The sequence below is a fragment of the Salvelinus alpinus genome, chromosome 1 (genome assembly GCF_045679555.1).
Source record: "Salvelinus alpinus chromosome 1, SLU_Salpinus.1, whole genome shotgun sequence".
Taxonomy (NCBI): Eukaryota; Metazoa; Chordata; class Actinopteri; order Salmoniformes; family Salmonidae; genus Salvelinus; species Salvelinus alpinus.
Genome location: NC_092086.1, coordinates 26,365,714 through 26,431,608, shown reverse-complemented (window position 1 = coordinate 26,431,608; position 65,895 = coordinate 26,365,714). Strand labels below are relative to the sequence as shown.

Here is a 65,895-nt window from a genome sequence, read left to right as displayed (position 1 = left end):
TCCATAGGAGACAGCCAGGAGCTCTAATGACAGAGTGCTGTCTGCTGCCACACAGAGGTTACTAGACAGGAAGAAGAGGTGAGGGGGTGGAGTCCTGTGGGACTGGTTAGATGATGGTTCTGTAATCAAACCAGATGCCTTAGTTGAATTTGTACCAGGAGATCAGACTATGATAAAATATCGAACATATAGTATATTTCTTTCAGAACTCATATACTCATGTTCGGCTGACATTACTGAGCTAAAATCATAATTATTCTGATGTGTATCGTTCTGTTCTCTCAGGGGGGGTGAGTCTCCAGGACAAGCCAGGAAAGTACAGCACAAGCCAAAGAGCATTCCCACTAACAAGTACAGAACAGTGCTGCCCCCTATTGACTCTTTAACTCACCAACAGGCTATGCACACAACAGTGTTCCTTCGTTGTCCCTTACTGCCTACCCTATAGGCCCTAAAATACTGTTGATTCAGTGATTACTGTAGACATCTACATATAGGCATAGACATCTGCATATGAGTGTAGTTGATGTCAGTACAGGTCAGTGGTTCTCTCTGTCTCACTATCGTTCTCTCTCTCTCACTCTCTTTCTCTCTCTCTCGCTCTCTCTCTCTCTCTCTCTCTGCTTAACGTCTCTGCTTGCTGTCAGGAGCTGATACAGAAAGACCCCTGAGGACAGAGTGAGGTGCTCAGACAGACTGAAGAAGCAGAACTCCCTGGGATAACAGGTTCCTTCCTGACCCCTGACCCTTCTATCAGCCCCATGTTCCAATATGGTTCCACCACAACAACATTTACATTACATTTAAGTCATTTAGCAGACGCTCTTATCCAGAGCGACTTACAAATTGGTGCATTCACCTAATGACATCCAGTGGAACAGCCACTTTACAATAGTGCATCTAAATCTTTTAAGGGGGGGGGCAGAAGGATTGCTTTATCCTAGGTATTCCTTGAAGAGGTGGGGTTTCAGGTGTCTCCGGAAGGTGGTGATTGACTCCGCTGTCCTGGCGTCGTGAGGGAGTTTGTTCCACCATTGGGGTGCCAGAGCAGCGAACAGTTTTGACTGGGCTGAGCGGGAACTGTACTTCCCCAGAGGTAGGGAGGCGAGCAGGCCAGAGGTGGATGAACGCAGTGCCCTTGTTTGGGTGTAGGGCCTGATCAGAGCCTGAAGGTACGGAGGTGCCGTTCCCCTCACAGCTCCGTAGGCAAGCACCATGGTCTTGTAGCGGATGCGAGCTTCAACTGGAAGCCAGTGGAGAGAGCGGAGGAGCGGGGTGACGTGAGAGAACTTGGGAAGGTTGAACACCAGACGGGCTGCGGCGTTCTGGATGAGTTGTAGGGGTTTGATGGCACAGGCAGGGAGCCCAGCCAACAGCGAGTTGCAGTAATCCAGACGGGAGATGACAAGTGCCTGGATTAGGACCTGCGCCGCTTCCTGTGTGAGGCAGGGTCGTACTCTGCGGATGTTGTAGAGCATGAACCTACAGGAACGGGCCACCGCCTTGATGTTAGTTGAGAACGACAGGGTGTTGTCCAGGATCACGCCAAGGTTCTTAGCGCTCTGGGAGGAGGACACAATGGAGTTGTCAACCGTGATGGCGAGATCATGGAACGGGCAGTCCTTCCCCGGGAGGAAGAGCAGCTCCGTCTTGCCGAGGTTCAGCTTGAGGTGGTGATCCGTCATCCACACTGATATGTCTGCCAGACATGCAGAGATGCGATTCGCCACCTGGTCATCAGAAGGGGGAAAGGAGAAGATTAATTGTGTGTCGTCTGCATAGCAGTGATAGGAGAGACCATGTGAGGTTATGACAGAGCCAAGTGACTTGGTGTATAGCGAGAATAGGAGAGGGCCTAGAACAGAGCCCTGGGGGACACCAGTGGTGAGAGCGCGTGGTGAGGAGACAGATTCTCGCCACGCCACCTGGTAGGAGCGACCTGTCAGGTAGGACGCAATCCAAGCGTGGGCCGCGCCGGAGATGCCCAACTCGGAGAGGGTGGAGAGGAGGATCTGATGGTTCACAGTATCGAAGGCAGCCGATAGGTCTAGAAGGATGAGAGCAGAGGAGAGAGAGTTAGCTTTAGCAGTGCGGAGCGCCTCCGTGATACAGAGAAGAGCAGTCTCAGTTGAGTGACTAGTCTTGAAACCTGACTGATTTGGATCAAGAAGGTCATTCTGAGAGAGATAGCAGGAGAGCTGGCCAAGGACGGCACGTTCAAGAGTTTTGGAGAGAAAAGAAAGAAGGGATACTGGTCTGTAGTTGTTGACATCGGAGGGGGACGCGAGATTTCATCTGGAGAGAGAGGGGAGAAAGAGGTCAAAGCACAGGGTAGGGCAGTGTGAGCAGAACCAGCGGTGTCGTTTGACTTAGCAAACGAGGATCGGATGTCGTCGACCTTCTTTTCAAAATGGTTGACGAAGTCGTCTGCAGAGAGGGAGGAGGGGGGGGGGAGGGGGAGGAGGATTCAGGAGGGAGGAGAAGGTGGCAAAGAGCTTCCTAGGGTTAGAGGCAGATGCTTGGAATTTAGAGTGGTAGAAAGTGGCTTTAGCAGCAGAGACAGAAGAGGAAAATGTAGAGAGGAGGGAGTGAAAGGATGCCAGGTCCGCAGGGAGGCGAGTTTTCCTCCATTTCCGCTCGGCTGCCCGGAGCCCTGTTCTGTGAGCTCGCAATGAGTCGTCGAGCCACGGAGCGGGAGGGGAGGACCGAGCCGGCCTGGAGGATAGGGGACATAGAGAGTCAAAGGATGCAGAAAGGGAGGAGAGGAGGGTTGAGGAGGCAGAATCAGGAGATAGGTTGGAGAAGGTTTGGGCAGAGGGAAGAGATGATAGGATGGAAGAGGAGAGAGTAGCGGGGGAGAGAGAGCGAAGGTTGGGACGGCGCGATACCATCCGAGTAGGGGCAGTGTGGGAAGTGTTGGATGAGAGCGAGAGGGAAAAGGATACAAGGTAGTGGTCGGAGACTTGGAGGGGAGTTGCAATGAGGTTAGTGGAAGAACAGCATCTAGTAAAGATGAGGTCAAGCGTATTGCCTGCCTTGTGAGTAGGGGGGGAAGGTGAGAGGGTGAGGTCAAAAGAGGAGAGGAGTGGAAAGAAGGAGGCAGAGAGGAATGAGTCAAAGGTAGACATGGGGAGGTTAAAGTCACCCAGAACTGTGAGAGGTGAGCCGTCCTCAGGAAAGGAGCTTATCAAGGCATCAAGCTCATTGATGAACTCTCCAAGGGAACCTGGAGGGCGATAAATGATAAGGATGTTAAGCTTGAAAGGGCTGGTAACTGTGACAGCATGGAATTCAAAGGAGGCGATAGACAGATGGGTAAGGGGAGAAAGAGAGAATGACCACTTGGGAGAGATGAGGATCCCGGTGCCACCACCCCGCTGACCAGAAGCTCTCGGGGTGTGCGAGAACACGTGGGCAGACGAAGAGAGAGCAGTAGGAGTAGCAGTGTTATCTGTGGTGAGCCATGTTTCTGTCAGTGCCAAGAAGTCGAGGGACTGGAGGGACGCATAGGCTGAGATGAGCTCTGCCTTGTTGGCCGCGGATCGGCAGTTCCAGAGGCTACCGGAGACCTGGAACTCCACGTGGGTCGTGCGGGCTGGGACCACCAGGTTAGGGTGGGCGCGGCCACGCGGTGTGAAGCGTTTGTATGGTCTGTGCAGAGAGGAGAGAACAGGGATAGACAGACACATAGTTGACAGGCTACAGAAGAGGCTACGCTAAAGCAAAGGAGATTAGAATGACAAGTGGGCTACACGACTCGAATGTTCAGAAAGTTAAGCTTACGTTGCAAAAAAATAAATAAAATAAAAGATCTAATTGACTAAAATGATATAGTACTGCTGGCTGGTGAAGTAGCCTGGCTAGCAGTGGCTGCGTTGTTGAAAGTGAAGCTGGCTAGGTGACCTCGACAATTTCTCTAAATTTCTCTAAACTACACAATTATCATGGATACAAGGACAGCAAAGACAACTAGCTAACACTACGCTAATCAAGTCGTTCCGTTGTAATGTAAGTTTCTACAGTGCTGCTATTCGGTAGAAGTTGGCTAGCTAGCAGTGTTAGCTAGCAGTGTTGGCTAGGTAGGAGGACGGCAGCGCGGCAGGCGAAAATAGCTGGCTAGCTAACCGATAATTACTCAAAGCTACACAATTATCTTAGATACAAAGATAGCAAAGAAAACTATGTAGCTAGCTAACACTACACAAATCAAGTCGTTCCGTTGTAATGCAATCGTTTCTACAGTGCTGCTAATCGGTGGCTAGCTGGCTAGCTAGCAGGGTTGACTACGTTACGTTACGTTAGGACGAGAATACCTGGCTAGCGAACCTCAGCGAACCTCGATAACTACACAATTATCCTTGATACAAAGACGGCTACGTAGCCAGCTAAGTAGCTAGCTAAGATCAAACAAATCAAAGATAGCAAAGACAACTGTGTAGCCAGCCAACACTACACTAATCAAGTCGTTCCGTTGTAATGCACTCGTTTCTACAATGCTGCTATTCGGTGGCAAGCTGGCTAGCTAGCAGTGTTGGCTACGTTGCGTTACGTTAGGACGAAAATAGCTGGCTAGCGAACCTCAATAACAACCACCAACGCTGCTAGTCCCTCAAACCTCCCTCTGAAACCACTCTAATGGTGCAGTCCAGTGCTCTCCACCCAGGACCCAACGAATTGTTATTATAATTCCATAGATTTTTCTACTATTACAAACTTACGACAAGTTGATGTATTCCTTAGGTTTGAACACTGCTGTGCAGTCTTTTGCTAAGATAATTAGCTTTTAATCGCTGCTAGCTAGGTTTTTAGGCTGCTTAACTTGCAAATACTTTGTAGCTAGAGGCCTTGATTAGTGGAATATGTATTGGAGTGAGCTATTCGTGTTCATTGGGACGTCCCTACCCCCATTAAAGTTGAAATAAAAAATTGTTAGGGTTAAGGTAAGGTTAGTGTTAGGGTAGGGAAATCCCAAGGATCCAGGATAACACTGACCAATATGTAATAGGGAGATGGACTTCAAGGTTTTACATGAAAACTGACAAACATGACCAAATTAAAGGAAGTAAGCTCCATTAAGTTTCATTAGTCAGGGCTGTGGATTGTCTTCTGACAGGTGTTGTCACTCCTCCACTCAACTTACTGTTTCCCAATGGAGTTAACACTCTTCTTTTGGTCCTGAGAAATAGACATGACTTTGTAACTGCCCTCCTCCTTCAGTTTCTCTGTTACATGAGCACACAGTCACAACAGACAGGCACACACACACTAACAAACTGTGATGCCTAGATTTTGCCTTTGCTATAGTAGCTGTTACAATGTCAAATAACCCTGTACTCTTGTCTTCTCATTTATTTTGTACTGGAGACATGCTCTATGACAGAAACATGCTCTATGACAGAAACATGCTCTATGACAGAAACATGCTCTATGACAGAAACATGCTCTATGACAGAGACGTGCTCTATGACAGAGACGTGCTCTATGACAGAGACGTGCTCTATGACAGATACATGCTCTATGACAGAAACATGCTCTATGACAAAGGTGTGCTCTATGACAGAGACGTGCTCTATGACAGAGACGTGCTCTATGACAGATACATGCTCTATGACAGAGACGGGCTCTATGACAGAAACCTGCTCTATGACAGAGATGTGCTCTATGACAGATACATGCTCTATGACAGAAACCTGCTCTATGACAGAGACGTGCTCTATGACAGATACATGCTCTATGACAGATACATGCTCTATGACAGAACCTGCTCTATGACAGAGACGTGCTCTATGACAGATACATGCTCTATGACAGAAACGTGCTCTATGACAGAAACGTGCTCTATGACAGAAACGTGCTCTATGACAGAGACGTGCTGTATGACAGATATATGCTCTATGACAGAAACGTGCTCTATGACAGAAACGTGCTCTATGACAGAGATGGGCTCTATGACAGATACATGCTCTATGACAGATACATGCTCTATGACAGAAACCTGCTCTATGACAGAGGCGTGCTCTATGACAGATACATGCTCTATGACAGATACATGCTCTATGACAGAAACCTGCTCTATGACAGAGCCGTGCTCTATGACAGAAACGTGCTCTATGACAGAAACGTGCTCTATGACAGAAACGTGCTCTATGACAGAGACGGGCTCTATGACAGATACATGCTCTATGACAGGGACGGGCTCTATGACAGATACATGCTCTATAACAGATACATGCTCTATGACAGAAACCTGCTCTATGACAGAGACGTGCTCTATGACAGATACATGCTCTATGACAGAAACGTGCTCTATGACAGAAACGTGCTCTATGACAGAGACGTGCTCTATGACAGAGACGTGCTCTATGATAGAAACGTGCTCTATGACAGAGACGGGCTCTATGACAGAGACGTGCTCTATGACAGAGACGTGCTCTATGATAGAAACGTGCTCTATGACAGATACATGCTCTATGACAGAGACGTGCTCTATGACAGAAACGTGCTCTATGACAGAGACGTGCTCTATGACAGATACATGCTCTATGACAGAAACGTCCTCTATGACAGAGGCGTGCTCTATGACACTCTGTGTTTGAGATGTAGCTGATACACAAGCCTATTGTAGAGTCTTACAAAAACCCATTCATTATGTACAGCGATGTAGCAGCCTTTCAAAAAACTAGACATGGATTATCTATTGGTCGATGAGGGAAAACATGAAATGAAATGGAAACAACCAACACTAACCCCAAGGTCAACCATGTGAAAACCATGACTTTTCATTCATGCTCATATAAACCTGCTTTTAAAAGCTGTAGGTTACAGCAACATTATACATAAGGTCTCCTGCAGGTTAATTTTGTAGTTGTGGTATTTCTGCTTTCTCTTTGAAATGTGAGTTATTAGATGCAAAAAGTGTTTTGTTTTGTACATTGATATTATAAATGTACACCAATGAAAATGAATTAAAGTCATGTTGAACGTTGGTATTTATCATGTACAATCATTAACCCCCTGTCGTGTCTTTGAAATCATTAAAAGTGAAGAGTATTATTTTATCAAATAAATTCTGGCCACCAGCTGCATTAAGTACTGCAGTGCATCTCCTCCTCATGGACTGCACCAGATTTGACAGTTCTTGCTGTGAGATGTTACCCCACTCTTCCAACAAGGCACCTACAAGTTCCCGGATATTTCTGTGGGGAATGGCCCTAGCCCTCACCCTCCGAGCCAACAGGTCCCAGACGTGCTTAATGGGATTGAGATCCGGGCTCTTCGCTGGCCATGGCAGAACACTGACATTCCTGTCTTGCAGGAAATCACGCACAGAACGAGCAGTATGGCTGGTGGTATTCTCATGCTGGAGGGCCATGTCAGGATGAGCATGCAGGAAGGGTACCACATGAGGGAGGAGGATGTCACAGCGTTGAGATTGCCTGCAATGACAACAAGCTCAGTCCGATGATGCTGTGACACACCACCCCAGACCATGACGGACCCTCCACCTCCAAATCGATCCCGAAAATGGGACGTTTCTTTTTTTGCTGAGTTTATATTTACGCCAATGTGTCGTGATCTTTTCTGTTGGAATCTGGTCCGTCTGCTGGAGAGTCAGGTCATCCGCATATCTTTCTCTCTCTCTCTGCTTTCCTGAAGATCCAAGTCTTTTGTGGTTAGAATGGATACTTCAGAGTACCGTTCAGAAATATTCACATAGATAGATGTTTCTAGCTCCAGACTAGTAATTAGTATCTAAGAGTTGCTCTTATTCTGTCGGGATCGATCGACTGGATTGAGGAAACTGGATTTCCTCAGGAGGGGATTTTATTCGTAACAGTAGGACAGGCAGTTCTATGACACCTGATCATGTCTGTGCTCACGGGGGCGGGCCAATGACTTAGTTCAACTTTAAAGGGAATACAATTCTCTTTCATTAAAAGGTTTAACATCACCTTACATCATTTCACAAAAAGATTCATCTTTCCTCATTCATTTTATACAAGAATTAGATGCAAACCCCACAATTGAGAAATGTACACATTCAGAGATATAGTTATGTGTGTTTCCTGTCCTCTCTGAGGTCACCAAATGAAACACACTCGTCATACCCGTCCCTTAAGTGTCCAAGGACCATTCCCACCTTCTCACAAGTGGACATTTTGTATCAAATTCCCATTTTGGGGATTTAGGAGTTCGCCATGTGAAATCCTTTGTTCTCTCTGTGCCTCTCTTTCTGCGTGGCCAGGGGGAGAGAGTCTCTGCCAGGAATTTCCGACCTGAGATTACAGAACCTGGGTGTAGGAGAGTGGGAAGCCATGATCTATACCCAGAAAGGGCCACGTCATGACACCCCTCACTCCAAACACCACACCATGTTTTTATGTGAAGGGAATCACCACACCATAACTATTTATAGTCATTATTTATTGAGAAATAAACCCACAAGAGGACATGATTTTCAAACATCCCCTTTCCGCACAATGGACATGCCAGGGAATCATTTAACAATACTCAAAAATAGACTAAATAGAAAAGTATATTAAAAATATAACCTATGGTAGGTTATAACAACATCACATTAACACATGTTGGTTAAATGGTCATTTGGAAAGAAACACACCCAGATATTGTATTTCTGCATAAAAACATGTATACAACAATTAACCAACATTACACAAAAGTTTTAATAGTCAAACATAAAACAATAGACACATCAATCCTTTGAATTAATTCAAATAAACCATCAACACATGATTAGTATACTAAAATAAAAAGATCAGAATAACTGTAGTAGCTCAACTAATATGCATCCATTCAATAGCAGACATATTTAGTAAACATCTGTGTAATAAAGGACTTTGTGATAAGATATGAACATTTAGAACAATGAAATAGGAAAACAGGAAAAACACCCAACATTGCGTATATTGTTCTGACTACACCGTTTCAACAGAGGCTTGCTATTCTAAAAGTAGAGTAAGGCAACATTTCAGAGAAATAGAATGGCAACTTTGGTAAACAGCAACAATTGGACCATCACAAGGTTAAAGTTTTTCCTCTAGGATATGTATTTTCCTTCTATCTCTGTGGTGGCTGGGCCTGTGTAGGCTACAGTACCACCAGAGAACAGAGTAGCCAGTCAGAAACATACAATGTGACTATTAATAACATGACTCTGCACCCTTATAGTTCAACACATTTGTAGAAAATGAATGGTATTAAGTCAACATTTCAACATTAAAAAAGTAATTTATAATCACCACATTAATATAAGTAAATGAGAAAAATGTGAAAATGCACCACCCAATCTAACGACGAAGACACAAGACATTTAAAAATGAACATGGTTAAAAATATTTGTAAACAATAGGACACACTACTAGCATGAATACATCTGTTGTGTTTGTAATAACATTCCACTCATTGTGGGAACGGTGGAGCATTTATGTTCTTCCTCAGGCGGCTGAAAAACCTGGCATGGCCCCTCAGATCCTCACCAGCTTCTGCAGATGTACTGCACCATTGTGCTGCATACTGACTGGCTGCATCCCCGCCTGGAACGGCAGCTGCACCGCCCTCCACCACAAGGCTCTACAGAGGGTGGTGAAGGCTGCACAGTCCATCGCTGAGGGCAAGTTTCCATGCCTACAGGACATCCACATCAGGCGGTTCTTGTCATGCCATACAGCCAGACTGTTTGACATGACAAGGAGTGGTAAGGAGTGGAATGTTAGCACAAACACAATGGATTTCCAGTCTAACAAACTACATTAACAGACTATAGATTTCACAAGAAGCTTTCACTTTAAATCATCATGGACTTCCTGCTGTCAGTCATATCTCCCAACACTCCAATGCAGATTAGGATCATAGTGACTGTAGTATTGTGACATCCTGCTCTGGAAGAGGGACCGCTTGCTGCCCTTTGTCCAGCGGTCGAGGACCAACCCAGGCCATCACATTCATCAGAGGGAAGCTGCTGCTGCCATTGGTAGAAGAATGGGATTAGAAATGTTACTGTAAATGTACATACTTCCCATCAAAATACATAAGAATACACACTATGAGAACACTCCGCAAAACTGAGCTGAATTCTGCAGCAGTACCTTACAATATTGAAGCAGGAATTATCTGGTAACTGATCTTTGAATGTATTGTATGATGTCTATAAGAAGGCAGTGATTGTTTATGCAGCAAAATAATTAAGACATTTAAAGTAAAAAGAGGGGGAAATTCAATGCACACAATGCTGCCATATTGTTAACTTTAAATGGACAGACAAATACTTAATTTAATGTATTGTGCGGGCCGTCTATTTGAAATAAGTTGTTTTTTGGGGAACTGCAAGTTACAGAGGCTGTTCAAAAGTCCCTCTGTTTCTGGTACACAGAGGGAGAGCAATAATAATGAAATGTATAACATTTATCAGACACTTTTATCCAAAGGGACTATATATATTTATGCATATATTTTTACACATGGCTACTCCTGGGAATCAAACCCACTATCCTGTCATTGCAAGCACCATGTTCTACCAACTGAGCTACAGGGGACAGGAGGAGTTTGATATTACCCAGGTCCTGGACAAGATGAGGACCATGGTTAAGGAGAGCTTTGTAGAAGGCAGATTTCACTCTTGTTCCTCCTGATCGTACAGCATCCAACATCAGTCTCATTTGGTCCTGACTGGTTTTAGCACAGTAGATTGTTGTGTACATTTCCTGTTGGATCATTTTCTCCGCTAACAGGCGATCTGCTATACACATCGGCATCGTGACCCTCTGAATGAGATCAGCCATATGCTTATCCACAAACTCCTCACCCGAGAGCTGCTTCAGTTCAGCCTCAGCACCTGAGATTCATGACAGAAAATACATACACATCTATGTCATATTATTAGAGTCATAATGAACTAAAACCCTGAAGAACAACTGTGTTCTACATAACAAGCCACTAAATACAACAACACAAATTTATCTGAATGTGTTTCCTTTAACAAATCATATGTTATTGGTCACATACACATATTTAGCAGATGCTATTGTGGTTGTAGAGAAATGCTTGGGTTCCTAGCTCCAACTGCAGTAAAATCTCTACACAATAATACACAAATTAAAAAAGTAAAATAAGGAAATTAAGTAATATATAAATATTAGGAAGATTAACGTTGGAGTCCGGAGTATAAATATATACAGTGCCTTAGGAAAGTATTCAGACCCCTTCAGACCCCTTGACTTTATCCCCATTTTGTTATGCTACAGTCTTATTCGAAAATTGATTGAATCATTTTTTCCCCTCATCAATCTACACACAATACCCCATAATGACCAATTTTTTTTGAATTTTTTACATAAGTATTCAGACCCTTTACTCAGGACTTTGTTGAAGCACCTTTGGCAGCGATTACAGCATTGAGTCTTCTTGGGTATGACGCTTCAAGCTTGGCACATCTGTATTTGGAGAGTTTCTCCCATTCTTCTCTGCAGATCCTCTCAAGCTCTGTTAGGTTGTCCAATCAATTGTCTAATCAATTGAATTTACCACATGTGGACTCCAATGAAAATGCAGAAACATCTCAAGGATGATCAATGGAAACAGGATGCACCTGAGCTCAAAAGGTCTGAATACTTATGTAAATAAAGTATTTCATTTTTTTTATATTATAGATTTTTTATAAATTAGTCTAAAAACCTGTTTTCACTTTGTCTTTATAGGGTAATGTGTGTGGATTGATGAGAATTTTTATTCATTTAATCCATTTTAGAATAAGGCTGTAACGTAACAAAATGTGGAAAAAGTAAAGGGGTCTGAATACTTTCCAAAGGCACTATATGCACAAGACTGATCACTTGATGCTTTACTTACAAGATCTAAAATAAAAGTTAACAGAACAATAATTGTCATTCCATATCAGAGGTATAGCCATAGAAAAAGAAAACAAAACCCTACCTGGATTCGGGTTGATCGGGTTGACTTGAGGTGGTTCGAAACCTGAAGAAAATCGAATCACATTTATTTTATACAGTGTGTTGAATACAGTTTAAATAAGTAGGGGTGAGGGGTGCACAGTGTGTTGTATACAGTTTAAATAAGTAGGGGGTGAGGGGTGTACAGTGTGTTGAATACAGTTTAAATAAGAAGGGGGTGAGGGGTGTACAGTGTGTTGAATACAGTTTAAATAAGTAGGGGGTAGGGGTGTACAGTGTGTTGAATACAGTCTAAATAAGTAGGATGTGAGGGGTGTACAGTGTGTTGAATACAGTTTAAAGAAGTAGGGGGTGAGGGGTGTACAGTGTTGTATACAGTTTAAATAAGTAGGGGGTGAGGGGTGTACAGTGTGTTGAATACAGTTTAAAGAAGTAGGGGGTGAGAGGTGAGGTGTACAGTGTGTTGAATACAGTTTAAATAAGTAGGAGGTGAGGGGTGTACAGTGTGTTGAATACAGCTTAAATAAGTAGTGGGTGTACAGTGTGTTGAATACAGTTTAAATAAGTAGGAGGTGAGGGGTGTACAGTGTATTGAATACAGTTTAAATAAGTAGGGGGTGAGGGGTGTACAGTGTGTTGTATACAGTTTAAATAAGTAGGGGGTGAGGGGTGTACAGTGTTGTTGAATACAGTTTAAATAAGTAGGGGGTGAGGGGTGTACAGTGTGTTGAATACAGTTTAAATTAGTAGGGGGTGAAGGGTGTACAGTGTGTTGAATACAGTTTAAATAAGTAGGGGGTAGGCGTGTACAGTGTGTTGAATACAGTTTAAATAAGTAGGGGGTGAAGTGTGTACAGTGTGTTGAATACAGTTTAAATAAGTAGGAGGTGAGGGGTGTACAGTGTGTTGAATACAGTTTAAATAAGTAGGGGGTGTACAGTGTGTTGAATACAGTTTAAATAAGTAGGGGGTAGGGGTGTACAGTGTGTTGAATACAGTTTAAATAAGTAGGGGGTGAGGGGTGTACAGTGTGTTGTATAAAGTTTAAATAAGTAGGGGGTGTACAGTATGTTGAATACAGTTTAAATAAGTAGGAGGTGAGGGGTGTACAGTGTGTTGAATACAGTTTAAATAAGTAGGGGGTAGGGGTGTACAGTGTGTTGAATACAGTCTAAATAAGTAGGATGTGAGGGGTGTACAGTGTGTTGAATACAGTTTAAAGAAGTAGGGGGTGAGGGGTGTACAGTGTTGTATACAGTTTAAATAAGTAGGGGGTGAGGGGTGTACAGTGTGTTGAATACAGTTTAAAGAAGTAGGGGGTGAGAGGTGAGGTGTACAGTGTGTTGAATACAGTTTAAATAAGTAGGAGGTGAGGGGTGTACAGTGTGTTGAATACAGCTTAAATAAGTAGTGGGTGTACAGTGTGTTGAATACAGTTTAAATAAGTAGGAGGTGAGGGGTGTACAGTGTATTGAATACAGTTTAAATAAGTAGGGGGTGAGGGGTGTACAGTGTGTTGTATACAGTTTAAATAAGTAGGGGGTGAGGGGTGTACAGTGTGTTGAATACAGTTTAAATAAGTAGGGGGTGAGGGGTGTACAGTGTGTTGAATACAGTTTAAATAAGTAGGGGGTGAAGGGTGTACAGTGTGTTGAATACAGTTTAAATAAGTAGGGGGTAGGCGTGTACAGTGTGTTGAATACAGTTTAAATAAGTAGGGGGTGAGGCGTGTACAGTGTGTTGAATACAGTTTAAATAAGTAGGAGGTGAGGGGTGTACAGTGTGTTGAATACAGTTTAAATAAGTAGGGGGTGTACAGTGTGTTGAATACAGTTTAAATAAGTAGGGGGTAGGGGTGTACAGTGTGTTGAATACAGTTTAAATAAGTAGGGGGTGAGGGGTGTACAGTGTGTTGTATAAAGTTTAAATAAGTAGGGGGTGTACAGTATGTTGAATACAGTTTAAATAAGTAGGAGGTGAGGGGTGTACAGTGTGTTGTATAAAGTTTAAATAAGTAGGGGGTGAGGGGTGTACAGTGTGTTGTATACAGTTTAAATAAGTAGGGGGTGAGGGGTGTACAGTGTGTTGTATACAGTTTAAATAAGTAGGGGTGAGGGGTGTACAGTGTGTTGAATACAGTTTAAATAAGTAGGGGGTGAGGGGTGTACAGTGTGTTGTATACAGTTTAAATAAGTAGGGGCGAGGGGTGTACAGTGTGTTGAATACAGTTTAAATAAGTAGGGGGTGAGGGGTGTACAGTGTGTTGAATACAGTTTAAATAAGTAGGGGGTGAGGGGTGTACTGTGTGTTGAATACAGTTTAAATAAGTAGGGGTGAGGGGTGTACAGTGTGTTGTAAACAGTTTAAAGAAGTAGGGGGTGAGGGGTGTACAGTGTGTTGAATACAGTTTAAATAAGTAGGGGGTGAGGGGTGTACAGTGTGTTGAATACAGTTTAAATAAGTAGGGGGTGAGGGGTGTACAGTGTGTTGTATACAGTTTAAATAAGTAGGGGGTGAGGGGTGTACAGTGTTGTATACAGTTTAAATAAGAAGGGGGTGAGGGGTGTACAGTGTGTTGAATACAGTTTAAATAAGTAGGGGGTGAGGGGTGTACTGTGTGTTGAATACAGTTTAAATAAGTAGGGGTGAGGGGTGTACAGTGTGTTGTATACAGTTTAAATAAGTAGGGGGTGAGGGGTGTACAGTGTTGTATACAGTTTAAATAAGAAGGGGGTGAGGGGTGTACAGTGTGTTGAATACAGTTTAAATAAGTAGGGGGTGAGGGGTGTACTGTGTTGAATACAGTTTAAATAAGTAGGGGTGAGGGGTGTACAGTGTGTTGTAAACAGTTTAAATAAGTAGGGGGTGAGGGGTGTACAGTGTGTTGAATACAGTTTAAATAAGTAGGGGGTGAGGGGTGTACAGTGTGTTGAATACAGTTTAAATAAGTAGGGGGTGAGGGGTGTACAGTGTGTTGAATACAGTTTAAATAAGTAGGGGGTGAGGGGTGTACTGTGTGTTGAATACAGTTTAAATAAGTAGGGGTGAGGGGTGTACAGTGTGTTGAATACAGTTTAAATAAGTAGGGGGTGAGGGGTGTACAGTGTGTTGAATACAGTTTAAATGTGTTGGGGTGAGGGGTGTACAGTGTGTTGAATACAGTTTAAATAAGTAGGGGGTGAGGGGTGTACAGTGTGTTGAATACAGTTTAAATAAGTAGGGGGTGAGGGGTGTACAGTGTGTTGAATACAGTTTAAATAAGTAGGGGGTGAGGGGTGTACAGTGTGTTGAATACAGTTTAAATGTGTTGGGGTGAGGGGTGTACAGTGTGTTGAATACAGTTTAAATAAGTAGGGGGTGAGGGGTGTACAGTGTGTTGAATACAGTTTAAATGTGTTGGGGTGAGGGGTGTACAGTGTGTTGAATACAGTTTAAATAAGTAGGGGGTGAGGGGTGTACAGTGTGTTGAATACAGTTTAAATAAGTAGGGGGTGAGGGGTGTACAGTGTGTTGTATACAGTTTAAATAAGTAGGGGGTGAGGGGTGTACAGTGTGTTGAATACAGTTTAAATAAGTAGGGGGTGAGGGGTGTACAGTGTGTTGAATACAGTTTAAATAAGTAGGAAGTGAGGGGTGTACAGTGTGTTGAATACAGTTTAAATAAGTAGGGGGTGAGGGGTGTACAGTGTGTTGAATACAGTTTAAATAAGTAGGGGGTGAGGGGTGTACAGTGTGTTGAATACAGTTTAAATAAGTAGGGGGTGAGGGGTGTACTGTGTGTTGAATACAGTTTAAATAAGTAGGGGGTGAGGGGTGTACAGTGTGTTGAATACAGTTTAAATAAGTAGGGGGTGAGGGGTGTACTGTGTGTTGAATACAGTTTAAATAAGTAGGGGGTGAGGGGTGTACAGTGTGTTGAATACAGTTTAAATAAGTAGGGGGTGAGGGGTGTACAGTGTGTTGAATACAGTTTAAATAAGTAGGGGGTGAGGGGTGTACAGTGTGTTGAATACAGTTTAAATAAGTAGGGGGTGAGGGGTGTACAGTGTGTTGAATACAGTTTAAATAAGTAGGGGGTGAGGGGTGTACAGTGTATTGAATACAGTTTAAATAAGTAGGAAGTGAGGGTTGTACAGTGTGTTGAAAACAGTTTAAATGAGTAGGGGGTGAGGGATGTACAGTGTGTTGAATACAGTTTAAATAAGTAGGGGGTGAGGGGTGTACAGTGTGTTGTATACAGTTTAAATAAGTAGGGGGTGAGGGGTGTACAGTGTTGAATACAGTTTAAATAAGTAGGGGGTGAGGGGTGTACAGTGTGTTGAATACAGTTTAAATAAGTAGGGGGTGAGGGGTGTACAGTGTGTTGAATACAGTTTAAATGTGTTGGGGTGAGGGGTGTACAGTGTGTTGAATACAGTTTAAATGTGTTGGGGTGAGGGGTGTACAGTGTGTTGAATACAGTTTAAATAAGTAGGGGTGAGGGGTGTACAGTGTGTTGAATACAGTTTATTAAGTAGGGGTGAGGGGTGTACAGTGTGTTGAATACAGTTTAAATAAGTAGGGGGTGAGGGGTGTATAGTGTGTTGAATACAGTTTAAATGTGTTGGGGTGAGGGGTGTATAGTCTGTTGAATACAGTTTAAATAAGTAGGGGGTGAGGGGTGTACAGGTTCATAACAAACTGGCATTTGATCTAACCTGTTGGAACTAGATACTCCCACACTCTTTGGTCGTTACTTCCTCTGTCTAAAAGACTCAGTCTGATGTTCTCTGCACCCGACATGCAGTCCAAAAACACTTGAAATGTGGGGTGGAAGTTTGGGCTATAGTCATAGTCAAACTGCCCACTCTGAAACACAAAATGAAAAAGATTATTAGCCAAATATAGACAGTAACAGAGAGCTAGAATTGAGGGGCCATATAGCACATGTTTTTTCCTGTGGGAACTTCATGGTGTCAGGCACATGCACATAAAAACCACACATCAAACCAGCAATAGCACATTACAAAGGAATAATTATATAGGAATGTATGGTTGTATGTTATGGCCATGCTTACTTTTGGCTGTATGGTAGAATTTGCCACCAGCTCACAGCAGAGAGCATATTTTCCTCTAGGAGTCAATGTGCAGTTGGAGCTGATTTTAATGAAAGTACTCCCCTTCTGTTGATATTCCACCTTCAAAGAATAAAGGTGCATTACTTCACGGTAAACTGAAACCTTCACACTAACAGAAATCAAGTAATGGCTACAGTGCCTTCAAAAAGTATTCATACCCCTTGATTTATTCCACATTTCATTGTGTTAAAGCTTGAATTACAAATTGTTTTCATTTTCTCACCCAACTACACACAATACCCGACAATGAAAAAGTAAAAACATGTTTTTAGAAATCTTTGCAAATGTATTGAAAATGAAATTCATATTTAATATTTAAATATTACATTAAATATCAAATTTACATAAGTATTAACACCCCTGAGTCAAAACATGTTAGAATCACCTTTGGCTGTGATTACAGCTCTGAGTCTTTCTGGGTAAGTTTCTAAGAGCTTTGCACACCTGGATTGTACAATATTTGCACATTATTATTTTAATATTTAACTAAGCAGGTCAGTTAAGAACAAATTCTTATTTACAATGACGGCCTACTGTCATGGAAATTGCAAGATTGTGTTATAATGCTTGTATTGCATTATAATGGTTGTTTTATTCTACAGAATAGAGTATTCTGTTAACTATTGTGTGTGTGTTCTACTGAGGATGGGCCTCTATGAGATAACACTGACAGAGGAGATTTACGATGTCTTTGGGTGTTAAAACCTAAAGAGCATTCCAGAGAACATGAGTTAATGTTTCTGCTATATACCATACCAGGGAGAGATGGTTCCAGTTTGGAGTCTTAACCTTGTGACACATTCTATGTATCTGTTGTTCGTCATGTAGGTTGAAAGGGGTGTAGCTTGGCTATAAAAGACCTTTGTACTTTTGTCTTGACACTCTCAACGGTTCATTAGAAATGGTGAATCGTTGAAAGTCATTGCTATTTTAAAAGTCATTGCTATTGCAAAGCTCTTATTATTAAATATTTAGTTTAAGTATAACTCTGACTTGTGTGATGAGTTTGTCTCTCCTCATTTGATAGTAAAGAAATAAACCACCACACTACCCTGACCAAACACGGACGACACTGGGCCAATTGTGCGCCGCCCTATGGGACTCCCAATGTGATGCAGCCTGGATTCCAACCAGGTACTGCAGTGACGCCTTATTCTTAAATAAATTATTCCATCTCTGTCAACATGGTTGTTGATTATTGCTAGACAGTCATTTTCAAGTCTTGCCATAGATTTTCAAGCTGATTTAAGTCAAATCTGTAACTAGGCCACTGAGGAACATTCAATGTTGTCTTGGTAAGCAACCAGTGTATATTTGGCTTTGTGTTTTAGATTATTGTCCTGCTGAAAAGTACATTTGTCTCCCAGTGTCTGTTGGAAAGCAGACTGAACCTGGTTTTCCTGTAGGATTTTGCCTGTGCTTCGCTCTATTCCGTTTCTCCCTAGTTCTTGCCGATGACAATTAATTACAGATAATTATATGCGTGGGGTACAGAGATAATGTAGTCATTCAAAATCATGTTTAACACAGAGCGAGTCCATGCAACTTATTATGTGACTTGTTTAGTATATCTTTACTCCTGAACCTATTTAGGCTTGCCATAACAAAGTGGTTGAAGACTTATTGACTCAAGACATCTCAGCTTTTCATTGATAATTCATTTGTAAAAACAATAACTAATAATAATACATAATTCTACTTTGACATTATGGGGTATTGTGTGTAGGCCAGTGACACTAAATCTCAATTTAATACATTTTCAATTTAGGCTGTAACAACAGAAAGTAAAAAAGGGGTGTGAGTACTTTCTGAAGGCCCTGCAGCTTGACTCTTTCAGTCTACAAAACAGCTCTTGTAGTCTGCAGAATTAATTCATTGATACTGTAAATATTACCTCACAAAGTGGCACATTATTGGGCAACAACATAACACTCAGTTTGCGCTTCTGGTGTCTGTTCCCTTGTGGTCGGAGGAACAGCAGCACCTGGCTTCGGACCGGGAGGAAGGAGAACACATCCCTGATGAGGCCAAAGAGGGAGAGGTGTGTGATGTTTACAATCACGTGTGTAGCAGTCGTCTTGAGTGGCTGAACAATCTCCATGTTGTCATCAGTAACATGGGCCACGGACAAATTGTCATCCTTCTCTGCAGAATAAGAACAATGCTTTCATTGACTGTAAATAATGCTTTAATTGACTGTAAGTCTCATCCAAAGTATGTATTATTATTGAATGTATTATTCAGTGGTAGTGTCATGTCATACCCATTTTATTATTGTATTATTAGAAATGATGTATCACTTACCATCACACATACAGTGGTGCATCACCTACCATCACACATACAGTGATGTATCACTTACCATCACACATACAGTGATGTATCACTTACCATCACACATACAGTGATGTATCACTTACCATCACACATACAGTGATGCATCACTTACCATCACACATACAGTGATGTATCACTTACCATCACAAATACATTGATGCATCACTTACCATCACACATACAGCGATGCATCACTTACCATCACACATACAGTGATGCATCACTTGCCATCACACATACAGTGATGTATCACTCACCATCACACATACAGCGATGCATCACTTACCATCACACATACAGTGAGGCATCACTCTCCATCACACATACAGTGATGTATCACCTACCATCACACATACAGCGATGTATCACTTACCATCACCCATACAGTGATGCATCACTTACCATCACACATACAGCGATGCATCACTTACCATCACACATACAGTGATGCATCACTTACCATCACACATACAGTGATGCATCACCTACCATCACACATACAGCGATGCATCACTTACCATCACACATACAGCGATGCATCACTTACCATCACACATACAGCGATGCATCACTTACCATCACACATACAGCGATGCATCACTTACCATCACACATACAGTGATGCATCACTTACCATCACACATACAGTGGTGCATCACTTACCATCACACATACAGTGATGTATCACTTACCATCACACATACAGCGATGCATCACTTACCATCACACACAGTGATGTATCACTTACCATCACAAATACAGTGATGCATCACTTACCATCACACATACAGCGATGCATCACTTACCATCACACATACAGTGATGCATCACTTACCATCACACATACAGTGATGTATCACTTACCATCACACATACAGCGATGCATCACTTACCATCACACATACAGTGAGGCATCACTTTCCATCACACATACAGTGATGTATCACCTACCATCACACATACAGTGATGTATCACTTACCATCACACATACAGTGATGCATCACTTACCATCAAACATACAGCGATGCATCACTTACCATCACACATACAGTGATGCATCACTTACCATCACACATACAGTGAGGCATCACTTTCCATCACACATACAGCGATGCATCACTTACCATCACACATACAGTGATGCATCACTTACCATCACACATACAGTGATGCATCACCTACCATCACACATACAGTGATGCATCACCTACCATCACACATACAGTGATGCATCACCTACCATCACACATACAGTGATGCATCACTTACCATCACACATACAGTGAGGCATCACTTTCCATCACACATACAGTGATGCATCACTTACCATCACACATACAGTGATGTATCACTTACCATCACACATACAGTGATGCATCACTTACCATCACACATACAGTGATGCATCACTTACCATCACACATACAGTGTGGGAGATGCAGTTGGCGGACAGACTGCTCAGGACAGTCAATGCTGAATAGGGGTCCTGCTGGTATCCTGGAGCCCAGGAGGCTGCTGTCCCATTGAGTCACCTTGTAAACCACATCTCCTTTCCCTTCCATCAGAAACACCAGTCCAGTGGAACTGCACTGGAAAAGACCTGCCTTGGGGCATTGGAGCCTGCAAGGCAGATGAAGGGCAGAGGTGACAGATGTAAACTAATTTTATATATCAAAAGGGTCAAGCAGATTCTGTGTGGAACTGATTAGTGGTAAACATGACCATAGGAAAAGGCCATGATAAAGCAGTGGACGTTTCAGTGATCAATAGTTACCTATAAGTAGGGTTGTGGTTATGTGTTGTAAGATCTTTGACAATCTCAGGTTTTAACATTGTTACACTTGTTGACACCTGTAACAGAAAAAGGAAGACCAGGCAACTCTAGTACATGGGATCAAATACTCTCAGACTGAATTGTGGTTGAGATGTGGTTTAATCAACTCCCCACAAACATACCTGCACACGCTTCCTTCCATTCTCAGACTGCGACTCAAAAGCGGTAGTTTTTATGTGCAAATCCAGTCTTGGAGTGAATTGTACTGCACCAGAGCAACCCATTAGTTTCTCATAGTACATCTTCATCTTGTTATACTCCACAGTGACATCATCTGCATAAGAGAAAGGGTTCAGAACAAGCATCAACTTTTAAGGGGGAAGTTCAGGATTTTAGAACTTGATGTTAGATAGCGGCCAAATCACCTGAATTTAACTAAAAATCAACTCTGTATTTGGTTATATAGATATATATATTTTTTTTTTGCATACACATACCCACATATATATATGTATATATACACATACATATATACATATACACTGCTCAAAAAAATAAAGGGAACACTAAAATAACACATCCTAGATCTGAATGAATGAAATATTCTTATTAAATACTTTTTTCTTTACATAGTTGAATGTGCTGACAACAAAATCACACAAAAATTATCAATGGAAATCAAATTTATCAACCCATGGAGGTCTGGATTTGGAGTCACACTCAAAATTAAAGTGGAAAACCACACTACAGGCTGATCCAACTTTGATGTAATGTCCTTAAAACAAGTCAAAATGAGGCTCAGTAGTGTGTGTGGCCTCCACATGCCTGTATGACCTCCCTACAACGCCTGGGCATGCTCCTGATGAGGTGGCGGATGGTCTCCTGAGGGATCTCCTCCCAGACCTGGACTAAAGCATCTGCCAACTCCTGGACAGTCTGTGGTGCAACGTGGCGTTGGTGGATGGAGCGAGACATGATGTCCCAGATGTGCTCAATTGGATTCAGGTCTGGGGAACGGGCGGGCCAGTCCATAGCATCAATGCCTTCCTCTTGCAGGAACTGCTGACACACTCCAGCCACATGAGGTCTAGCATTGTAATGCATTAGGAGGAACCCAGGGCCAACCGCACCAGCATATGGTCTCACAAGGGGTCTGAGGATCTCATCTCGGTACCTAATGGCAGTCAGGCTACCTCTGGCGAGCACATGGAGGGCTGTGCGGCCCCCCAAAGAAATGACACGCCACACCATGACTGACCCACCGCCAAACCGGTCATGCTGGAGGATGTTGCAGGCAGCAGAACGTTCTCCACGGCGTCTCCAGACTCTGTCACATGTGCTCAGTGTGAACCTGCTTTCATCTGTGAAGAGCACAGGGCGCCAGTGGCGAATTTGCCAATCTTGGTGTTCTCTGGCAAATGCCAAACGTCCTGCACGGTGTTGGGCTGTAAGCACTGCACTACCTGAGCCACTTGTGTGGGTTGTAGACTCCGTCTCATGCTACCACTAGAGTGAAAGCACCGCCAGCATTCACAAGTGACCAAAACATCAGCCAGGAAGCATAGGAACTGAGAAGTTGTCTGTCGTCACCACCTGCAGAATCACTCCTTTTTTGGGGGTGTCTTGCTAATTGCCTATAATTTCCACCTTTTGTCTATTCCATTTGCACAACAGCATGTGAAATTTATTGTCAATCAGTGTTGCTTCCTAAGTGGACAGTTTGATTTCACAGAAGTGTGATTGACTTGGAGTTACATTGTGTTGTTTAAGTGTTCCCTTTATTTTTTTGAGCAGTGTATATATATATATATATATATATATATATATATATATATATATATATATATATATATATATATATATATATATATATACACACGTCTTTTTAACATATATTTTCTTGTATTATTTCCCACAAACCCTACCACCCCTCCCCTAATTGGAGTAAACTAATAAAACAACAACACTAAGTCTTCTACTACCAGCTTATACATATTATATAAATTTCACGGACACAATCTATTTTACAATAGTTATATCTAACCTCCACCTCTCCCATCTATTTCTGATGTCCATCCAGTTTGATTTCTATTTACATTTAACTGTGCTATTTCACAAAAGTTCTGAACCTATATACATTTTACAGACACAGTATATTTTACATTTATTATCCTGTTGCTATTAGTCCCACCCTTCAGCTCCACTCAACCCCTCCCATCTATCTCTTAACACCATCCATATTGGATTTCTATGTGCCATATATTGTTCAACTGTGCTGTGATGGTTTGATGTTACTTAAAGGTGTTATGGCCATTTAAGATAACAAAATATGCTCAAATGGCTCCATCACTTCTATTGATTGTTAGCTTGTGGTGGCTAAAGTTAGCTGATGTTTGTAGTGGCTGTTTAAAGAAATCTTTTACATATTATTTTACCTTTTCACGTGTGAGTTCCAAATATCTCTAATGGTTGCCCCAGCGTGAGTTTTTTTAAATTAATGCGTGTGATGTCAGAATGCACCCACTGTTCCAACATGTGATTGTTATGCAACAGGCCAGTTAACCTGTGCTGCCCTCAAACCAAGGCACGCTGCCTGCTAATTATCTATTGGCTATCTTTCAACTTGTACATTTCAAATTATTTTCTATAAAGTTTTCTTTTCTAACAACAGTTTGTGTGTTCCGCCTCCTTATTAATTCACGTAGAAGTAGCCCATTTCACTGTTGCGGACAATTTATGTTTGAGGCTTTACTGAACCGTACAAACTTCTCTCTTCGATGAGAACCCAAGCACTTCCCCAGTGTTTCCGAAGATCAAGTATGCAGACATTTGTGCATCTCTAGTCAGAACAGGCCTTGCACAAACTTTTCCCCCCAGCACATTTTTTTTGTCTGGCGCCCGCATTGTCTTCATTGTTATTTTCCTTACATTGTTGTTTTCCTTACAGATGTGTGCGTTCCTATCAAAGTGCCTCATTTTCTTCATATTGTGTTTTCGTTTCTGCTGTACCATACTGTATGTATGCATGGAACATCATGTATTAACAAATAATGCATTTAGATTCTTGCATAGATTTTAATGGACAATTTAATACTTTTTTGAGGGTTGTACTGATCATGCTAATGCTAAGCTATTTGCCAGCTATGTGTGGCTCCATGTTTGTTGACATCATACATTGCATTCTGGTTGTCACGTAAATGTCCGTCAGACCAAAGATGTTATAACAAAACAAGGTTAACTTCTTGGAACTATAGGGGGTGCTGTTCCGCATTAGCATATTTGTGTCTCCAAATTAAACTGCCTCGTGCTAAATTCTTGATCGTACAATATGCATATTATTGTTATTATTGGATAGAAAACAGTCTATAGTTTCTATAGGAGTTGAAATTTTGTCTCTGAGTGGTACAGAACAATTTCTACAGCACTTTTCATGACAGGGTTCAGATTTCAGAAATTTTTACCTCTGATCTGGGGTCTGTTTATAAGGCCACAGTGAATGCTATGAAGAAACCGACACTACCTACGTCTTCCTCTGGGTGTCTGTACGTCATCACGTTTTCAATGAAGTCTATGGGACGTTCACAGCCATTATAAATGACAAAAATGTACAGAGACCCCTCTTTCTCAACGTGCGCCTCAAGCGTGAAGGCCATCGGACCTGCCTCGTTCCAAATCGTTTTCTAACCAGCAGTATTTCTCCGGTCATGTTTTCAGTCGTTATAGTTGTTAAAAACATCATAATGTAGTGAATTTTAACCGTTTTATATCAATTTATATCCGTTTAGTGCGATTTTGAGGAATTTCTTTGTCGTGCACTCTGAAAGTTTGGACACGCTTTAGGGTGTCTGGTCGTTGGTGATGGACATTTCGAAGGACAGAGGACATCTATCGACCAAAAGACGTTTATAACATAGAAAGGATACATTGCCCAAGAATATGATGGAAGATCAGCTCAAAGTAAGCAATATTTAATATGATAAACCGTGTTTCTGTCGAAATATTTTAAACGCATACATCGCCATTTTGTTTGGTATAGCTTCACTTGGCCAACCCTGTATTGAAAAGTAAGGATAATTTTAAAAATGTAAATCAGCGGTTGCATTAAGAACTAATTTGTCTTTCGATTCCTGTCAACCCTGTATTTTTTAGTCAAGTATATGATTAGCTTTTAATTAAACTAGATCACTCTGATAGATGACGTCAGACATATTGAGGCTTGATTTCCTAGTATTTTCATTGTGTAACCACGGTTTTGTATGGCTAAATATGCACCTTTTCGAACAAACTGTATATGTATGTTGTAAAATGATGTTACAGGAGTGTCATCGGAAGAATTCTGAGAAGGTTAGTGAAAAAATTAATATCTTTTGGCGGTGATTACGTTATAGCGCTCTTTGCCTGGAATCGATGCTCTGGTAACGTTTTCACATGTGGTATGCTAACTTATCGATTTATTGTGTTTTCGCTGTAAAACGCTTAGAAAATCTGAAATATTGTCTGGAATCACAAGATCTGGGTCTTTCCATTGCTATGCTTTGTCTATTCTTATGAAATGTTTTATGATGAGTAAATTGGTCATACACGTTGCTCTATCTAGTAATTCTAGTGGATTTGTGATGGTCGGTGCAATTGTAAACTGTGATTTCTACCTGAAATATGCACTTTTTTCTAACAAAAACTATCCTATACCATGAATATGTTATCAGACTGTCATCTGATGTTTTTTTTTATAGGTTATTGGCTATCAATATCTTAGTTGAGCCGAATTGGTGATAGCACCTGAAGGAGTAAGAAACTGATGGAGTTAGAATAGTGGTGTATTTTGCTAACGTGTTTAGCTAATAGATTTACATATTTTGTCTTCCCTGTAAAACATTTTAAAAATCTGAAATGGTGGCTTTATTCACAAGATCTGTATCTTTCATCTGGTGTCTTGGACTTGTGATTTAATGATATTTAGATGCTACTATCTACTTCTGAAGCTATGCTATCTATGCTAATCAGTGTGTGGGGGGTGGGGGGTGATCCCGGATACGGGGTTGAGGTTCGGTAAAGGTTAAGGGACAGTTCATTTGACTGAGTTATGGTGCTTCAAGACAACTGGGAACTCTGAAAAATACAAGGTCAAATCATAACGTCAGTGATCTTCAGGTAGGAAAGTCAAAGCTCTAGAAAGAGGCCCTAGTTCGAAATCGGAGTTGGATGACCATTCAAAACTATTTTTCAGAGTCGGAGCTAGTTTTTTTCAGAGTTCCCAGTTGTCTTGAACGCACTGAAGTCGGAACTCAGAGATTTCCAAGTTCCAAGTTCCCAGTTGTTTTGAATGCGGCATCAGATTGTAACTATGGGTTGCCAGCACAGACCCCCCTTTCCAGGGCTTTTATTTGTATTTATCTTATAAACTTCTCCTGTGTTGCCTCTCATTGATTGATAAGTCCCCCATCATAGTAATATTTCCTGCATCATATCCCCCATGATACCTTCCCCCATTTCTACCCCCCATAGACTTGATAAGTCGTTTACAATTTTTGACAAATCACAAAGCAGGTCAAATGTTATCACCTCGCAGATCATCACCCCAAATACAAGCATACTGCCTAGCCTAACCGTAGCACAAAAGCTAAACAGGGAGGAAACCATTTTAGGGGGGTTTGTGTGGGGGGTTCATTTAAATTGTGGGGGGTTTTCAAGTCATGCGCTCTGGTTCTTGTATACACTGTAACAAGTACATCGAAGATTTGTAATATGCTGAAAAGTGGCCAAACTAAGTTCATATTTTTCAGGCAATGGGCGCAGATTTGCAGGGCGAAGATAACCACCCAGCCAGGACGGGTTGTGCAGGCTCTAAGCTCGAGACCTCCAGTGCGCCTCCACGGCCCAGTGTATCCGGTGCCTCTGCCAAGGACAAAACCTCCTGTATGTCTGCCCAGCCTGGTGAGTCCTGTGCCTGCTGCCAGAACCAGGCCTCCTGTATGTCTCCCCAGCCTGGTGAGCCCTGTGGTAGCTCCACGTACCAGACTGCCCATACGTCTCCTCACTCCAGTGATGATCCATGGCACGAAGCCTCCAGTGATGATCCATGGCACGAAGCCTCCAGTGATGATCCATCGTAAGAAGCCTCCAGTGATGATCCATGGCACAAAGCCTCCAGTGATGATCCATGGCACGAAGCCTCCAGTGATGATCCATGGCACGAAGCCTCCAGTGATGATTCATGCCACGAAGCCTCCAGTGATGATTCATGGCACGAAGCCTCCAGTGAGGAGTCATGGCACGAAGCCTCCAACTATGGTCTCCAGTCCGGAGTCTCCAGCGACGGTCTCCAGTCCGGAGCCTCCAGCGACGGTCTCCAGTCCGGAGCCTCCAGCGACGGTCTCCAGTCCGGGGCCTCCAGCGACGATCTCCAGTCCGGGGCCTCCAACGACGGTCTCCAGTCCGGGGCCCGCAACGAGGGTGCCCAGTCCGGGGCCCGCAACGAGGGTGCCCAGTCCGGGGCCCGCAACGAGGGTGCCCAGTCCGGGGCCCGCAACGAGGGTGCCCAGTCCGGGGCCCGCAACGAGGGTCCCCAGTCAGGGGTCGGCAACGAGGGTCCCCGCACCAGAGGTGCCACCAAGGTGGGGTGAGCCAGTGGTGGAGCGGGGTCTGCGTCCCGCACCTGAGCCGCCACCGCGGATAGATGCCCACCCAGACCCTCCCCTATAGGTTCAGGTTTTGCAGCCGGAGTCCACACCTTTGGGGGGTGGTACTGTCACGCCCTGACCTTAGAGAACCTTTTTATGTCTCTATTTGGTTTGGTCAGGGTGTGATTTGGGGTGGGCATTCTATGTTTTTGTTTTCTATGATTTTGTATTTCTATGTTTTGGCCGGCTATGGTTCTCAATCAGGGACAGCTGTCTATCGTTGTCTCTGATTGGGAACCATACTTAAGTAGCCCTTTTCCCTCCTTTCAGCATGGGAAGTTGTCTTTGTTTGTGGCACTATAGCCTTAAACTTCACGGTTGTTTTTGTATTGTTTATTATTTTGTCGGCGGCATCCTAATAAAAAGGAATATGTACGCTCACCACGCTGCGCTTTGGTCTACTTCATTCGACGGCCGCGACAAGTAGGTCATTCAGGGTGCCTATTGGCATGAATTGTCACGATCGTTTGTAGAATTAACGGACCAAGGCGCAGCGTGCGAAGAGTTCCACATGTTTAATTAAATAAAACTCACCAAAACAATACAGAACAAAATGAAATGTGAAGTCAAATGCGGTGCTCACTGGCAACTACACACAAACAAACAAGATCCCACAAAAACCCAGTGGGAAAAGGCTGCCTAAATATGATTCCCAATCAGAGACAACAATAGACAGCTGCCTCTGATTGGGAACCATACCAGGCCAACATAGAAATAACAAAACTAGACTACCCACCATAGTCACACCCCGACCTCACCCAATTTGAGAATAAAAGGCTCTCTAAGGACAGGGCGTGACATGAATATGTTTAATGACCAGTATATGCCCATTCCAACACAGAAAAGCTGCTTTTAACATAGTAATTAAAAAAAAAATGTAAGTAGAAAAGTTCCTTTTCCTTCATCTTGTTCAATTGATGCCATGCACCTGCAAATAAGATTGCTCAGATGTGCGAGTGCCTTTTTGTATTTGAAAAAAATGTAAGTAAAAAATATTTCACTCCTATTGTCATTGATTATAGGTCATGTTTCATAGAAATCTGGAAAAACTGGACTGTTACTTTAAAACCATTAAATGGATGTCATGGATTGTCAATCCTTTCATTGAGAGTGCTCTGGGTTACATTTCCCGAGCCCCACCCCTCAGCTGTACACCAAACTAAGTTTTGCTGAAAAATCAAATGATGCATCTTCCTTCAAATATTGTGGTTCTGATCTGAAATGTAAGTAGGGTATACACATTTACTTATGACACGAGCTAAATGCAGCTCAAGATAAAGTGGACATGGTTTCCAGACTTGTTCTGACAAGTACTTGACTTGATTTAAACTATATTAGAATAGGTAAAGCATTTGGTCCGTTTCATTTACCTGGGAGGAACGAGCTGTTGGGGGTCTTCAGTGAGAGATCCATTGATTCTTGTAGTTTACACTTCAGCTGCATCATGATGTGATCCTAATACAGGACAGAAATTATTATTTAGTCCACTCTGACATTAAGTGATGATTGTGCTTTACCACAACCAAGTCTAAATGCTGTGCACTGGGTGTTCATAAACTAAGTTCTTCTTGAGGGTATTTTGGTTTGCGTTCAAGCCGCAAATATTTGAATTCAGCAAGTGTGATCATAATTGCTATGGTGACCTGTGGAAACATGCAGATCCCAAGAAGATTACTAAACTTAACCCATCTGAAAATGCACCCATAACCTGCTGTGTGAAAGCAGAATGACAATAGGGTTGTTACATGTACAGACATTACACAACTGAATTTAATTTGAACGGTAACATACATGCCAAATGCTGCTATTCAAGGTGATATGGGCTGAAAACCTATATGGCATCACCAGTGACTATGCATTTTTGCACCATGCCAAATGAACATCTATGTAAAAGTATATTATTAAGGGCTTGCAATGTTGCTACTGTAAAGAAAATATTTATTTACCATGTCAAATCCTTTTTTAACTCCATCTGTATGACTCTGATACAGACAGACTGTATTCTAGAAATGACCATAATGCTTTTGAATTATTTTAGAGAGCTAAAGTGGTACCGACTGATACCAACTAAAGTACCAACTAAAGTGGTACCGACTGATAAACAAACCTGAAAGTAACAAACTGCGCACCTACTGTCTTTTTAAATGCACTTTTGGGACAGAACCCTATGTATGTACTGTTTTATCCAATCAATATCGAAACTCTTGAAAAATGTAGATATGGAGTGGCCCATCTCGCTATTTAACCTGGTCGATACAAAACACTCCCCTAGATTAATGTGTATATACTTTTTGCAACAATCATTCCATTGAAACTGAACGTCATGCCTTGCTTTACTGTGGGTTATTCAACGAAATTATGGATGATCTTTTTTGTCAGCTGTCCAACCAAAATGAACATTTTAACAGTCTTGATGAAAATACATTATGTATGTGTAGTTTTATAATGCTATTTTACACTTTGTTATGAGGCTAAGAGAAAATGTTGCAGTTTTAAAGCTAATTTCCTTGCCATGGGACAGAGGAAAACATGTTGTTTTATAGCTCAGGTCATGCTGTTGATCACATTTTTCCATGTGGATAAAATATATTTGTGATAATTTCCTGCTATTCTACACATTTTGCCATGAAGCTGAGAGAACATTTAACAGTTTCAATGCAAATTTCCAGCCATTCTACACATTTTGCTATCATATGCTGAATGTGTCAAACCTTCAGGTTTATTAAACCACCCAGCATATCTTTCTTAGCCTTCTGGAAAATCTTGTTATTCTTCATGTGATGATGTAGCTCATCTTTCATCCTTTTCAGAGAATCTTTTCCTGCATGCTCTGATGACCCTAAAACACAGTCATCATATTGTTTCCATAACCATTGTACGACTTCATCTGCTATTAACACTGCACATTCTACATACAATGCATTCAGAAAGTATTCAGACCATTTTGTTATGTTACAGCCTTATTCTAAAATGGATGACATTGTTTTCCCCCCCTCATCAATCTACACACAATACCCCATAATGACAAAGCAAAAACAGGATTTTAGGTATTTTTGCAAATATATAAAAAATTAAGAAACTTAAATATCACATTATCATAAGTATTCAGACCCTTTACTCAGTAATTTGTTGAAGCACCTTTGGCAGCGATTACAGCCACGAGGCGTCTTGGGTATGACGCTACAAGCTTGGCACACCTCTATTTGGGGAGTTTCTCCCATTCTTCTCTGCAGATCCTCTCAAGCTCTGTCAGGTTGGATTGGGAGCGTCCCTGCACAGCTTTTTTCAGGTCTCTCCAGAGATGTTCGATTCGGTTAAAGTCCGGGCTCTGGCTGGGCCACTCAAGGACATGCAGAGACGTATCCCCAAGCCACTCCTGCATTGTCTTGGCTGTGTGCTTAGGGTCGTTGTCCTGTTGGAAGGTGAACCTTCGCCCCAGTCTGATGTCCTGAGCGTTCTGGAGCAGGTTTTCATCAAGGATCTCTCTGTACTTTGCTCTGTTCATCTTTCCCTCAATCCTGACTAGTCTCCCAGTCCCTGCCGCTGAAAAACATCCCCACAGCATGATGCTGCCACCACCGTGCTTCACCGTAGGGATGGTGCCTGGTTTCCTCCAGACGTGATGCTTGGCATTCAAGCCAAAGAGTTCAATCTTGGTTTCATCAGACCAAAGAATCTTGTTTCTCATGGTCTGAGAGTCCTTTAGGTGCCTTTTGGCAAACTCCAAGCAGGCTGTCATGTTCCTTTTACTGAGGAGTGGCTTCCGTCTGGCAACTATACCATAAAGGCCTGACTGGTGGAGTCCTGCAGAGATGGTTGTCCTTCTGGAAGGTTCTCCCATCTCCACAGAGGAACTCTGGAGCTCTTGTAGAGTGACCATCGGGTTCTTTGTCACCTCCCTGACCAAGGCCCTTCTACCATGATAGCTCAGTTTAGCTGGGCAACCAGCTCTAGGAAGCGTCTTGGTGGTTCCAAACTTCTTAAATTTAAGAATAATGAAAGCCACTGTTCTTGGGGACCATCAATGCTGCAGACATTTTTTGGTACCCTTTCCCAGATCTGTGCCTTGACACAATCCTGTCTCGGAGCTCTTCGGACCATTCCTTCGACCTCATGTCTTGGTTTTTGAACTCTGACATGCCATGTCATCTATGGGACTTTATATATAGTCCCTTTCCAAATCATGTCCAATCAATTGAATTTACCACAGGTGGACTCCAATCAAGTTGTAAAAACATCTCCTAGGATGATCAATGGAAACAGGATGAACCTAAGCTCAATTTCGAGTCTGGTAGCAAAGGGTCTGAATAATTATGTAAATAAGGTATTTCTGTTTTTTATTTATCATCATGGGCTATCGTGTGTAGATTGATGAGGGACATGTTTTTATTTCATCCATTTTAGAATAAGGCTGTAATGTAACAAAATGTGTAAAAAGGGAAGGGGTCTGAATACTTTCCGAATGCACTGTACAGTATGTTTGAAAACGTGTTACTTCACAAATATCATTATCATTCTCATGACTAGGTCACAACACTTTATCTCAGATAATACATGTTCATTTCAAGACTTACTTATATAGCATTGAAGCATGGAGTCCTTGATTGACTCGGTTAGAGTGGAGTAGATTTTTTTCTTTTTCTCACGGAGGTCACAGATTAGTTTTGCCTTCAATTCAGTTTCCTTTCAGATAGAAAAACATGATCAAGAAGACCCCTCATTTAAGTTGAAGGGATAATTCACCCAAATTACAAATTTGCATTTAGGTGGTTTCCTTTACCTATATTTATTCAGGGAAAACACATTTAAAAAACGTTCTCTTTCGCAAGTGTGCCCTGTTTAAATAGATTTTAAAAATACATTTAGCAACAAGCACACAAGCAGACATCAGAAACAAGTATATTCCTCCTTAAGCATTTCCTCAAACAATGCTTCAAACTAATTTAAAAGGCACAAGGCGTTCAAGCCTGAGCTCATTTTGTATTATATTCCACTTCTGCTGAGCATGAAAATCTAAGTAGTTTTTTCCTAGTTCTGAAACTACTTTTGTAAATCTAGTGCTATCCAATCTTGTGTTCCTGTGCTGTATTTTATTGTTTTAACCTTAATGAGTGAAATCAGATATGCTGGAAGTTTCTGCATGAGTGCTTTGTAAATAAACAGAAGGGAATGATGATCTCTTCTTACATACAGAGAGGTCCAACCCACCTTTTGATACAATACACAATGGTGAGATCTAAAATCAAATCAAATCAAATCAAATTTTATTAGTCACATACACATGGTTAGCAGATGTTAATGCGAGTGTAGCGAAATGCTTGTGCTTCTAGTTCCGACAATGCAGTAATAACCAACAAGTAATCTAACCTAACAATTCCACAACTACTACCTTATACACACACACAAGTGTAAAGGGATGAAGAATATGTACATAAAGATATATGAATGAGTGGTGGTACAGAACGGCATGGCAAGATGCAGTAGATGGTATAGAGTACGGTATATACATATGAGATGAGTACTGTAGGGTATGTAAACATAAAGTGGCATAGTTTAAAGTGGCTAGTGGTACATGTATTACATAAAGATGGCAAGATGCAGTAGATGATATAGAGTACAGTATATACATATGAGATGGGTAATGTAGGGTATGTAAACATTATATTAAGTGGCATTGTTTAAAGTGGCTAGTGGTACATTTTTACATAAATTTCCATCAATTCCCATTTTTAAAGTGGCTGGAGTTGAGTCAGTATGTTGGCAGCGGCCGCTAAATGTTAGTGGTGGCTGTTTAACAGTCTGATGGCCTTGAGATAGAAGCTGTTTTTCAGTCTCTCGGTCCCTGCTTTGATGCACCTGTACTGACCTCGCCTTCTGGATGATAGCGGGGTGAACAGGCAGTGGCTTGGGTGGTTGTTGTCCTTGATGATCTTTATGGCCTTCCTGTGACATCGGGTGGTGTAGGTGTCCTGGAGGGCAGGTAGTTTGCCCCCGGTGATGCGTTCTGCAGACCTCACTACCCTCTGGAGAGCCTTACGGTTGTGGGCGGAGCAGTTGCCGTACCAGGCGGTGATACAGCCCGACAGGATGCTCTCGATTGTGCATCTGTAGAAGTTTGTGAGTGCTTTTGGTGACAAGCCAAATTTCTTCAGCCTCCTGAGGTTGAAGAGGCGCTGCTGCGCCTTCTTCACAACGCTGTCTGTGTGGGTGGACCAATTCAGTTTGTCCGTGATGTGTACACCGAGGAACTTAAAACTTTCCACCTTCTCCACTACTGACCCGTCGATGTGGATAGGGGGGTGCTCCCTCTGCTGTTTCCTGAAGTCCACAATCATCTCCTTTGTTTTGTTGACGTTGAGTGTGAGGTTATTTTCCTGACACCACACTCCGAGGGCCCTCACCTCCTCCCTGTAGGCCGTCTCGTCGTTGTTGGTAATCAAGCCTACCACTGTAGTGTCATCCGCAAACTTGATGATTGAGTTGGAGGCGTGCATGGCCACGCAGTCGTGGGTGAACAGGGAGTACAGGAGAGGGCTCAGAACGCACCCTTGTGGGGCCCCAGTGTTGAGGATCAGCGGGGTGGAGATGTTGTTACCTACCCTCACCACCTGGGGGCGGCCCGTCAGGAAGTCCAGGACCCAGTTGCACAGGGCGGGGTCGAGACCCAGGGTCTCGAGCTTGATGACGAGTTTGGCGGGTACTATGGTGTTAAATGCTGAGCTGTAATCGATGAACAGCATTCTCACATGGGTATTCCTCTTGTCCAGATGGGTTAGGGCAGTGTGCAGTGTGGTTGCGATTGCGTCGTCTGTGGACCTATTGGGTCGGTAAGCAAATTGGAGTGGGTCTAGGGTGTCCGGTAGGGTGGAGGTGATATGGTCCTTGACTAGTCTCTCAAAGCACTTCATGATGACGGAAGTGAGTGCTACGGGGCGGTAGTCGTTTAGCTCAGTTACCTTAGCTTTCTTGGGAACAGGAACAATGGTGGCCCTCTTGAAGCATGTGGGAACAGCAGACTGGGATAAGGATTGATTGAATATGTCCGTAAACACACCAGCCAGCTGGTCTGCGCATGCTCTGAGGACGCGGCTGGGAATGCCGTCTGGGCCTGCAGCCTTGCGAGGGTTAACACGTTTAAATGTTTTACTCACCTCGGCTGCAGTGAAGGAGAGCCCGCAGGTTTTGGTAGGGGGCCGTGTCAGTGGCACTGTATTGTCCTCAAAGCGGGCAAAAAAGTTGTTTAGCCTGTCTGGGAGCAAGACATCCTGGTCCGCGACGGGGCTGGTTTGTGAATGAACACCAGTAATGAATCTAAGGGCACAATGGCAAACAGCATCCAGAGGTCTAACAAAAAACAGACGCTGACTATCCCTTTGAGCATGGTGTTATTAATTCGGCTTTGGATGGTGTATCAATACACCCAGGCACTACAAAGATACAGACGTCCTTCCTAGAGAGGAAGAAAACTGCTCAGGATTTCACCATGAGGCCAATTGTGATTTTAAAACATTTACAGTTGAATAGTTGTTATATGAGAAAATTGAGGATGGATCACCAACATTGTAGTTACTCCACATGACAGAGTGAAAAAAAGGAATACAAATATTCAAAGACATGCATCTTGTTTGCAACAAGGCGCTTAAGTAATACTGCAAGAAATGTGGAAAATAAATTAACGTTTTGTTCTGAATACAAAGCGTTATGTTTGGGGCAAATCCAACATAGCACATAACTGAGTACCACTTCATCTTTTCAAGCATAGTGGTGGCTGCATTATGTTATGGGTATGCTTGTCATCGGAAAGAACTAGGGAGTTTTTAGGAAAAAAAGAAATGGAGTACAGCTAAGCACAGGCAAAATCAGTTGTGTATGTCAATGTTGCTTTTCCAGATATTAAAAAGAAAACCTACCTCTGTCTTGAGGAATATCAGATGCAGTGACACTTCTGGGTGCTCCCCAACCAAGCTGTTCGTGTCAAGGGTGAATGTCTCAATCTGCTCCCTGATTGGGCCACGTTTGCCCTCATTTCTGAAACACAATATGTCCAAATCAGAAGTATGGTGTCACGAACGTCGTAATCCTCCTCGTCTGAGGAGGAGTAAGGATCGGACCAGAACGCAGCGTGGTTAGAATACATACTTAATTTAATAAACAAAGAACGCTTAAACAAACTACAAAACAACAAAAACGACCGTGACGCTATATAACGAAAGTGCAGACACAAGCAACCAACGTATAGACATAGACAATAACCCACAACCCACAATACAAAACAGGCTACCTAAATATGGTTCCCAATCAGAGACAATGCAAAACACCTGTCTCTGATTGAGAACCATATCAGGCCAAACATAGAAATAGACAAACCAGACAAACAACATAGAATGCCCACACAGATCACACCCTGACCAACCAAAACATAGAAACATACAAAGCAAACTCTGGTCAGGGCGTGACATACCAGATTTAATTGAATTCCAAGTTGATTCAATTCCAGTATTAATTATTGATTTTACATTTTTCTCCTAATAATGATTAAATTACTTACGGGAAATATGTCTTAAACTCTTCATCAATGAGCTTGATCATACATGAGGCTAAACTCTCATTAAGGTTTATTTCCCTTCTCCTTTGCCTTTTCCCTTTTGGTTTGTAAACGCCGCCATTCTTGCACAAAGTCTTCACTACTTTATGATATCCACTGCCTTTTTTCCCTCTCTGGGAATAAAAAATTGAAATATGTTCAATGTTTTTAACAGCACAGCATTCAACATCTATAATGGATAAGTATCTATCAATAGCTGCTTTTCCACTATTGTGCAAGCCTATATCTGTGGGAGCCAATTCATGCTATCGCCAGAGAAATGTGAAAATCGAGAGACTCAACACACGATCATTTCATGTTTATAGGAACGTACCACTCTCCCATTTCTCTCTCTCCCTGGGAGTCCATCGGTTAGGATAATGACATCTTGTGCACGTCACTCTGGTTTATTGTGGGTTCTTGAGTGGCTCAGGAGTCCAACTTTTGAAATGCAGACTCTGAGACATGAGGGACAGACAAGTTCTTCTGTTGGTGATGTTGGCCCTGTTGTGCAGTAATGACACTTTTCTCTGGCTTCAGTTAGATGATTGTTTCTTTCCCTCTCGAAGTTGCCTGTTGCTGGTTGTCTTTGAAACACTTTTCTCTGGCTTCAGTTAGATGAATGTTTCTTTCCCTCTCGAAGTTGCCTGTTGCTGGTTGTCTTTGAAACACTTTTTGGGCTGACTTATCTTTCAATGCCCCTGCTGCAGCTCGCCAAAGAAAATATTTCTTGGGAGACGGTGTTGGGGCATCCTGATAGTGTGGCCAGTCCATCGGAGCTGTGCCTTTATGCTGTTTGTTCTCTGCATTACCTCCAGGTTGAAGACCCTGTCAAGCCACCAGATACCCATAATAGATCTCAGAGATTGTGTATGGAATGTTTCCATCTGTTTGATGTGGTGACTGTTCAGGGTCCAAGTTTCACAGCCATACAGCAGGGTTGTGATCACTACCATAGTATAGATTTTCAGTTTTGTGGAAAGAGGGATGGTGTGATGGTTGAGTATTCTGTTCCTCAGTCTTCCCAATGACTGGCTTAAGCAGGATTCTGCTTGTTATTTCTTGGTTGAGTGAGCCATCCTCAGAGATGCTGTTCCCCAGGTATGTGACTTGGTCGACATTCCGGAGCTCAGAGGCATTGAGGTAGATCCGTTGAGGTACAATCGTCGGCAAAGAGGGCCTCATGGCCAAAATGTTCTTGTGTATTGGTCTTTGCTCGGAGCCTGCACATAGTGTAGATTGAACCAGTGGAAGCAGAGTGATAGCTCCAACCCCCTTCCTTTGCAAGTTACGGGCAAGTCCATGGGCCAAATGTCCCCTCCCCTTCCCAAATGTGAAAGATGCGAGCACCTTGGAAATCATGATTAGTCCAAATGACCAGTGACAAAAAATCTGATTACTGGAACAAAGTTCCTCTTTAGATGTCGCATCCCACACTCTGTTGACAGATGCTGCCAATAACAGTTATGTTAGGTGCGTCTGCCCACGAGAGATTACTCTCCCATTTACAGTGCATTCGGAAAGTATTCAGACCCCTTTAACTTTTTCAACATTTTGTTACGTTAAAGCCTTATTCTAAAATGGATTAAATAGTTTTTCCCCCCTCATCAATCTACACACAATGGTCTATATTGACAGAGCAAAAACAGCTATTTAGAAATGTGGCAATTAAAAAAAAAAAAACGGAAATATGACATTTACATACAGTACCAGTCAAAGTTTTGACACACCTACTCATTCAAATGATTTTCTTTATTTTTACTATTTTCTACATTGTAGAATAATAGTGAAGACATCAAAACTATGAAATAACACATGCAGTAGAATAATGTAGTAACCAAAGAAGTGTTAAACAAATCAAAATATATTTGATATTTTAGATTCTTCAAAGTAGCCAACCCTTGCCTTGATGACAGCTTCTAAAACTCTTGGCATTCTCTCAGGATTCACCTGGAATGCTTTTATAACAGTCCTGAAGGAGTTCCCACATACAGTTGAAGTCGGAAGTTTACATACACTTATGTTGGAGTCATTAAATCTCGTTTTTCAACCACTCCACAAATGTCTAGTTAAAACAAACTATAGTTTTGGCAAGTCGGTTAGGACATCTACTTTGAGCATGACACAAGTAATTTTTCCAACAATTGTTTACAGACAGATTATTTCACTTATAATTCACTGTATCACAATTCCAGTGGATTGGAAGTTTAAATACACTAAGTTGACTGTGCCATTAAACAGCTTAAAAAATTCCGGAAAATTATGTCATGGCTTTAGAAGCTACTGATAGGCTAATTGACATAATTTGAGTCAATTGGAGGTGTACCTGTGGATGTATTTTAAGGCCTACCTGCAAACGCAAGGCCTCTTTGCTTGACATCATGGGAAATCAAAAGAAATCAGCCTAGACCGCAGAAAAACAATTGAAGACCTCCACAAGTCTGGTTCATCCTTGGGAGCAATTTCCAAAAGCCTGACGATACCACGTTCATCTGTACAAACAATAGTACACAAGTATAACCACCATGGGACCACGCAGCCGTCATACCGCTCAGGAAGGAGACGTGTTCTGTCTCCTAGAAATGAATGTACTTTGGTGCGAAAAGTGCAAATCAATCCCAGAACAACAGCAAAGTACCTTGTGAAAATGCTGGAGGAAACAGGTACAAAAGTATCTATATCCTCAGCAAAACGAGTCCTATATCGACATAACCTGAAAGGACGCCCAGAAAGTAAGAAGCCACTGCTCCAAAACTGCCATAAAAAAGCCAGACTGCACATGGGGACAAATATCATACTTTTTGGAGAAATTTCCTCTGGTCTGATGAAACAAAAATACAACTGTTTGGCCATAATGACCATTGTTATGTTTGGAGGAAAAACCGTGAAGCACAGGGGTGGCAGCATCATGTTGTGGGGGTGCTTTGCTGCAAGAGGGACTGGTGCACTTCACAAAATAGATGACATCCTGAGGAAGGACAATTATGTGGATATATTGAAGCAACATCTCAAGACATCAATCAGGAAGTTAAAGCTTGGTTGCAAATGGGTCTTCCAAATGGACAATGACCCCAAGCATAATTCCAAAGTTGTGGCAAAATAGCTTAATAAGGACAACAAAGTCCAGGTATTGGAGTGGCCATCACAAAGCCCTGACCTCAATCCTATAGAAAATATGTGGACAGAACTTAAAAAGCGTGTGCGAGCAAGGAGGCCTACAAACCTGACTCAGTTACACCAGCTCTGTCAGGAGGAATGGGCCAAAATTCACCCAACTTATTTTGGGAAGCTTGTGGAAGGCTACCCGAAAAGTTTGACCCAAGTTAAACAATTTAAAGGCAATCCTACCAAATACCAATTGAGTGTATGTAAACTTCTGACCCACTGGGAATGTGATGAAAAAAATAAAAGCTGAAATAAATCATTCTCTCCGCTATTATTCTGACATTTCACATTCTTAATATAACATGGTGATCGTAACTGACCTAAGACAGAGAATTTTTACTTGGATTAAATGTCAGGAATTGTGAAAAACTAAGTTTTATTGTATTTGGTTAAGGTGTATGTAAACTTCCGACCAACTGTATGCTGAGCACTTTTTGGCTGCTTTTCCTTCACTCTACGGTCCAACCCAACCCAAACCATCTCAATTGGGTTGAGGTTGGGTGATTATGGAGGCCAGGTCATCTGAAGCAGCACTCCATCACTCTCATTCTTGGTCAAATAGCCCTTGCACAGCCCGGAGGTGTGTTGCATCATCGTCCTGTTGATAGTCCCACTAAGCGCAAACCAGATGGGATGGCATATCACTGCAGAATGCTGCGGTAGCCAGGCTGGTTAAGTGTGCCTTGAATTCTAAATAAATCACAGACATTGTCACCAGCAAAGCACCCCCACACCATCACACCTCCTCCTCCATGCTTCTCGGTGGGAACCACACATGCAGAGATTATCCATTCACCTACTCTGTGTCTCACAACGACACGGCGGTTGGAACCAAAAATCTCACATTTTGACTCATCAGACTAAAGGACAGATTTCCACCATCTAATGTCCATTCCTCGTGTTTCTTGGCCCAAGCACGTCTCTTCTTAATATTGGTGTCCTTTAGTAGTGGTTTCTATGCAGCAATTCGACCATGAAGGCCTGATTCACACAGTCTCCTCTGAACAGTTGATGTTGAGATGTTGCTGTTACTTGAACTCTGTGAAGTGTTTATTTGGGCTGCAACATCTGAGGCTGGTAACTGTAATGAACTTATCCTCTGCAGCAGAGGTAACTCTGGGTCTTCCTTGAAATTTTCCAGATTGACTGACCTTCATCTCTTAAAGTAATGACGGACTGTCGTTTTTCTTTGCTTATTTGAGCTGTTCTTGCCATAATATGGACTTGGTAATTTCCTCTACCTTGTCACAACACAACTAATTGGCTCAAACGCATTAAGAAGGAAAGAAATGTAACTTTTAACAAAACACACCTGTTAATTGAAATGCATTCCAGGTGACTACATCATGAAGCTGATTGAGAGAATGCAAAAGTGTGCAAAGGCAAAGGGTGGCTACTTATATTTTGATTGTTTAACACTTTTTTGGTTACTACATGATTCCATATCTGTTATTTCATAGTGTTGATGTCTTAACTATTATTCTATAGTGTTGAAAATAGTACAAATAAAGAAAAACCCTTGAGTGAGCAGGTGTGTCCAAACTTTGGACTGGTACTGTAAGTATTCAGACCCTTTACTTTACTTTGTTGAAACACCTTTGGCAATGATTACAGCCTTGCGTCTTCAAGCTATGACGCTACAAGCTTGGCATAACTGTTTTGGGGAGTTTCTCTGCAGACCCTCTCAAGCTCTGTCAGGTTGAATTGGGAGCGGCGCTGCACAGCTATTCTCAGGTCTCACCGGAGAAGTTCGATTGGGTTCAATTCCGGGCTCTGGCTGAGCCACTCAAGCACATTCAGAGATTTGTTCTGAAGCCAATCCTGCGTTGTCTTGGCTGTGTGCTTAGGGTCGTTGTCCTGATGGAAGGTGAACAGAAGCCCCAGTATGACGTCCTGAGTGCTCTGGAGCAGGTTTTCATCAAGGATCTCTCTGTACTTTGCTTCGTTCATCTTTCCCTCGATCCTGACTAGTCTCCCAGTCCCTGCTGCTGAAAAACATCCCCCCAGCATGATGCTGGCACCACCATGCTTCACCGTAGGGATGGTGCCTGGTTTCCTCCATATGTGATGCTTGACATTCAGGCCAAAGAGTTCAATCTTGGTTTCATCAGACCAGAGAATCTTGTTTCTCATGGTCTGAGAGTCCTTTAGGTTCCTTATGGCAAACTCCAAGCAGGCTGTCATGTGCATTTTACTGAGGATGGCTTCGGTTTGGCCACTCTACCATAAAGGACTGATTGGTGAAGTGCTGCAGCGATGGTTGTCCTTCTGGAAGGTTCTCCCATCTCCCCAGAGGAACAGAGTGACCATCGGGATCTTGGTCACCTCCCTGACCAAGGCCCTTCTCCCCCGATTGCTCAGGTTGGCTGGGCAGCCAGCTCTAGGAAGCGTCTTGGTGGTTCCAAACTTCCATTTAAGAATAATGGAGGCCACTGTGTTCTTGCGGACCTTCAATACTGCAGACATTTCTTGGTACCCTTCCGCAGATCTGTTCCTCGACACAATCCGTTCTTGGAGCTGTTCGGACAAATCCTTCGACCTTGGTTTTTGCTCTGACATGCACTGTCAACTGTGGGACCTTATATAGACAGGTTTGGGCCTTTCCAAATCATGTCCAATCAATTGAATTTACCACAGGTGGACTCCAATCATGTTGTAGAAACATCTCAAGGATGATCAATGGAAACAGGATACACCTGAGCTTAATTTCGAATGTCATAGCAAATGGTTTGAATACTTATGTAAATAAGGTATTTACATTAGATTTTTTTTTTTTTTGCAACAATGTTAAAAACCTGTTTTTGCTTTGTCATTATGGGGTATTGTGTGTAGATTGATGAGGAAAATTTTTATTTAATACATTTTCTAAAATGTGGAAAAAGGGAACGGGTCTGATTACTTTCTTAATGCACTGTACTTCACTCTGAATCTATCTCACACCAATGTGAGTTACAAAAAGTTATCAAGTCGCTTTGGGGCCCTGTTTGAGTGTTTTGATTTTCAGCTTCCCTGGCGCTACCACAAAATGGCTAGCGTTGATATAGGGTGTCAATGGAAAAGCTCCCATTTAAAAATGTATATACTTTTTTTATAGCTTACTGGTGCTATCACTTTGTTCATTAATTTCTCGCATGATTCTTCTGACTGTCGAACTCCTTCTGAAAGGCATCGTTCAAAAGTCTCATAAGCCTCATCCATAGTTTGACCAATGGACTTGAGCTCATCCTTGAGCCTCTGTTCCAGAACCTGGCACACCTCTTCTTTGCTGTCTGTCTGAAATTCAAACTCAACATAATCAATATAATACATTGATTCACATGTAAGGAATATGTTTTCTGAGAGAAATACTTTGTTCTGCCTTAAGTACAATACCATGTCACTGCTTTTGGCTCCTTGTATCAGAGAGAGGATCCCATAGGCTCCAGAAACATAATCTGAAGTCTTTGTACTACGATCATTGAGATTTCTGAGAAATTCCTGAAGTTTGGGTATTTCTGAAACATCAGTTAAAAACAAAATATTTATTTCTACCTTTGGTTGGTGTCAGTGTTCTTTTCATGCTATTATTGACCCTGGATTCAAGTCTTGATTATTTTGTTTTCCTATTTCTGTTTCAGTTTGATTAACAAAATGATTGATTAAGGCCATAAGCCTACGATAGTTATGTTTGCAGATCTCAAGTTAGGAATCAGTACTTAGTATGAGTCAAAAGTGCAATATATTCTTTGCCTAGATGAGTCTTCTTACAATAGAGTGACATTTTTAAGAGGACATGAGGATAGCTTAGCATGTTGTATGCATACACACTACCCACGATATTTGATATAAAACAAGAACCTGCATTATTGACTATTATTGACATATTGTCCAGGTTACACTTAGAGTTGTTCTTGACCAGGACATATTGCATGTTTCAATTTGACAGATACTACAGGTCATGTTGAAATAGGTATTCTGCTTGGCTCCACAGGTCATATTGAAATAGGTATTCTGCTTGGCTCCACAGGTCATGTTGAAATAGGTATTCTGCTTGGCTCCACAGGTCATATTGAAATAGGTATTCTGCTTGGCTCCACAGGTCATGTTGAAATAGGTATTCTGCTTGGCTCCACAGGTCATATTGAAATAGGTATTCTGCTTGGCTCCACAGGTCATATTGAAATAGGTATTCTGCTTGGCTCCCCAGGTCATATTGAAATAGGTATTCTGCTTGGCTCCACAGGTCATATTGAAATAGGTATTCTGCTTGGGTGAAGTTTGTTGCTATGTCAAGCACTTTGCATTACAAAACACACAAATCATCTCAAAGAGAGCATAGGCAGGTAAATACAGGACACAATTAGATGTAATCTGTCTCTGAAGGCTTAGAAAAAAGTTTTACAAAAGGGTTCTTTGCAGAGGGATAGGGTTATCCAGGAACCGTTTGAGCATAATAACCCTCTTTGGAAGACAATCGTTCTTTGTAAGGCAAGTGGTTCTACCTTGAACCTTTAACATCCTAAGAACAGTTTTTAGAAGAAAGAGTTCTTAGATGATTCTCTGGAAGACAAAAGGATTCTTTGGAAGGCAAGAAGGGTTCTACATAGACCATATATAATATTTCCCAGCATGCTCTATTGCAGGGAGATTTTCAGAATTGTTTGTTTTGCAGTAATATGTGTTTTTTTCTGCATGTACATTGATTGGTTGATACATTTTATGCTACATAAAGATATATAACATACTGTTTTCTAAACTTATCCAATCTGATGGATGTATTGCACCCGTTACTGAGATGGTTGTTCCAGTTTAGATGATTGAGGGGGTCTCAGTATTCAATCTTCTTTACCCTGGCAGTCATTCTGAATGCAGGTTGCAGGTGACAATTCCACTTGTTGGATATCCTTACTCTGGCTGGATTCCAATAGGAATTAGACATTACTTTGCAAGCCAGCATAATGTGACTTGAAGGCCTGATGTGGCCTGTGAACCAGGATATTCCAAACACCACTGTGTTAGGGTATAACTAGGCCCTCAAAGAAAGGCTTTGTGTTATGTGGAATGTATTGTCAAAAATAATAACATTTAAATGCTAATAAGGCAGGTGGAACTATTCATAGAGGGTTCTAGCAAGAACCCTCCAAAGATAAGAAGGGTTGTCAGTAGAACCTTTCATAGACAGTTCTAGGCAAAACCCTTCATAGAGTGTTCTAGGTAGAACCATATACAGGGGTTCTTTGAAGAACGCTACAAAGAGGGTTCTAGGTAGAACCATATACAGGGGTTCTTTGAAGAACCCTACATAGAGGGTTCTAGACAGAACCCTCTGCAAACGGTTCCCAAGCACCAAAAATAGTTGCCCTGTGGGGACAAACCGAAGAACCCTGTACGGTTCAACTAAGCACCTTTTTTCTAATAGTGTATGTCGGAGAATCAAAAAAACACGTTTAGTTATCGTACCTGTCTCTTCTTGTTGCAAATGCTTTTCCTTTTGGTATTCCGTGGAACTCACAGTAAACACCTGAAGGAAATCCTTTCCCCCACTGAAGTGTTTCTGAAAGGTGTTAATGAGACAATGACAGCCAATTAAATAATGTCCACACACTGACATTTTGCAAGGTCTAAAAATGAATATTCGTTGTGCTCATGCGGAGCTCAAGGAGATGTGCTTCAACTAATTTAAAGTAATCAAATATATTTTAAAGATTTTGAAGAATATGACTGATAAATATCAGATTAGAATAACTGTCTTAACTTATTGTAAATAAAAATAAGCACCTATTACTCAATTGTTTGTTTTGTATATTAGACAACGAAAATGTCTGATCAAAAGCTTTAGTGTACAATGTAATCTTGCTCTCATGGAATTCCTACATCTTCACCACTACAACATACAGTATGAGCATGTTGACAAGTCACAAAAGATTCCTTTATGTCAGTTGGGACTTACCTTGACTTCTTTTTGTTTGTTGAATTTGTCCCTCACTTGCCTCTTGGTTGTTTCATTTCTGCGCAAAATAAAGGTACGTGCATTTGCCTTTTGATTTTCCTCAATGTCGTCTGTCTTGGTGCAGATGAAACTGATGCTTCGACATTCTCCACCAGGCCCGATGAGGCTAACGGTGCTGTCTAAAATCTCCCATGATTCCTTTTCTGAAGTTGCTCGTGCAATGTCGCTTACAATCCACACAGCAGAGCAGTTTCCAACAAACTGAAGAAGTGTAAAATTAACTTAAAACGTTCCAACAGTATAGGTATAATATACACAATATATTATTCATAGCATACATAGCTTTTATAGGCCTACACACATGGCTTTTATAGGCCTACACACATAGCTTTTATAGGCCTACATACATAGCTTTTATAGGCCTACATACATAGCTTTTATAGGCCTACATACATAGCTTTTATAGGCCTACACACATAGCTTTTATAGGCCTACACACATAGCTTTTATAGGCCTACACACATAGCTTTTATAGGCCTACACACATAGCTTTTATAGGCCTACATACATAGCTTTTATAGGCCTACATACATAGCTTTTATAGGCCTACATACATAGCTTTTATAGGCCTACATACATAGCTTTTATAGGCCTACATACATAGCCGCGGGAAGTAGAGGTGCTAAGGGTGCTGCAGCATCCCCTGAAAAATCAACAACAACAAAAAAAATTTTTTTATGTTTTTATTTAATAAAAATACACTCAAATAGTGCACTGGGCGTTTACTAGTATTAGTGGACCTATATAGACATCTATAGTGCAGGCAAAAAAAAAATTCAGCACCTCTGTTTTAGCTAGTTGTTGAATTTATGTTGAATTAATAACAGTATCTTACAGGATTTTAGATGGAATTGTAAGAGTTATTGCCCCGTCATTTTGCTATTGTTATTTTCATGGATTCCAGAAAGAACAAAACCCTGTCCTCAAATATTTACATCAAAAGGTGCAAAGTTATGGGCAAAGTGTCACGCCCTTTTTATTCTCTATGTTTGGTTGGTCAGGGTGTGACTCGGGTGGGAAACTCTATGTTCTTTATTTCTATGTTTTGGCCGGGTATGGTTCTCAATCAGGGACAGCTGTCTATAGTTGTCTCTGATTGGGAATCATACTTAGGCAGCCTGTTTTTCCAGCTTAGTTTTGTGGGATGTTGTTTTTTGTTAGCTCTGTGAAGCCTACAGAACGTGACGTTCGATATTCTTTTGTTGTTTTGTTTGGTGTTCTGAGTAAATAAAGAATCATGAACATGTACCACGCTGCACATTGGTCCACTTCTTCCGATGGGCGTTACACAAAGACAGAAAGCATCCACATCAACAAAAAAAGTACACTTTATCAACTAACATGGAAAACAGCCACATTGTGCGCAGTATTAATTTACCATCCTTACAAACCACTTAATGTAAATGTTCATTATTGTATTAAGCAGAGGCTGGTCAACTAGGTTTGTACCTGTAGACTTTCCATCACCATGAAGAAAAACAATGCACAATACACTAATGGACTACATTGCGACATCAAGTGATTTGTGATGATGTGATGTGTTGATGTTGCTCAGCCTCGCAAGGCTGCAGGCCCAGACGGCATTCCCAGCCGCATCCTCAGAGCATGCGCAGACCAGCTGGCTGGTGTGTTTACGGACATATTCAATCAATCCTTATCCCAGTCTGCTGTTCCCACATGCTTCAAGAGGGCCACCATTGTTCCTGTTCCCAAGAAAGCTAAGGTAACTGAGCTAAAGCACTTCTGTCATCATGAAGTGCTTTGAGAGAATAGTCAAGGACCATATCACCTCCACCCTACCTGACACCCTAGACCCACTCCAATTTGCTTACCGACCCAATAGGTCCAGACGACGCAATCGCAACCACACTGCACACTGCCCTAACCCATCTGGACAAGAGGAATACCTATGTGAGAATGCTGTTCATCGACTACAGCTCAGCATTTAACACCATAGTACCCTCCAAACTCGTCATCAAGCTCGAGACCCTGGGTCTCGACCCTGCCCTGTGCAACTGGGTACTGGACTTCCTGACGGGCCGCCCCCAGGTGGTGAGGGTAGGTAACATCCCCACCCCGCTGATCCTCAACACTGGGGCTCCACAAGGGTGCGTTCTGAGCCCTCTCCTGTACTCCCTGTTCACGCACGACTGCGTGGCCATGCACGCCTCCAACTCAATCATCAAGTTTGCGGACGACACTACAGTGTTAGGCTTGATTACCAACAACGACGAGACGGCCTACAGGGAGGAGGTGAGGGCCCTCGGAGTGTGGTGTCAGGAAAATAACATCACACTCAATGTCAACAAAACAAAGGAGATGATTGTGGACTTCAGGAAACAGCAGAGGGAGCACCCCCCATCCACATCGACGGGACAGTAGTGGAGAGGGTAGTAAGTTTTAAGTTCCTCGGCGTACACATCACGGACAAACTGAATTGGTCCACCCACACAGACAGCGTTGTGAAGAAGGCGCAGCAGCGCCTCTTCAACCTCAGGAGGCTGAAGAAATTCGGCTTGTCACCAAAAGCACTCACAAACTTCTATAGATGCACAATCGAGAGCATCCTGTCGGGCTGTATCACCGCCTGGTACGGCAACTGCTCCGCCCACAACCGTAAGGCTCTCCAGAGTGTAGTGAGGTCTGCACAACGCATCACCGGGGGCAAACTACCTGCCCTCCAGGACACCTACACCACCCGATGTCACAGGAAGGCCATAAAGATCATCAAGGACAACAACCACCCGAGCCACTGCCTGTTCACGCCGCTATCATCCAGAAGACGAGGTCAGTACAGGTGCATCAAAGCAGGGACCGAGAGACTGAAAAACAGCTTCTATCTCAAGGTCAACAGACTGTTAAACAGCCACAACTAACATTTAGTCGCTGCTGCCAACATACTGACTCAACTCCAGCCACTTTAATAATGGGAATTGATGGAAATGTATGTAAAAATGTATCGCTAGCCACTTTAAACAATGTATAATGTTTACATACCCTACATTACTCATCTCATATGTATATGTATATACTGTACTCTATATCATCTACTGCATCTTGCCATCTTTATGTAATACATGTATCACTAGCCACTTTAAACTATGCCACTTTATGTTTATATACCCTACATTACTCATCTCATATGTATATACTGTACTCTATACCATCTACTGCATCTTGCCTATGCCGTTCTGTACCATCACTCATTCATATATCTTTATGTACATATTCTTTATCCCTTTACACTTGTGTGTATAAGGTAGTAGTTGTGGAATTGTTAGGTTAGATTACTCGTTGGTTATTACTGAATTGTCAGAACTAGAAGCACAAGCATTTCGCTATACTCGCATTAACATCTGCTAACCATGTGTATGTGACAAATAACATTTGATTTGATTTGATTTGGAAGAGCATGGTGCTTACACTGCTAGGGTTGTGGATTTGATTCCCACAGGGGACCAGTATGAAAATGTATGCACTCACTACTGAAAGTTGCTCTGTATAAGAGTGTCTACTAAAATGGGTAAGAAATTAAAAGACCATTTCAGCTTTCACTTTGAAACAAGTTGCATTTGCAAAGTATTTAAAGAAAAATAATTCACCAAAGTAGTGCACTGGGCCTTTACTAGTCCTGTATTAGGGACCGACATAGACGTCTTCAGCGCGGGCGATTTCTTTTCTTCTGCATACCAAACTACTTCCCGCAGCTATGATTATATAATATGTATTTATTAATCAATTGTACATAAGTATAAATAAACTAAAGTACATAGATATAGCCAGCCATTTGGACCTGTACCTATGATATTGATACTAACCTATGACGTTGATCTAACATCAACCAAATTAGAAGCTGCATGAATACAATTCTAAACAGATCATGGGATCATCATCAATAAGAATTATCAATAATTACCGATTTCCACATCTCATCTCTGCTCTTGTTGCAGTCTCCATTGCCTGGAAGATCAACCAGCACAACATGCTCCAGCAGGTCTTTGGAGTTTGGAACCTTGATGGTTATACACTTCACAAGTGGCCAATACTGTCTGTTAAATGTATCACTCTGTGTGTCACTCCGTGTGTAACAGGTTATCTTTTCAGAGAGTTCTTCTGCCTGCAATTGTAATAAAGAATCATTACATGCAATGATGAAAAAAATAAGGGTTTTTCTTAAAATAACGCATTGACAAAGATCAAAGAACCTAACAGATTTGTAATCAGTCTGGTTGCCGACCTAAAATGTTTTTTTAACCAAAATATATATTTTTACAAAAGCACAAAATCTTCACGGAAGTGAACTACCATGACAATGTCACTTACTGTATCACATAGAAATATTTTCTTCACTGATAAACGGAACTCTGGAATTTCTCTGAAGTGCATTCTGTCCATTAATTCTTCTAAGGTTGCCCCACGTCCATCTTTTCCATACAAAGCTGATATCTTTTCATCATCGTCATCATCATCATCATCCCTTTCCTGGTCTTCATCATTTCCATCCTCATAAGATCTGTCTCTGAAGATGGACGATAGCTCCTCTTTCCATTCCTAATAAAAAGGTAAAGCCATAACAAATGTGTAATACATACTGTATCTCTTTGTGTTACGAAACAACCTAACCAGCCTACTTCTAACGCTACACTAGCAATGCAATGTCTAGGGGTCCAAGGCCATATGGAATTGTTGTAAGATGGTCATACCATAGGTCAATTAGCTATTTGATGTTGAATTTTAGGACACACATATATACAGTGGTGCAAAAAAGTATTTAGTCAGCCACCAATTGTGCAAGTTCTCCCACTTAAAAAGATGAGAGAGGCCTGTAATTTTCATCATAGGTACACTTCAACTATGACAGACAAAATGAGAAAAGGATTAGGATTTTTTATGAATTTATTTGCAAATTATGGTGGAAAATAAGTATTTGGTCAATAACAAAAGTTTATCTCAATACTTTGTTATATACCCTTTGTTTGCAATGACAGTGTAACGTCCTGACCAGAGTTATTATGTGTTTTGCTTGTTTAGTGTTGGTCAGGACGTGAGCTGGGTGGGAATTCTATGTTGTGTGTCTAGTTTGTCTGTTTCTATGTCCAGCCTAATATGGTTCTCAATCAGAGGCAGATGGTAATCGTTGTCCCTGATTGAGAATCATATATAGGAGGCTTGTTTGGTGTTGGGATTTTGTGGGTGTTTGTTTCCTGTCTCTGTGTTTGTTCTGCACCAGATAGGACTGTCTCGGTTTTCACGGTTTGTTATTTTGTTTGTTGTGTGTAGTGTTCACTTGTGCTTTATTAAACATGTTGAACACTAGCCGCGCTGCATTTTGGTCCTCTCTTTCACCCCAGGAAGAAAGCCGTTACAGACAGAGGTCAAACGTTTTCTGTAAGTCTTCACAAGGTTTTCACACACGGTTGCTGGTATTTTGGCCCATTCCTCCATGCAGATCTCCTCTAGAGCAGTGATGTTTTGGGGCTGTTGCTGGGCAACACGGACTTTCAACTCCCTCCAAAGATTTTCTATGGGGTTGAGATCTGGAGACTGGCTAGGCCACTCCAGGACCTTGAAATGCTTCTTACGAAGCCACTCCTTCTTTGCCCGGGCGGTGTGTTCGGGATCATTGTCATGCTGAAAGACCCAGCCACGTTTCATCTTCAATGCCCTTGCTGATAGAAGGAGGTTTTCACTCAAAATCTCACGATACATGGCCCCATTCCTTCTTTCCTTTACACGGATCAGTCGTCCTGGTCCCTTTGCAGAAAAACAGCCCCAAAGCATGATGTTTCCACCCCCATGCTTCACAGTAGGTATGGTGTTCTTTGGATGCAACTGAGCATTCTTTGTCCTCCAAACACGACGAGTTGAGTTTTTACCAAAAAGTTATATTTTGGTTTCATCTGACCATATGACATTCTCCCAATCTTCTTCTGGATCATCCAAATGCTCTCTAACAAACTTCAGACAGGCCTGGACATGTACTGGCTTAAGCAAGGGGACACATCTGGCACTGCAGGATTTGAGTCCCTGGCGGCGTAGTGTGTTACTGATGGTAGGCTTTGTTACTTTGGTCCCAGCTCTCTGCAGGTCATTCACTAGGTCCCCCCGTGTGGTTCTGGGATTTTTGCTCACCGTTCTTGTGATCATTTTGACCCCACGGGGTGAGATCTTGCGTGGAGCCCCAGATCGAGGGAGATTATCAGTGGTCTTGTATGTCTTCCATTTCTTAATAATTGCTCCCACAGTTGATTTCTTCAAACCAAGCTGCTTACCTATTGCAGATTCAGTCTTCCCAGCCTGGTGCAGGTCTACAATTTTGTTTCTGGGGTCCTTTGACAGCTCTTTGGTCTTGGCCATAGTGGAGTTTGGAGTGTGACTGTTTGAGGTTGTGGACAGGTGTCTTTTATACTGATAACAAGTTCAAACAGGTGGCATTAATACAGGTAACGAGTGGAGGACAGAGGAGCCTCTTAACGAAGAAGTTACAGGTCTGTGAGAGCCAGAAATCTTGCTTGTTTGTAGGTGATCAAATACTTATTTTCCACCATAATTTGCAAATAAATTCATAAAAAATCCTACAATGTGATTTTCTGGATTTTTTTTTCTCATTTTGTCTGTCATAGTTGAAGTGTACCTATGATGAAAATTACAAGCCTCTCATCTTTTTAAGTGGGAGAACTTGCACAATTGGTGGCTGACTAAATACTTTTTTGCCCCACTGTATATATATATGAGATTCTTCAAATAGCCATCCTTTGCCTTGATGACAGCTTTGCACACTCTTGGCATTCTCTCAACCAGCTTCATCTGGAATGAGTTTCCAACAGTCTTGAAGAGTTCCCACATATGCTGTTGGCTGTTTTCCTTCACTCTGCGGTCTGACTCATCCCAAACCATCTCAATTTGGTTGAGGTCAGGGGGTTGTGGAGGCCAGATCTGATGCAGCACTCCATCACTCTCCTTGTTGGTAAAATAGCCCTTACACAGCCTGGAGATGGGTCTTTGCCCTGTTGAAAAACAAATGATAGTCCCCCAAAGCCCACACCAGATGGGATGGCATATCATTGCAGAATGCTGTGGTAGCCATGCTGCTTAAGTGTGCCTTGAATTTTAAATAAATCACAGACAGTGTCACCAGCAATGCACCCGCACACCATAACACCTCATCCATGCTTTACGGTGGGAAATATACATTCGGAGATCATTCGTTCACCCACATCGAGTCTCACAAAGACCCAAAAAATCTAATTTGGACTCCAGACCAAAGGACAAAATTCCACCTGTGTAATGTCCATTGCTCGTGTTTCTTGGCCCAAGCAAGTCTCTTCTTATTATTGGTGTCCTTTTGTACTGGTTTCTTTGCAGCAATTCGACCATGAAGGCCTGATTTACACAGTCTCCTCTGAACAGATGTTGAGATGTCTGTTACTTGAACTCTGTGAAGCATTTACTTGGGCTGCAATTTCTGAGGTTGGTAACTCTAATGAACGTATCCTCTGCAGCAGAGATAACTCTGGGTCTTCCATTCCTTTGGTGTTCCTCATGAGAGACAGGTTCATTATAGCGCTTGATGGTTTTTGCGACTGCACTTGAAGAATCTTGAAAAGTCCTTGACATTTTCCGTATTGACTGACCTTCATGTCTTAAAGTACTGATGGACTGTCGTTTCTCTTGCTTATTTGAGCTGTTCTTGCCATAATATGGACTTAGTCTCTTAACCAAATAGGGCTATCTTCTGTATACCTCCCCATACCTTGTCACAACACAACTGATTGGCTCAAACGCATTAAGAAGGAAAGAAGTTCCACATTATTAACTTCTAAGAAGGCACACCTGTTAATTAAAATGCATTTCAACTACCTCATGAAGCTGGTTGAGAGAATGTCAAGTGTGCAAAGCTGTCATCAAAGCAAAGTGTGGCTATTTGAAGAATCTCAAATCTGAAATATATTTTGATTTGTTTAACACTCTTTTGGTTACTACATGATTCCATATGTGTTATTTCATAGTTTTGATGTGTTCACTATTATTCTACAATGTAGAAAATATTAGCATTTTAGAAAAATCAATGACTGAGTAGGTGTTCTGAAACTTTTGACCGGTAGTGTATATATATATATATATATATATATATATATATATATGAAATATATTTGCAACAAAACTTACTTCCATAAATTTTAACCCGGTAACCAGTACCGGGTTACCTTCAGACAAGTCTTGTAAAGCTTGTGGGTGTCGTTGTATATGTTGTATGTGTTCATGATAGTCTCAGCTTTCGATGGTGGGGTCATATTAATTTGTAGCCTAAACCCTTTCAACTCTACAGACCGAAGTTGGCACCTTCGCTCTACTGACTTCAGATGAGTCCCGTGAATCTTGTGGTGGTCGTAGAGCAAACCAGAGAACACCCCCGAGTTTTTAGCATAAATGCTAGATATCTTATTTTCGGAATGTCTTCTGGTCTGAAAAACACTGCCTCCTTCCACCGAAGATGCGGAAGGTCGACATCGGCGGATGTGGTGGATTGAGACGCAGCCCATGCACAAAACCAGATATCTTTAGCTTAAACAGACAGATGTTGATGTGTTTTTTATTATGCTAATTAGATGCCCATGAGTCAATCGACAAGCCTGGCACATCACCTGGACACGGTTGCTACTGCGCCTAGGGATGAGGTGTGGAAGTGAAAGTGTAGTGTCTATTTGTGACCTACTACTAATCTATCTACAGTATCTATTGTATAACACCTGGAACACACTCAATTGAGCATCCAAAACACATATAAGAAACTGTACACTCTGACCCAATTTACACCTTGCATTATCCCTATCCAAACTGCTGGGATAGGATTACATTCTGAACTCTGGCCTTGCATTTATTTACAATTACACCTGGTATTAAAACGCTTGCAATTACACCTGGTATTACTTGCAATTACACCTGGTATTAAAACGCTGGCAATTACACCTGGTATTACTTGCAATTACACTTGGTACTAAAACGCTTGCAATTTGGACGGATTGTGTCTGCACTGTGTTCGGATCTCACTTTTCCCTTGAATTTAAGACATCTTCATGACTGAATGGCACAGCAAACCATCGGATATGCCCTGAAATATTTTGATGTGCAACCTGGAATAAAAATGTAAGGGGACCAGCGCTTCTACCAGGAAGCCCCTCCCCCCAAACATGTGCCGTGATGTGCAGTGATGTTAAGGTACATTGTATTGTTGTTTCTTATATTGTTGTTTCTTTTAATACAAGGTGTATATTGGGTCAATGACGGACTTTGATTCAGATCTAAGTTTTAGTTACCTTGATATGTTTCAAAGAAGCCTTCCATTAATTGTACTATTTATCATGACACCACTTTCAAAACATTGTGATAAAACAGGTGCTATTACCTTCTCTGTGATAAACTCAATCTCAGCGATGTATTTAGAGTCTGTCATATTGGCCTCCACCTGAATCATGACCGAGGTGCACGCCCCTTGGTTTCCAGAGGGTAGCAGTTTCTTCTCACCCAAGATGGTGTTAATCAAGAAGCTCTTACCAGCTCCAGTCTTCCCAAAAACACCCACTATCTCTTTTTTGTCTTTCTCCAATGTTTGGATTTTACCTCTGTAAGAAATGAAAGACCAAAACAATTAAAGCAATTTAGTGGCCTGTATGAGTCTTTCTCCATGTGTTTTCTCTTCACATTTAAAAATGCTTACCTGAGGAAGTCAATGAGTTTCGTAGAAGGCAGATCATCAAGTTTGCTTTCGACACGTTGCATGATCTTCTTCACCTCTGTCTTGGTTTCAATTTCTGGCAGAGTTAAACACAGGTCACCAACCAGCTATAATCTTGTTGTGTCAACATGTTTATAAAGGTGGAAAGGATATTACAGGGAAATAATGAGAGGAATGCACAGTGGCATTCAGATCTACTATATCAAAAACTGAGATAAAATGTTGTTGTGTGCTGATGTTTTTACATTATGTGTTGAGTTAAAGGAGTACTCCACTGAAATAACCATACATTTACTACTGTTATAGAGATGGCTACAAGAGCAGAACACTGGACTTAATAACATCACTTTGGAGGTCTGAAAACATCTGAAAAATTACAGTCAACTGTAGGATTAAGGATTAGCCCCTTATTTTCAATTTTCGCCTAAAATGACATACCCAAATCTAACTGCCTGTCGCTCTGGCCCTGAAGCAAGAATATACATATTCTTGGTACCATTTGAAAGGAAACACTTTGACGTTTATGGAAATGTGAAAGGAATGTTGGAGAATGTAACACAATAGATCTGGTAAAAGATAATACGAAGAAAAAAACAACCGTTCTTTTGTATTTTTTTGTACCATCATCTTTGAAATGCAAGAGAAAGGCCATAATGTATTATTCCAGCCCAGGTGCACTTGATATTTTGGCCACTAGATGGCATCAGTGTATGTGCAAAGTTTAAGACTGATCCAATGAACCATTGCATTTCTGTTCATACTTCTGAATCAAGACTGCCCAAATGTGCCTAATTTGTCTATGAATAACTTTTCATGTTCAAAATTGTGCTCTCTCCTCAAACAATAGCATGGTATTCTTTCACTGCAATAGCAACTGTAAATTGGACAGTGCACTTAGATTAACAAGAATTTAAGCTTTCTGCCAATATCAGATATGTCTATGTCCTGGGAAATGTTCTTGTTACTTACAACCTCATGCTAATCGCATTAGCCTACATTAGCTCAACCGTCCCGTGGAAGGGACACCGATCCCGGAGAAGTTTTATGGAGACACCAGTTAGTCCTCTCACTCAAACCCTTGTAATGTTTTTTGTCTTATGTTGTCCCTACCCCAAATGATTCTTGTCATGTTACTAAATGTATCCAGATTATATTTTATATTTCATTATCAATAAATGCAGCAAAAAGTACAGTAAATATAAAATACTCCAAAAATCTATCAGTGTAATGTTTGGATTCAGTCATGTGTCAAGTGTACTGTGATGTTATCACCTTTAGTCTATACCTTTCCCATCATCTCCAAACTGTTCCCTTTTAATTGCTACCATGGTTATGCATCTGCTTTCCATATTTCTTCTGTAAGAACATTTCAGTTTAGCCCTAGGCATGGAGGTCAATTCCCACAACTGTAAAGGGTTCAAATGATTGTGGTTCATATCAACACCATCATCCACCTACCAAGTGTTTCAGTTATTCTGACTGCGGCACCACGTTGATGTTTCTTTCTTTGCTTATTTGCATCGGTCTCATCAGATTTTCTTTTGCCTGGAAACAATTGGAAACATATTTTATTAATGAATACACAAACCATCCAGCAGCAGTAACAGATCTTCCAATCTCGTTATAGCCAATGATGTTATGCAAATGATTTGCATCAGTCGGTGAAAAAGCATTTCAGATTGTCTACTTACTGCATGCTTATGATAAACGGTACAAAGGGGTAGTATATATAATTCAATAGTACGACTTATGATTTACTAAGTGATTTAAATATATATATATATATATATATATATATATATATATATATATATATATATATATATATATATATATATACAGTATATCACAAAAGTGAGTACACCCCTCACATTTTTGTAAATATTTGAGTATATCTTTTCATGTGACAACACTGAAGAAATGACACTTTGCTACAATGTAAAGTAGTGAGTGTACATCTTGTATAACAGTGTACATTTGCTGTCCCCTCAAAATAACTCGACACACAGCCATTAATGTCTAAACCGCTGGCAACAAAAGTGAGTACACCCCTAAGTGAAAATGTCCAAATTGGGCCCAATTAGCCATTTTCCCTCCCCGGTGTCATGTGACTTGTTAGTGTTACAAGGTCTCAGGTGTGAATGGGGAGCAGGTGTGTTAAATTTGGTGTCATCGCTCTCACACTCCCTCATACTGACTGGTCACTGGAAGTTCAACATGGCACCTCATGGCAAAGAACTCTCTGAGGATCTGAAAAAAAGAATTGTTGCTCTACATAAAGATGTCCTGGGCTATAAGAAGATTGCCAAGACCCTGAAACTGAGCTGCAGCACGGTGGCCAAGACCATACAGCGGTTTAACTGGACAGGTTCCACTCATTAACAGGCCTCGCCATGGTCGACCAAAGAAGTTGAGTGCACGTGCTCAGCGTCATATCCAGAGGTTGTCTTTGGGAAATAGACGTATGAGTGCTGCCAGCATTGCTGCAGAGGTTGAAGGGGTGGGGGGTCAGCCTGTCAGTGCTCAGACCATACGCCGTATACTGCATCAAATTGGTCTGCATGGCTGTCGTCCCAGAAGGAAGCCTCTTCTAAAGATGATGCACAAGAAAGCCCGCAAACAGTTTGCTGAAGGCAAGCAGACTAAGGACATGGATTACTGGAACCATGTCCTGTGGTCTGATGAGACCAAGATAAACTTATTTGGTTCAGATGGTGTCAAGCGTGTGTGGCGGCAACCAGGTGAGGAGTACAAAGACAAGTGTGTCTTGCCTACAGTCAAGCATGATGGTGGGAGTGTCATGGTCTGGGGCTGCATGAGTGCTGCCGGCACTGGGGCGCTACCGTTCATTGAGGGAAACATGAATGCCAACATGTACTGTGACATACTGAAGCAGAGCATGATCCCCTCCTTTCGGAGACTGGGCCACAGGGCAGTATTCCAACATGATAACGACCCCAAACACACCTCCAAGATGACCACTGCCTTGCTAAAGAAGCTGAGGGTAAAGGTGATGGACTGGCCAAGCATGTCTCCTATTGAGCATCTGTGGGTCATCCTCAAACTGAAGGTGGAGGAGTGCAAGGTCTCTAACATCCACCAGCTCCATGATGTCGTCATGGAGGAGTGGAAGAGGACTCCAGTGGCAACCTGTGAAGCTCTGGTGAACTCCATGCCCAAGAGGGTTAAGGCAGTGCTGGAAAATGATGGTGGCCACACAAAATATTGACACTTTGGGCCCAATTTGGACATTTTCACTTAGGGGTGTACTCACTTTTGTTGCCAGCGGTTTAGACATTAATGGCTGTGTGTTGAGTTATTTTGAGGGGACAGCAAATGTACACTGTTATACAAGATGTACACTCACTACTTTACATTGTAGCAAAGTGTCATTTCTTCAGTGTTGTCACATGAAAAGATATACTCAAATATTTACAAAAATGTGAGGGGTGTACTCACTTTTGTGATATACTGTATATACATATATCACTTTAGATGTTTCGCATTGTCATCTTCTAAAACTGGTATTTTTGTGTTGTTTTTCTGTATGTGTAAATCTGAAACATCTGTGCTTTTCACCTGAAATATTCACTTGAAGAGAGGGTTTCTTACTGGTTGAGGGTTCACTCTGAAAAACATATAGATAATCAACAGGTTATTAACGGAATCATTCCACAAAACTTATCATAATTGCCTTAGTTTGAGACGCATTTTCTTGAATAATTTTTAGTCTCTTCCTGAATGTTGTTTTCACTGATAACCTTTGATTGATGTTGTTTATAGATTAGGTGACAGTAGATGTTTGCTATGTTGTATAGTGTTGCGACTATGAGAAAGTAGCAGGTAGCCTAGCGGTTAAGAGTGTTGGGGGATTAACCGAACAGTTGCTGGTTTGAAAACCCAAGCCGACTAGGTGAAAAATCACTTGCCCTTGAGCGAGGACCATGTCCCTAATTGCTCCTGTAAGTCGCTCTGCATAAGAGTGTCTGCCAAATGACTGAAATATAAAATGCTTGATAAATGCATTTCATTGTTATTATCTTAGTCCCTCTGGAGTGCTCTGTTATCCTAATCCTAGTGTATGATAGTCCATGTCTGTTAAATGGCATGAAATGTCCCAAGAGGTGATGCCTTGGGATCACCACTGAGCACTGCCTTAATTGTGACCACAGACACATGAGTTATAGATTTTACTCACATGGTCATACACTGTTTCTCCCACTCCAAACGTGTCGGTTGTGGGCACACTTCCTCCAAGTGTACCAAAGGGTTTATCCAATGACCTGGCGACAGAGTCACAACAATTGTCATTTTGTCCACGCCAACGGGGCATTATATGTAGTCAGTGATGAATAAAGGAATGATGTGTTGCTTACCTTTCAGTCTCTGAGCGTTTAGGAGGTTGATTTCTGAGAGGTTTTAGGATGTTTTTTTGACGAGGCTCTTGATTGACCATCTCACCAGTAACCTGGAGACAGAAACCGTGTTGGGTTGTAGGGTGACAAATATAAAGGTCTGTATGCTGATCTAAATAAAAAACTATGCATTTGGTTTAGGTAATTATTGTACTTTAGGGCTAGTGTACAGTACAGTACAGTTTCATGTACAGTAAATGGGTATATAGGACGGTAAAGATGGTACATTTCCTGAGGAACTCTTGGAGACCTTAATGGTGGCTGACAACGAAGTGGCCTCTTGAATGTTCATATCATCATTGTGTCGCTGCCGTTTCTGCAGTTAAAAAACATTAGAGGACTCTCAGTTAGGGTGACCACATGTCCCGGATTATGCCGGACAGTCCCGCATGTTGGCCTTTTGTCCCACGTCCCGCAACCAAACAATCATGGCCCGCATTTTATTTTACAAATTCCAACACCACTAATTTACAAAGGTCGATTTGTTCCGTATTTCAGTCAGGCATTCCATTCTGCAATGCAGGACATTTAAAACGTGTAGTGCATTTGAGGTTTAAAAAAGCTTCTGAAGTTTGTAATTTCCACTTTGAAATTTCACATTTGATTTTCCCTTTCGAAAATGTATCAACCCCTACAAAAATGCCCATTATTTATAAATCACACAATAATTCACATTTCTTGTTGCGACAGGATTACTTTCCTGCTGTTGCAAACTGACTCAAATTAAGATCCTACATGTGTAACACAAAATGGAACACAAAATCTCCTGTTATTCTAAGACATTTGTAAACTGAAAATATATGCCAGTACAGTGGACATGTTAGAGTACAATGTCACAGCTGAGAACTAAATGCAAACTGTTTATTCTGCACTACTGATGCAGTACTGATAAATTGTAAAGTACCTTCAGATATTTGTTGTGTTTTTTTCTAAATCTACACCTTGGTCCTGCTTTTGGGATCAACTTCATGAGGTCAGTCTCCTCAAGGGAGAGGAAACCTTCTTCATCAATTTCTTCATCTGAAAATCAGGAAACATGCATTTTAGGCATATTAATATCAGACAATAAGAATGACTGTATCAAATTAACAAATAAACATACATGTTTACAATTGAGGTGATATCTTTACTTTCATTTACAATAATACAATGCACAATACATACATTATTTTAATCAAATCAGTCAATAAATAATTTTATTATTACACAATGTATTATACAATGTATAATAATACATCACAAATGTCTTCACCTTCAAACCTCTGAATCAAGTCCCTGTGGTTCCACTCAGTTAATTTGTCTCTGACGAAATCAAATGATGCCATGAGACTTCACTATGAAGGGAGAGAAGCATAGTACAGTTCACATTTTTGTGGTAGGCGATATCACATACATTTTATTCCAAAAGGTGCAAGTGGAACTATAAAGATTAACATGATGATTTATTAAAACAACAAAAGCACATGGCATTCAGTATTTAAGCTTCATTTTCAAGAGAAAATCAAGTGCTCATGTTATTGTGAATCCCAACCATTTTGTTATTGTAGGATGTTAGCAGGAATGTTTCACATCAAAAAAAAAACAAAAAAAACAAATCATGATTCTACTGCTTATCTTCTCATATTATTGAACATGCAGGATTATTTGACATGACAACACATGAAGGATCATTTGTCTTATACTGTTAAAATGAGAGAGAGAGAGAGAGAGAGAGAGAGAGAGAGAGAGAGAGAGAGAGAGAGAGAGAGAGAGAGAGAGAGAGAGAGAGAGAGAGAGAGAGAGAGAGAGAGAGAGAGAGAGAGAGAGAGAGAGAGAGAGAGAGAGGTCAGATCTTAACGTGATCAGTCTTGTTGCAGATAATTTTCCTAATACACCACGTATAAAACTCCCTCCACGGAGGCCCTCCATGAAATTAGTTTCACCCCTGCCCTAACCCTTTTCCTAACCTTAACCTACTCCTCCTAACCTGCTAAGAAAAGTATATTTTTGACAAAAGCTTTATCCCTTCTAGGAAAAAACAGATTTACTCTGCATCCTCCATCTCTTCCAAACCGCCTCTTTCAAGGGTATTTTCTTTTCTTCGCCAAAAATATCAAAAAATCCTGGCCCATTATTTTGTAAAATACTGAACTTCCCCTTTAAGAAAACAATAAAAGAAGATTGGTTAATCCTCTAAATCAGTAATCGATTTATGGATGTGTTTGGACAATGTTTTATCCAACTCCTTAGACTTTCAGACATTCAACAGTAGTCTATGTGTCATAGGTCTCAGAAAAATTACATTTAGTTGTCCTTTTTTTTGCGAGGGGGACCTGGCAAGGGGTCAGCAGGAAGTAGTCAGCGTGTGCTTACAATTATGAGGCCTCTTTTTGTAGTGCGATGATTGGACAGTTTTGTGCGGTCATATTGTAATACTGCTTTGATTAGTCAAATTTGCAAGCCTTCACATAATACGTTTTACAGTTAAGAAATGAAAGCAAATTATGTATCTAGTCCATCCATTTCAAGAAGTCATAAGTATTTGGGCAAACTGACTTATAGTGTTGTTTTGAAACCGAATAACTAGCCGGCTAATATTGTTGCACTCGCTAATACTAGGGGTATTGGGCCAACCTGCAGAGGACACACTACATCACATATCTCTGCCCATGTCTCAGCTAGAGACACACAAGAATCACCTCCCTCACTAGGGAGACCCATTTCCTGGAAACCACTATGTGTTCTCAGAAATGTTGTGATGTTTTTTTTCCACTGTTCAGAGAAATGAGTCATTGAAGTTGGTAAGTTGGTGTCCTATCCTACATGCTGATATTACCAGGTTCTGACCACTAGATGGTGCTGTTTCTACATACATGTGCTTTTATTTGTTTTAGAATCCCCTTAATGCTAAAGGATACTTCACCCAAATGACAAATTGACATATTGGTTTCCTTACCCTGTAAGCAGTTTATGGAAAAGGTATGACAGCAACCCATGCTTTGGTTTTGCTTACCTGGCCCCTGTTTCAAATGCTATGTTTGTAGTATTTGTGTCACAAATCCAATACAAGTCAATGGTACCTATATTAGCATTTTCGCTAATATTATTTGATACTTTAGGAGTATTTCGACATGAAGAGTGAAAATGCAAATATCGGTACCATTGAGTACTACAAAAGCTACTAAGCTAACATATGAAATTGTTTTAAGGGGAACTTCAGTATTTAATTTTTTGTTGATTCCTCACCCTGAAAGTATGGGCCTGGAAAAAAGATCCCCAAATCACCTGAAATCCACTGATATCAAATGATATCAACTCAATATTTGTTAAAGGTGATATCAACTCAATATTTGTTAATATTACTTAAAGGTAATTTGGCCATAAACAATTTATATATATATATTGTATGTTTCACCAATGCACCAGTACAGAGGAGATGTATTTCTATAGTAGAACAGCTTTGTAATATCTGTAAAACATTCATCACTTTTCCATATCTCATTTGCAATAACTTTAGCATTGAATTATCACTTAACAAGATATTAATCAAAATCTGCATTCAATTTTATCCAAGTTAAACCCTAATTCATACAGCCACTTTGAAACACAAAATTATGTTTATAGTCACATTACATAAATTCACACTGGCAATCTACTGGTTTGAGTGCCAGAGCGCAGAATAATTTAAGAATTTACGAATGACCTAAACTTCGTTGTTATGACAGGTATAAGTAAACATCTGCTATAAAACTGAATTAAATTGTTGCCAGTAACACAGTTGCAGTCACGAACCCTCTTTATAACATGAAAACACCCTAGCAGCTCTACAAGGGCGAGTAAAATGTTCTTATTTGTGTCTATAAGTAGCTAACAAGCTAGCCAACTTTAGCCAGTTAGCTTGTGTGCTTGACTGCCGTTATGAGGTCAAAACACTCGGATCAACCCTATTCCAACACTCAGAGAGCAAAATGCTCTGAATTTACAAACAGACAATCTGACAACGCTCTAAATTTACAAACACCCAGAGCGCACTCTGACACTCTAGAATGAATTTACGAATGCAACCAATGTTTGCAAATCTCTTACATTACTCAATTTTGCTTATCTAATTTGCAGGAATTTATGCATTTAATTTTCACCTTGTAAGGTATTAATCCAAATCGGAATCAATTTAGCCCAAGCTTAACCCTAAACAGAGATAATTTAATTAATGTTGCTACTTATATAAAACAAATATATATTTTTATACTCACATTACATAAAGTTGCATATCTCTTAAAAATGACTGATTCGTTTTTTTACTCTGAAAGCAGTCCTAAAGGTATTTCAGGCATTTCTAAACAGTTTCTTTCAAAAACCTTTTGCATGAGGAAATTGAAGTTAATTCATGTCTTTCCTTTAAATGAGTCCACATTGATCAACTGAGAGTTGATCGTGAAATGTGTGAAACGTTTAAACAAAAATATGTTGATACTTACCACATAAAGGCAAGGTTCAGCAAATGTATATTCTGTGCTACTGACACAGTCCTCTAGCAAGAAAACACACTGAACAACAGGAGTATGTGGTGTTGAAAGCAGTACAGCCGTATGGGTATACTGTAGGTGTGGCTGTTCTTTGTCATGTTCTGACGCAGGTTAACATTTACTGGCATGAGTTTTGCCCTGGAGGCATAACTGAGCGATTTCTGCTAGAAGGGTAAAGTCAAAATTGACGATATTGTAAAAATTCATGAAAACGAAAATGGTCTTTTTGGTCTAATTTAATGTTAAGGTTAGGCAAAACTGAGCGGTTTCCTCTAGAAAGGCCAACTGCAAAGTCAAAATTGGCAATAATTGTAAAAATTCATGAAAACGAAAATGAGCATTTTGGTCTTAATTTAAGGTTATGGTTAAGGACTAGGGTTAGCAGTGTGGTTAAGAGTAGGGTTAAGGTTAGGTTTCAAATGAGATGTTATGACTTTGTGGCTGTGCCAGCTAGAGACCACTCTGCAGAGCTGCCTTCAGTACATGAGTCATCTCAAGCCAAGCTGCTGTTGTGACCGGTTTTCATATTCATTTGCATGCAAAATTATGCGAGGTACAAAAAACAAAAAGCACCTCAGTGTGGTAGCCATTCTTAACCCCTAATTTCCCCTCTAAAAAAATAGAATGACCTTGTTCGGTATATTACTGTGGTTGCGCAATAGTGCTTAAAACTTCATCGGGATAGGGGGCAGCATTTCGACTTTGAACAAATTGCGTGCCCAAACGAAATTTCCTCCTACTCTGTCCCAGAAGGTAATACATGCATATTATTATTACTATTGTATAGAAAACACTCTGAAGTTTCTAAAACTGTTTGAATTATTTCTTTAAGTATAACAGAACTCATTTGGCAGACAAAAACCTGAGAAGAGGTCAAAACAGGAAATGAGAACTCGATTTTCTAGATATGACTGAACAAACACTGCCTAGGGCTTCCACTAGATGTCACCGTCTTTAGATTTTAGTCTTATGATTCTACTATAAAGGAGGGGCTCATAGGAGCTGTTTTAGTGAGTGGTCATCAGAAATCTCAGTCTGGTTTTGCGCGTGAGGGAGAGAGAGTGCTCTCGTTCCAATGCTCTTTCTTCAGACAATGAAATTCTCCGGTTGGATCCTTATTGATGATTAATGTAAAACACATACTAAATATGGATTGCAAACATCATTTGACCTGTTTCTACGACCTGTAACGGAACTTTTAGAGTTTTTGTCTGGAGGGATTGTTCGTGCGTCATGAAAATGGATTCCTGGTCTGAACATGCTAACAACAAGTGGCTAAATGATGGGCTTTATGGAACTTTTCAGTCATTTATTGTCGATCTGGGAATCCTGGGAGTGCCTTCTGATGAAGTTATTCAAAGGTAAGTGCATATTTATAGTGTTTTTGTAGCTTTTGTTGACGCCAAAATGGCGACTATTTCTTTGGCTGGATTGTGCTCTAAACGCCGTTCTCAGATTAATCTTTTTCCGTAAAGTTTATTTTGAAATCTGACACAGCGGTTGCATAGAGGATAAGTTTATCTTTAATTGTGTGAAAAACACTTGCATCTTTTATCAATGTTTATTATGAGTATTTCTGCAAAATCACCAGATGTTTTGGAATCAAAACATTACTGCACGTAACGCGCCAATGTAAACTGAGATTTTTTATATATATATATATGC

The 65,895-nt window shown here is 41.3% G+C and overlaps 1 protein-coding gene across 3 annotated transcripts; it reads right to left on the bottom strand.

The window, feature by feature from the left end:
- Positions 1-8,445: 8,445 nt before the first annotated feature.
- LOC139572104 (nuclear GTPase SLIP-GC-like) lies at positions 8,446-64,273 on the bottom strand. Of its 3 annotated transcripts, none has more exons than XM_071394881.1 (30): positions 64,183-64,273; positions 60,978-61,059; positions 60,630-60,745; positions 59,976-60,041; positions 59,687-59,778; positions 59,509-59,593; positions 58,890-58,938; positions 56,769-56,855; positions 55,293-55,386; positions 54,981-55,197; positions 49,898-50,125; positions 49,491-49,691; positions 45,515-45,775; positions 45,025-45,118; positions 42,958-43,079; positions 42,685-42,858; positions 36,385-36,554; positions 35,747-35,864; positions 32,411-32,519; positions 30,548-30,675; positions 29,207-29,291; positions 21,339-21,490; positions 21,157-21,233; positions 20,797-21,002; positions 18,939-19,189; positions 16,985-17,104; positions 16,625-16,775; positions 11,950-11,991; positions 10,574-10,852; positions 8,446-9,982 (listed from the first exon to the last, which is right to left on the bottom strand). In XM_071394881.1, exons 2-30 carry the CDS (start codon positions 61,048-61,050, stop codon positions 9,966-9,968), a joined length of 3,864 nt encoding a protein of 1,287 aa, XP_071250982.1. In that variant the 5' UTR covers positions 61,051-61,059; positions 64,183-64,273; the 3' UTR covers positions 8,446-9,965. The 3 variants fall into 3 exon arrangements, with proteins under 3 accessions (XP_071250982.1, XP_071250979.1, XP_071250981.1); XM_071394878.1 differs by having other exon boundaries at positions 59,952-60,041; positions 64,183-64,272; XM_071394880.1 differs by having other exon boundaries at positions 8,446-9,979; positions 59,952-60,041; positions 64,183-64,272.
- Positions 64,274-65,895: the final 1,622 nt, after the last annotated feature.

Bases quoted from the DNA above. Each gene is read 5' to 3' on its own strand.
- LOC139572104 (XM_071394878.1), bottom strand. From the start codon at position 61,050: ATGGCATCATTTGATTTCGTCAGAGACAAATTAACTGAGTGGAACCAC. The intron at 58,939-59,508 runs GTGAGTAAAATC...TATGTTTTTCAG, and splicing joins GAGAAACAGTGTATGACCAT to AGTGAACCCTCAACCAGTAA. The intron at 16,776-16,984 runs GTAAGCATGGCC...TTTGTGTTTCAG, and splicing joins ATTCTACCATACAGCCAAAA to AGTGGGCAGTTTGACTATGA.